This window comes from Maylandia zebra, unplaced genomic scaffold (genome assembly GCF_041146795.1).
Source record: "Maylandia zebra isolate NMK-2024a unplaced genomic scaffold, Mzebra_GT3a scaffold02, whole genome shotgun sequence".
In the NCBI taxonomy this organism is placed as follows: domain Eukaryota; kingdom Metazoa; phylum Chordata; class Actinopteri; order Cichliformes; family Cichlidae; genus Maylandia; species Maylandia zebra.
Genome location: NW_027490032.1, coordinates 1,813,690 through 1,885,778, shown reverse-complemented (window position 1 = coordinate 1,885,778; position 72,089 = coordinate 1,813,690). Strand labels below are relative to the sequence as shown.

The window sequence follows — 72,089 nt, the reverse complement described above, 5'->3', positions numbered from 1 at the left end:
AAATTGATTAAAACAAGCAAACTGGGAGCCAGCCGTGTGGTGTGGTGGTGTGGAGGGAAGGGAGGACCCAAGATGCAGCGAACTGATGATACGAGTGATGTTTATTTACAAGGTGGTGGTGGTGGCAAAAACAGGCAACTCAGCATGAGCAATTACAAACCTAAACTGGGAGAAACTAAAGACACAGACCTTCAGAACAGAACAGGAAATCCAGAACACGAGCCTTCAAAATAAAACAGGAAACAGACTGATGTACAACACAACACGGGGACATGAACAGAGCACCAAGGACAGACACAGGTAGGGCTGACAATACACCAAACTTCAGGTTAACCCCTAAACTAATACAAATCAGAATAAACACAAAACGCTGGGTCAACGACCCAGGACCATGACAGTACCCCCCCTCCAAGGGCTGGCTCCAGACAGCCCAAAACAAAAGCAAACGACCAACCCAGGGCGGGTGGCGGGGGCCCAGGACGGAGGGACCAACACCGAACAGAACAAGCTCCAGCGAACCGAGGGAACTGACCAAAACAAAAACACACATGCTGGAGCACAAGAACAACAACACAGTTCAGGAGGCCGGCCCAGAGGCTGACAGCTCAGAAGTCCGCGACACGTCGGCGACACAGCTCCAAAAGCCGACCGAGCGGAAGGCAGCGGTGGCGGAGCGGAGGCAGTTCAGGGGGCCGACCGTGCACACGGCAGCGGCGGCGACGGGGAAACCGTTCAGGCGGCCGACCGTGGGGACAGCAACGGCGGCGACGAGGAAACCGTTCAGGCGGCCGACTGTGCGGACAGCAACGGCGGCGATGACACAAGTCTGGAGGCCGACCACGCGGAAGGCAGCGGCGGCGTCTAGGAGGTCGTCCATATTGACGATGACGCTCCACCAGCGGCCTGGCAGATGACCGCCGATGTCGAGGCGGCAGTTCGGGACCCGAAGGTGGCGTGGCCGTCGCAGCACCAGACGAGACCGAAGCAGAGGCTGGACCAGACGAGGCTGAAGCAGAGGCTGGACCAGGCAAAGCTGAAGCCGATGATGCTGAAGCCGGACCAGGCGAAGCTGAAGCCGAAGATGCTGAAGCCGGGCCAGGCGAAGCTGAAGCCGATGATGCTGAAGCCGGGCCAGGCGAGGCAGGAGGCTGGACGGGCTCCTCGGGCCCCCCAGCAGGCGAAGCAGGAGGCTGGACGGGCTCCTCGGGCCCCCCAGCAGGCGAAGCAGGAGGCTGGACGGGCTCCTCGGGCCCCCCAGCGAAAACAGTCTCTGGACCAGTGGGCACCTCGGGCCCCTGGAACACACAGGTCAGAACCAGCAGGCGCACGGGCCTCTGGCAGGCATAGTTCAGAACCAGCAGGCGCACGGGCCTCTGGCAGGCACGGGTCAGAACCAGCAGGCGCACGGGCCTCTGGCAGGAATGGGTCAGAACCAGCAGGTGCACGGGCCTCTGGCAGGAACGGGTCAGAACCAGCAGGCGCACGGGCCTCTGGTAAACACAAGGCAGACTGCAGCTGCACGGAGCATTGACTCAGCTCAGGCAGCGACAGCCGGATACAGTCCTCAGCTGGCTTCTTAACCTCCAGGGGTCCAGAGTCGGCCGGGGGCTGGAACCCAGCCTCTGGGGAGGCCCTGGAGTGCGTCACAGTCTCTGGGCTGGCCAGCTGTTGCGGACTGACTACTACAGTATGTGGTGTGTCTCTCTGCTTGACATGAACAGGTGAAAAATAGTTCTTTCCAGGTTGGATGGACTTAACTTGTTGTGCAGGAGGAGTTGGTGAAGATGATGGCTGAATAGGTGATGATAAGGCTGATGAGTCTCTTGCCAACTGAGCTATTGACTGAGCTATGGATTGTAACCAAGTGTCTTATAGGTCTGGCTGTGACTGTAATGGAGGTGACGGTTGAGTGGCTAACTGAGGTAGCGGCTGCAGGGCAGCTAACCGAGCTACCGGCTGGGCAGCTGGCTCAACAAACACAGCCCCGGAATAAACAGTCACACGAGCTGTCACAACAGTGTCTTTTTCACTCACCACAGCCGGCAGTTCCGAAGTCCTAATCTCCGGCTGTGGGGCGATGTGCCGACGGCGTGATCGTCGCTTCCTCCCGGGCAAAACCTCCGGCGGGCCGGGCAAAACCTCCGGCGGGCCGGGCAAAACCTCCGGCGGGCCGGGCAAAATCTTCACCGCCGGGCTGGGTTGGGAAGCGGTAGCGGCTGGAGGGTGAAGGTGCAGCTCATGAAGGAGGAAGTCCTGTGCCAGCGGGTGAAGCGAGTCTAGCAGCCAGGAGTGTGCAGAGAGTAGCTGCTGTAGCCTGGCTTCTACAGCGCGGTGGAACTCTTCTCCCTCCTGCTCGAGCCACAGGTTTACCAACCTTGCGACCGTGTCGGTTACTTCCTCCCGAAACTCCTGGGTAGGTGCGAATGCTGCTGGGTCCATGTTTGGTCGGCTCGTACTGTCACGGCTGGCGGAGGGAGCCGTGTGGTGTGGAGGGAAGGGAGGACCCAAGATGCAGCGAACTGATGATACGAGTGATGTTTATTTACAAGGTGGTGGTGGCAAAAACAGGCAACTCAGCATGAGCAATTACAAATCTAAACTGGGAGAAACTAAAGACAAACCTGAGACCATACAAAAGGGGTGCGGGGCAGAGAGACGCAGAGACAGGAACGAAACACCATAGAATGCAGCGATACACGGAGGAACGCAGACGAGCCGACAACGAACACAGACCGACACCCACTAAATATACACACACAAGGTAATCAGGTAATCACACACAGGAGGGAAGAACAGCTGAACCTAATACACATGGGGACCGGAGGAGACAAGCTGAACACAATAACAACAGACACAGACCTTCAGAACAGAACAGGAAATCCAGAACACGAGCCTTCAAAATAAAACAGGAAACAGACTGATGTACAACACAACACGGGGACATGAACAGAGCACCAAGGACAGACACAGGTAGGGCTGACAATACACCAAACTTCAGGTTAACCCCTAAACTAATACAAATCAGAATAAACACAAAACGCTGGGTCAATGACCCAGGACCATGACACAAACAAACAAACAAACAAACAAACAAACAAACAAACAAACAAACAAACAAACAAACAAACAAACAAACAAACAAACAAACAAACAAACAAACAAACAAACAAACAAAACAGTATATAAAATCAAAACAGATAAAATCAGAACAATAGATAAAATCAGTAGTTAAAATGTTAGTTTGGAAATTTAAGCTTAAAAGTGTGGATTTGGTGCTTTATTCAAATGCAGCTGAGAACAGGTGAGTCTTCAACCTGGATTTAAATAAACTGAGTGTTTCAGCTGATCTGAGGCTTTCTGGGAGTTTGTTCCAGATATAAGGAGCATAAAAGCTGAATGCAGCTTCTCCGTGTCTGGTTCTGACTCTGGGAACTGATAAAAGACCGGATCCAGATGACCTGAGGGATCTGGAAGGTTCATACTGGGTCAGGAGGTCACTGATGTATTTTGGTCCTAAACCATTCAGAGCTTTATGGACCAGCATCAGAACTTTAAAGTCTATCCTCTGACGGACAGGCAGCCAGTGTAAAGACCTCAGAGCTGGACTGATGTGGTCCACTTTTTTGGTCTTAGTGAGGACTCGAGCAGCAGAGTTCTGAATGAGCTGTAGTTGTCTGACTGATTTTTTTAGGTAGACCTGTAAAGATGCTGTTACAGTAATCAAGCCTACTAAAAATGAATGCATGGACTAGTTTTTCCAGGTCCTGTTGAGACATCAGATCTTTTATCCTTGATATATTCTTGAGGTGATAGTAAGCTGACTTTGTTATTGTCTTAATGTGTTTTTCTAAGTTTAGGTCTGCATCCCTCACTACACCCAAATTTCTCACCTGGTTTGTGGTTTTTAGGTGTATAGATTGAAGTTCTCTGGTGACCTGTAATTGTTTTTCTTTGGCGCCAAAGACTATTACCTCAGTTTTGTCTTTGTTTAGCTGGAGAAAATTGTGGCACAACCAGTCATTAATTTCCTCAATGCATTTACCAAGAGCCTGTACAGGGCCTTGGTCTCCTGGTGACATTGTGATATATATTTGTGTGTCATCTGCATAGCTATGATAGTTTATTTTGTTGTTCTTTATAGTCTGTGCCAGTGGGAACATGTAAATGTTAAACAGAAGGGGTCCCAAGATGGAACCTTGGGGAACTCCACATGTGATACTTGTCTGCTCAGATGTGAAGTTACCTATTGATACAAAGTATTTCCTGTTTTCTAAGTATGTTTTGAACCAGTTTAGTACAGTTCCTGAAAGACCTGCCCAGTTCTCCAGTCGTTTGAGTAATATAGAATAGAATAGAATAGAATTCAACTTTATTGTCATTGCACATGCACAGGTACAGGGCAACGAAATGCAATTTGCATCCATCCAGAAGTGCTTTAGTGATATAGATATATTACAATATATATTAGCAATAATATAGATATGTGAGTATATTACAGAAATGGGTCTATTATGGTATGTTATAATGTACACGGTATGAAGTATGTTGTGAATATTCTATAACTATAAGTATGTGCAGGCTGTAGTGAGTACAAGCTATGTACAGGATATAAATATGAAAAACTATACAGAATATGAAATAAATAACTTTACAGGAATCTGAGATATACAGCTATACAGAAATGGGAACTATGCAAGAATGTTGTGGTCAACTGTATCAAATGCTGCACTGAGATCCAGTAAAACTAAGACTGACATTTTTCCACTGTCTGTGATCAGACATACAGTGGGGCAAAAAAGTATTTAGTCAGCCACCGATTGTGAAAGTTCCCCCACTTAAAATGATGACAGAGGTCAGTAATTTGCACCAGAGGTACACTTCAACTGTGAGAGACAGAATGTGAAAAAAAAATCCATGAATCCACATGGTAGGATTTGTAAAGAATTTATTCGTAAATCAGGGTGGAAAATAAGTATTTGGTCAATAACAAAATCGATGCCACCCTGGGCAATCGCCCATATCAAAAACCGCTACTGCTTTTAATAGTGTGTAATAGTGTGTAATATCTTTGTGTTTCATTGCTGAGCATCAGTAATACTAATAAGATTGCTTATTAGACACATTTGTTTTGTTGTTGCTGTTTTACAGCACCTTTCTTCTGAAACACCTGCCCTGTTCCTGCTGACCTCAGATCATCTTTACATGTAGACTGAGCTAATGTTTTCATATTTACTCTCCGACCCTGTTTCAGCGTGTCTTAGTGATGGAGAGTATGAACAGACCACACCTGAACACCTGTTCAAACAACTCAGAATGTTTACTGTCAGATTTTGATGTTTTCATAGATTTTTAGTCACTGTCTGATTACCTCTCTGAGGTTGGTGGCACTCATAGCATCATGTTCTGTGGGAGAAGAGTCACATGACCCATGAACTTCATACAAACTAACCTGTGTAGTGTCTTCAGATATCCACTAGATGGAATCAGTCCTCAGAATACAGAAACAAAACCACTGCACTGCAGCTGCACAAGGACAATAAAATCTGATCCTGAGATTCAGGATGGAAAACAGAAGCTGCTCTCTCACGCCACCGTTCCTCCACTCGCCCCAGCCAGTCTAGACACTAAACCTCTTCATCTTGGACAACATCCTCCTCTCTGACACCACCTTAAGAGAGTCCATCTCCATCCCCACAACATTATTGTCCTTGCGGATCAGTTTATTGAGTCTTTTGGCATCAGCAACCCTCAATCTTCTCCCCCAGGATGCAACAGCGTAGAGGATCGCACTGGCCACAACAGACTTGTAGAAAATCCTGAGCATATTCCGACAGATGTTTAAGGACCTCAGTCGCCTCAAAAGATAGAGGCGACTCTGGCCCTTCCTGTAAAGTGCTTTGGTGTTTTTAGCCCAGTCCAGTTTATTGTCAATGTGTACTCCAAGGTATTTATAGTCCTCCACAATGTCAACATTGAGCGCCTGGATTGAAACAGGGGTCAAGTGTTTCTGAATTATATTCAAACAGTAAATCTGCTGCAGACATAAAACCAGTTAAACTATTGTTTTAGTTTAATATTTTTGAATTATTTTGTTTAGATTTGACCTTTTACTGTATTTTTCATCACTTTCCAGACTGGATTTTCTTGTTTTAGTTTAGTTTTTAATGGTGTCAGTGTTTTACTCTTTTTAATAGTTAGGATATTAGGATGTTGAAAATCTGTACGTATATTCCAATGAAAAGGGAACTTTTTGAAAGCACTGACTTACAGTGTAGTGGACAGAAAACACGTCCATCCAACAGAAGGTTGGTGTTTTTGAAGTGTTTTAAGCTGTAACCTACAGCTGATATAGGTGAACTGAACTTTTAAGGGTCACTTCACTCAAAATAAAAATCTGGATTTCCTTAGAAATTTCCACTCCCCCAGTCAGGAGGGACTACATTAAAAGTGTGCATTAGAATGAGTGATACGACACACTGACAGGATATAAGGTGAGTATTCAAATCAGAGACACAAGTATGACAGTGAAACAGAAGCTTTATTGGAGATTTTGCTGTGCATCATCAGCTGCTGCTCAAAGAAACATGAACAGCAGAAAATCTCATGAAGTGAACATGATCTCGGACACTGACTTTGGTTGTTTGAAGGGAACAATGTTCAGAGGAGGTTCAAACCAATCAGAGCCCACTCTGGTGTTTTTCTAACCGCCTGTGTTTACATGAAATCAGCTTTAGTCTTAGTGACGGTGAGCACATCAGCCACAAACATGTGATCCAAACAGATTGAGTAACTGAGAATGGAGCAGTGGATTAAAGTGTTAGTCGCATTCAGAAATGTGGTTTTGGTTTCTTAGATACTTTGAGTCTGAGGAAAAAGATGATTTACCGAATGTTTCAATGTCATTTTAGAGAAGAAGCTCATGTCACTTCATGAAGTCTGTTCTGCTGTTTCAGTTCTTGTTTCGCCTCCTCTTGCCTGTCACTGTTGGTTTATTTTTCTGTGTCCCTGCTTCTTTCTCTAATTCTATGGCATAATCATTTATGTCATTCTCACAGTGAAGCCCATAGTATGGATAATTACACCGGCAAATTCCAAGGAACATGTCTTTCATTTTCACACATTTTCCTCTGCCTTTTCTTTGCCCACAGTCCTGCTTGGCACACGGATCTTTTCCCATCATTTCTTCGTCACTTTTGATCAGAACAACAAACTTTCCATGCTTGACCCCTGGAGATTTCTCACACTCCCCTGTGTAAATGTAAGGAGTCTGATCTGAAGGGTTTTCAGGAGCAGCATTGACTTCATCTTCATCATCAGCTGGGTCTTCAATTTTAGCTTTAGGGTTAGCTTCCTTTGCCTTGATGCTTTGGTGAGCTTTTCTAGTATAGGCGTGGACTGCTGTGTAAGTCTGAGACATTGGAATTCCTGCCACCTTTTCCCCACATCTGCGGAGTGTCTCTTCCACCTTGTAACACAAAACTTTCTTTTTAATACACTTCTCAATGGCTGTGCTGACCTCCTGTACTTTGCTTTGAGTCCCTTTCACCTGTCTGGATACGGCCACAGTAATGCGATCTGTTGACACATCCTGGAATCCTGTCAGCACGTGTTTGTTCAGGGTTTTAATTGTTTTATGTCTGGATTTTTTGGTTATAAATCCAACAACCATCCAGTCATACCTGTCATATGTCTTCTGCAGAAAATCCCAGACTTCCTGTGCCAAATCATCACGCTTTTTAGATTTATCAATAAGTGGTTTCACGTCCTGTTTAACATAAGTCATACTGCTATCAATGCATTGTTTTTGGATTTCAAACATTGCTGCCAATGCTTCATATGTAACACTTCCAGCTCTTCAAGAATCACAGACGCTCAGAAGGGTTGGCTTTTCACAGTTTACTTCTGCAGAAGACATAAAACACATTCAACAGGTGTCTTCTGGTGGTACCGGCAATTGTAGCTCCCTCACAGTGCAAGCGCGCGCTGTGTTAACAGACTTACAATTAACTTTTTAATAAAGAAAAGGTGGAAAATAATAATTTCTCCCATTTTACAGTCTGTCATACTGAGCTTGTATACAAAAGAAATCTTATGACTAATAAAATACATTCCACAATCGTATAAAACAAAATAACAGGATAAACATAAATACCACCGACTAAACATTTCCCTCTAGTGGACAAATTAACAATAGCGCATTACATCTTCACTTGCTTGTGCTTTACAGACAAAATGGCTGTTAACAAGCTCACATACCTGCAGAAGACATAAAACACATTCAACAGGTGTCTTCTGGTGGTACCGGCAATTGTAGCTCCTACAATGTAAAGCAACATCACAAAAAGCACAGAAAAACGGTAAATCCAAACACATTTCCTGCTATGCGCAGCAACCACTAGGGGGCTGACAAAGACTAACTGCCAAAGAGCATAAATACGGCAGAAACACTATTTAACAGCAACCCGCCTTTGTTTCAGTTACACAGAAACTTTCTAATATCAATATGAACCTATATACATCGACATATATAACTTATGTAACAACATTCACACCAGAAACCATAAAAATGCCAGAGCCTTTCATTACCGGACTTACCCTCACAGTGCAAGCGCGCGCTGTGAGGAGCGGAAGCCTTAGCAGCTTCTAAACGTTAGGGTGAGATCCGGTTTCTGGGTTTTCAAAATAAAATACAATAAAAAAAAAAAAAGATAAAATTCACACTTAAAATGATAATTAAGAACAGGTAAGTGCATGTTTTTCATATGTATTATTAACTCTGTTACACATATACGTTCTTCTTCATCTCATCATTTCTCGCTTCAGACTGTATGTTCTTCAGTCTGTAGTAGAATTGATTCATCATGTTGCCCTTGAAGATAAGTGTAAGAATGAGATAAGTATATTCTATGATTTCCTTCTCGTGACATTTAACATATTCAGCCAGTTCATCCCCGAGGTTATTAATGAAGCTCTTTCCTGTTTTTTTCAGCAACTCTCCCATTTCCCGAGAAGCTTTCTCATATTTTGAGTAGGCTTCTATAAAGCTTTTTTCATGTCTTTTCCTTTCATCCTGATCTTTAGCCCCAGCGAGACTGCCCAGCAGTGTTTTGTATTCAGTCCAGGCAGTCCTAATTTTCATCTCTGGCTTAGAATAAGTTGCAGCTGCCCAGATGTTCCACTTTAGTTCCCGATGATGCTTCTCAAGCTTAAGATCGATTTTTTCAAATTCTTCCTTGATATCTTTCAGTAATGATTTGTCATTAACATGTTCGTCTATCACTATCGCTATTGTCATTAGTAAAGAAAATACAGCACCTACCACTGGCACAACATTAACCACAGACGTAGCAGATTTAAGAATATCATGACTAGTGTCTTTTACCGCATTCCCAATGCCTGTGATTAAAGTTAGAAAAGGTTCACCAATATTTTTGAGGTTCTCCTTATTTTTTAGTGCACTTTTAAGTTTTTCCTTGCCTTGTTTTAGTTTCTCCCGAAGGGCTTTCTCATGTTTGCTTTGGTCAGCAGACGGAGACGTGGTCACACTGGAGATGATGAAAAAGGCTGACATCATCAGCAGGAGCAGCGGACCAACAGATGCCATGTCTGAAAATACACAAGACCAAAACACAAAGAGTTACATCATACTTTTTAAATGTAGTCCTTTATTAGAGCTTTTATTATCTTAACATAAAACAGTCAGGCTCTTAATTGAAATGACCCTCCATGCACTCAAGATTAAAGTACTAACATTGAAGTCTGATCAAAGTCTGCTATAGTCTGGAATCTACTTTGTCTACATTGCTGTTAAACTTGTTATGTACTGCTTTTTAACCCTTTAAGACCTACCATAGATCCAAGTCCGCCAGAGCTTATATTATATTTTTACATGCTGTAGTGCCATTTTTGGGAGCATTTCAAGATGCTATACATCAGTACAACTGTTATAGCCCATATTTTAATAATATCTATGCATTAAGTCCATAATAACTATATTAATTCCAAAAAAGTGCAATAAACTACAAAAAAATTGAAAATCGTTTTTTTTTTACATATATTTCTACTTGGAGAAATTTAAGAGGCTTATCCCTCAAAACTTTAAATACACAAAAGTTGCAAAAAATAGTTTACAACAACAGGAAATTTATTTTGAGTGTCTTCATATATATATTTTTTGAGATACACCATTTTTTATATACTGCAGGAAAAACGAAAAACAATCCTATGATGCAAATTTGCCAAGAAAACAGCATGTGCATCAAAATAAACTATTTCCAGCAGTGCAATTCAAGTTCTAAGCATCCCAGCAAGTATTCAGAAAAGCATAAAGTCAAACATGACTTATAAAAACACCAGTATAGGCTCTTCAAGGTTCAAGGTTCAAGGACCAAGGTTCTTTATTTGTCACATGCATAGTTATACAAGAATAACACACAGTGAAATGTAGCCTGACACGCTCCTCGACATGTGCAAAAAATGTAGAGGAAGAATATATATATATATATATATATATATATATATATATATATATATATATATATATATATATATATATATATATATATATATATATATATATATATATATAAAACACCCAGCACGCCCCTGCGGGCGGTTTATCCTTCAAGCTCGGGTCCTCTACCAGAGGCCTGGGAGCTTGAGGGTCCTGCGCAGTATCTTAGCTGTTCCCAGGACTGCGCTCTTCTGGACAGAGATCTCCGATGTTGTTCCTGGGATCTGCTGGAGCCACTCGCCTAGCTTGGGAGTCACCGCACCTAGTGCTCCGATTACCACGGGGACCACCGTTACCTTCACCCTCCACATCCTCTCGAGCTCTTCTCTGAGCCCTTGGTATTTCTCCAGCTTCTCGTGTTCCTTCTTCCTGATATTGCTGTCATTCGGAACCGCTACATCGATCACTACGGCCATCTTCTTCTGTTTGTCTACCACCACTATGTCCGGTTGGTTAGCCACCACCATTTTGTCCGTCTGTATCTGGAAGTCCCACAGGATCTTAGCTCGGTCATTCTCCACCACCCTTGGGGGCATCTCCCATTTTGACCTCGGGACTTCCAGGTTATACTCGGCACAGATGTTCCTGTACACTATGCCGGCCACTTGGTTATGGCGTTCCATGTATGCCTTGCCTGCTAGCATCTTGCACCCTGCTGTTATGTGCTGGATTGTCTCTGGGGCATCTTTACACAGCCTGCACCTGGGGTCTTGCCTGGTGTGATAGACCCCAGCCTCTATGGATCTTGTGCTCAGAGCTTGTTCTTGTGCTGCCATGATTAGTGCCTCTGTGCTGTCTTTCAGTCCAGCTTTGTCCAGCCACTGGTAGGATTTCTGGATATCAGCCACCTCCTCTATCTGCCGGTGGTACATACCGTGCAGGGCCTGTCCTTCCAGGATGGTTCCTCGTCTCCCTCCTCTTTCTTGGGTTTCTGCTGCCTGAGGTATTCACTGAGCACTCGGTCAGTTGGGGCCATCTTCCCAATGTATTCTTGGATGTTCCTTGTCTCATCCTGGACTGTGGTGCTGACACTCACCAGTCCCCGGCCCCCTTCCTTCCGCTTAGCGTACAGCCTCAGGGTGCTGGACTTGGGGTGAAACCCTCCATGCATGGTAAGGAGCTTTCTTGTCTTTATGTCAGTGGCTTCTATCTCCTCCTTTGGCCAGCCTATTATCCCAGCAGGGTACCTGATCACGGGCAGGGCGTACGTGTTGATGGCCCGGATCTTGTTCTTACCATTCAGCTGACTCCTCAGGACTTGCCTGACCCTCTGCAGGTACTTGGTGGTTGCAGCTTTTCTAGCGGCCTCTTCATGGTTCCCATTCGCCTGCGGGATCCCCAGGTACTTGTAACTGTTCTCTATGTCTGCAATGTTGCCTTCTGGTAGTTCAATCTCCTCAGTTCTGACTACCTTCCCTCTCTTTGTTACCATCCGACTACACTTCTCCAGTCCGAACGACATTCCAATGTCATTGCTGTATAGCCTGGTAGTGTGGATCAGTGAATCGATGTCTCGTTCACTCTTGGCATACAGCTTGATGTCATCCATGTACAGGAGGTGGTTGACAACTGCTCCGTTCCGTAGTCAGTATCCGTAGCCAGTCTTGTTAATGATCTCACTGAGGGGGTTCAGGCCTATGCAGAACAGCAGTGGGGACAGAGCATCTCCTTGGTAGATCCCGCACTTGATGGTGACTTGTGCTATGGGCTTGGAGTTGGCCTCTAGTGTTGTATGCCACATCCCCATTGAGTTCCTGATGAAGGCTCTTAGGGTCCCATTGATCTTGTACAATTCTAGGCATTCCAGTATCCAGCTGTGGGGCATTGAGTCATAGGTCTTCTTGTAATCAATCCAGGCAGTGCACAGGTTGGTCAGTTTGGTCTTGCAGTCTCGGCTGAATGTTCTGTCTACCAGTACCTGGTGTTTTGCGCCTCTGGTATTCTTGCCAATTCCTTTCTGTGTCCCACTCATGTATTGACCCATGTGCCTGTTCGTCTTAGCCGATATGATGCCTGACAGGAGCTTCCATGTAGTACTGAGGCAGGTTATTGGTCGGTAGTTGGAGGGGACTGGTCCCTTCTTGGGGTCCTTGGGGATCAGGACCGTCCGGCCTTCAGTTAGCCATTCCGGGTGTCTCTCGTTAACTAGCAGCTGGTTCATTTGTGCTGCCAGACGCTCGTGGAGTGCAGTCAGCTTCTTTAGCCAGTAGGCGTGAACCATGTCGGGCCCTGGTGCTGTCCAACTCTTCATACTGGAGACCCTTTCTTGGATATCTGCCACTGTGATGGTTACTGGACCCTGTTCAGGGAGGTCGCTGTGGTCTGCCCTCAGATCCACTAGTCACTGAGCATTGCCGTTATGGGTTGCGTCCTTCTCCCATATGCTCTTCCAGTATTGCTCCGTCTCCAGCCTTGGTGGTGCAACCACCAAGTGTATATAATATATATATATATATATATATATATATATATATATATATATATATATATATATATATATATATATATTATATACATTGGGTGAATGTGCAGTAGTAGCAGCAAGCAGGTGAATTCTGTACATTAATATGAATAGACATCTGACTATTTTACAGGATAGACAATATAAACATACACTCAACAAAAATATAAACGCAACACCTTTGTTACTGCTCCCATTGCCCATGGGATGGACGTAGAGACCTAAAATTCATTCCAGATACACAATATAACCATCCCTCCCAAACAGTGGTCACAAATCAGTCCAAATGTGTGGTAGTGGGCACATCTGCTATATTGAGATAATCCATCCCACCTCACATCAGGATGCTGATCTGACATCATGAGTAGTGCACAGGTGTACCTCAGACTGCCCACAACAAAAGGCCACCCTGGAATGTGCAGTTTTTTGCGCTATTGGGGGTCTGGGGACCCAGAACCGGTCAGTATCTGGTGTGACCACCATTTGCCTCATGCAGTGCAACACATCGTCGCATGGAGTCTATCAGATTGTCAATTGTGGCCTGTGGAATGTTGGTCCACTCCACTTCAATGGCTGTGTGAGGTTGTTGGATATTCGTGGGAACTGGTACACGCTGTCGTATACGCCGGTCAAGCACATCCCGAACATGCTCAATTGGTGACATGTCCGGTGAGTATGCTGGCCATGCAAGAACTGGGACATTCTCAGCTGCCATCTGCCCTGAACAATGTGAACCATGATTCTTCCGTGAAGCGCACACCTTTCCAACATGCCAGACGCCATCGAATGTGAGTGTAGCCAGATGGGCTACTCGCCTTCCGTTGTTTTTCTTCTCTCATTCTCTCTCTCTCTCGCTCGCTCTACCACCCTCGCTCTCTTTCCACTGCACTCGCTCCTTGTATCAGGTGATCGGGTTAATTGGGAACCCACCTGCACATTGATTGCAGGGTGGCGCTAGCCTGTATAAAGCTAAGCCGATGTCTTGTTGGATTAATTCCTCCCGAGCTTCTGGTACGATACAGCAGTAAATGCTGGCGTACTGCGACGGATTGATCAGCAAGAGCCGATTATACGACAGCTACAGGTATGCTCTCGCTTAACCTTGGATTCCCTCCGAATACTGGAATTGGTGTTAATATCCTTTTCCGGCCTGTTGTAGCGCAGCAGTCTGTTTAATTCTGCCATTGCGGAGAGAGGTGTTCGTGGTATCTCCACCAATGAGAGTATAGTGCCTCCGGTCCTGGGGTAAGCTGTTAGAACTACTTTTATTAGCATTCATAGCTATAAGAGTTTAAGGTTACACTTATCTGTTTCAGGGTTCACTGCTGTACTCACCTCTCCATGGTAAATTGTCCAACCTAAATTGGAAGAGTGGACTGCCTTCTCAGTTGCTGTTGTGAACTCCTCCTTGGTGGAGTCTGCTGTCTTGTCTCGTTTTGTCTTATCTTGTTTTTATTAAGTAGGCTTACCTTTTTTTGGGTTCGCCTGGTGTTCTATTTTACCCTGGACTGTTGCTCGTACCCACACTTCTGTGATCGGGCTGAAGTGATTCTCTGCCCGAGTGTCGTGCTGGGACTCTAAATCGCCTGGGTGGCCGGTCTCAGCCGGTGGGGAGCCAGACCGGCCTACGCCTGAGAATAATTATTACCAGCACGAGTGGTAGTTTGACCCGTGGGGAATAAGCCTTGTGTGTGTGTGTGTGTGTGTGTGTGTGATTTCTTTTATTAAAGTTATTAACGTGTGTTTTAGTCTTTTTATGATTTGTAGCGAGCCTGACGCTCAGTGTCCTTTTATTCTTTTAACATACTTTTCTGTGTTTTATTTCAGTGAAGGAGGACGAGCCAGTGGCCCTGGGACCTCAGGTGGTGGGTCGTTTTCACACTTTCTTTTGTACAGCACTGGGTGGTCTGCAGTGATTCTTTTGGTGTGATTTTCTTTTGGTTCCACGGCTGCTGGTAAGTCCAAGTTCCACGATTGTTTATTTTTACTGTAGGACACTGTCAATAATGACGCTACATCTTGACTTTTAATATTTTATTTATAAAATATTATTTATAATATTTTATTTATTTCTATAAATAAAACTGTTTTAATATTGGAAGCCAACCTGCCTCAGTGTGCATCCTTGAATCTGTGCGGTCTTCTTTTATTCCTTTTATTTATTTTTCTTAAATATATTTCCTGGGGGTGTAATTCCCCTAGGTGGCGTTGTTAAGTTTATTTATTTTGTGCATAACCCCGCCGACCACTTGGTCACATGAGCATTTGCCCACACAAGTCTGTTACGGCGACGAGCTGGAGTCAGGTCAAGACCCTGATGAGGACGACGGGCATGCAGTTGAGCGTCCCTGAGACGGTTTCTGACAGTTTGTGCAGAAATTGTTTGGTTGTGCAAACCAATTGTTCCAGCAGCTGTCTGGGTGGCTGGTCTCAGACGATCTTGGAGGTGAACCTGCTGGATGTGGAGGTCCTGGGCTGGTGTGGTTACACGAGGTCTGCGGTTGTGAGGCCGGTTGGATGTGCTGCCATATTCTCTGAAACGCCTGTGGAGACGGCTTATGGTTGAGAAATGAAGATTCAATGCACGGGCGACAGATCTGGTTGACATTCCTGCTGTCAGCATGCCAATTGCACACTCCCTCATTGCTTGTGGCATCTGTGGCATTTTGCTGTGAGACAAAACTGTACATTCCAGGGTGGCCTTTTGTTGTGGGCAGTCTGAGGTACACCTGTGCACTACTCATGATGTCAGATCAGCATCCTGATGTGGCACACCTGTGAGGTGGGATGGATTACCTCAATATAGCAGATGTGCCCACTACCACACATTTGGACTGATTTGTGACCACTGTTTGGGAAGGATGGTTATAATGTGTATCTGGAATGAATTTTAGGTCTCTACGTCCATCCCATGGGGAATGGGAGCAGTAACAAAGGTGTTGCGTTTATATTTTTGTTGAGTGTATTTAAAATTAAAGGAATTGAAATGTACATTGTGCCTTGGTTTAGTGTCTGGAAGAGAGTCCTGTCTCAGTCAATTATAGATGATGTGAGAGGGCGGGTGTGTGTGTTTAGGGCACGGATGGCTTGGGGATAGAAGCTCCTCTTGAGTCTCTCTGTCCTTGCCCGGAAGATGCGGAACCTTCTACCAGATTGCAGAAGTTGGAACAGTTTGTTGCCAGGATGGGACGGGTCCTTCAGTATCTGCGCTGCTCTAGTCCGGCATCTCCTGGTGTAGGTGTCCTGAAGCGGGGGGAGAGCAATCCTGCAGCAGCGTTCTGCTGTACGGATCACTCTCTGGAGAGCTTTTTGGTCCTTCACACAGCTGTTCCCAAACCACGATGTCATGTTCTGTGTGAGGATGCTCTCCACAGCCCCTGTATAGAAAATCCTGAGGATCTTTGGAGAGACCCTGAACTTCCTCAGTTGTCGTAGGTGGTAAAGGCGCTGCCTAGCCTTTTTGGTCTGGACCTGAATGTGGCAGCCCATGTCAGGTCTGAGGAGATGTGGACACCAAGATACTTGAAGGACTGCACCCTCTCCACTGGAGCTCCATTGATGATAATGGGCTTGTAGTCTCTGTGCTGACCCCTTCTGAAGCCCACCACCAGCTCCTTGGTCTTGCTGACGTTCAGCTGGAGGTGGTTGTCCTGGCACCATGATGCCAGATTCTTCACTTCATCCATGTAGGCCGTCTCATCGTTGTTGGAGATGACACCCAACACCACTGTGTCGTCAGCAAACTTCACAATGGTGTTGGAGCCATGGGTGGCCACACAGTCTGAAGTGTAGAGGGAGTAGAGCAGTGGCGAGAGGACACATCCCTGAGGTGCTCCTGTGTTGATGGTGATGCTGTTGGAGAAGCACCTGCCCACCCTCAACTCCTGAGTTCTGCCAGTGAGGAAGTCCAACACCCATGCACACAGACGGCTGTTAAGTCCCAGATCCCTCAGCTTTGTGGACAGTCTGCAGGGCACTATTGTGCTAAACGCTGAACTGTAATCAACAAACAGCATTCGCACATAGTTACCCTGTTTCCTGTCCACATGGCTGAGAGTGGTGTGTAGGACGTGGGCGATGGCATCCTCTGTGGATCTGTTGGATCTGTAGGCGAACTGCAGTGGATCTGTGGTGTCTGGGATGGAGGAGGAGATGATGTTCTTCAGCAGCCTCTCAAACACCTTCATTACTACCGAGGTCAGTGCAACTGGCCGGTAATCGTTCAGGGATGAGGGTTTGCTGTTCTTGGGCACAGGGATGATGGTGGATCTTTTGAAGCATGTGGGGACCACAGACTTCACCAGGGACTCATTGAAGATGTAAGTGAACACACCTGCTAGCCCCGCCGCTTTCCTTGTGTTCACTCTCCTCAGTGCCGCTCGGACATCATGCTCCGCGATGCTGGTCACCGGTCTCTCGCTGATGATGTCACTGTCCTCGGTAGTCAGGCGGTAGATAGCATTAGCCGCTTGGCTAACCTCGAAACGGGCGTAGAACTGATTCAGCTCGTTGGTGAATGCAGAGTCAGCGTTGATCAGCGCAGTGTCCCTGGCTTTGTAGTCCGTAATGGTGCGTAGTCCGTGCCACATACTTCGTGTGTCGCCCTGGTGGAAGTGGGACTCCACACGTTCCCGGTACCAGTGTTTGGCATCTCACACCGCACGCCGTATGAGGCCGCTTTGTAGGCGCTCATATCGCCAGTGGCGAGACCCGCGTTGTAGGAGGCGGTCCTGGCGTTTACTGCAGTGCGAATCGATCTGTCCATCCACGGTTTCTGGTTTGGGAATGTGGTGACTCTCGCAGTGGGGATAATCTCCTCCGCTAGCATATTGACGAAGCATACTGCTACTTCCGTAAACTCGTTGATGTCGACTGTGCATGCTCTGAACATGTCCCAGTCGACGTCATTGAGTGCGTCCTGTAGCGTAGCTTCTGATTGGGCAGTCCACCGTTTTACCTCCCTCGTGGTCACGTCTTCCCTCCGTATGCTTTGTTTATACTGGGGAACGAGGAAGATGGCGTTGTGGTCAGACTTCCCAAAAGCCGGGTGTGAGACAGCTTTGTAGCCCTGCTTGTATGGCGTGTAGCAGTGATCCAAAATTCGATCCCCTCTCGTTGGACACGAGACATGCTGGTAAAAGTTTGGCATGACTTGTCTGAGGTTCGCTTTGTTAAAGTCTCCTGCTACAATGAGGGCTGCGCCCGGGTCCTTGTTTTGAAGCGAGCTCAGCACATCATGTAATTCGGACAAAGCCATACCTGTGTCCGCTTGGGGTGGGATGTAGACCGCCGTGGCGATGACCGAGGTGAACTCACGGGGCAGATAGAAAGGGCGGCACTTAATGCTCAGGAACTCCAGATGTGGCGAGCAGCCGCTGGAGAGAGTAGAAATGCTCCTGGCATCACACCACTTTCTGTTTACCATGAAACACACTCCCCCACCTTTGGTTTTGTTTGACTCTGCCGTTCTGTACACGCGGAGCACAAAGAATGAATCCGACGGAGTTACGGCCTGGTCCGGCACGGTGGGGTCAGCCATGTCTCCGTGAAGCATGGCTTACAAGTAAAAAACTACATTTTCCGCGAAAATGACGTCACTTCCGGTTTCGGGAAGGAAATGGTGGACATGCGATCATTCGCGCTGACGTCTGTTTCAATGTGGGAAGTGTTACGAACAGCTGATCAGATCGGCAAAGCGTGTTTCTGGACTATTACATTTTTGTTCCTGCAAGGGCTTTTTATGCAATTTTTGCAAAGGTTTATGTGGAAGGAAACCAGGACCTAGGACAAGCTGATGGCATAAGATGTAAGTACAACTCCTCCGGTTTCATATGCCAAAAAAATTATTGCGCTAGCTTATGCGGTTGCAGTGCTACTGGGATTTAAAAATAGTTACGCAAAAAAAGAGCGTGCCTGCTCCGACCGGCTTCAAAGGGTTAAGGGAGCTTTCTATTTTCAGAATTAGCTAAATTTGTATTTACATTTTCACCATTAGATGGCAGTGTTTGACAGGAATGTGTTACTGTAGAAAGAAACAAGAAATGCAGTATTTGGACTGAGATCAGACGTCTTTGTCAGCTGGAGCCTTTCTGAGTTTGTGTTCTTCGGTTGTAATCTGCAATAAATGACAGGTAGTAATAAAATAAACTATTAACTCTACGCTACGTCCACACCTACACGGGTATTTTTGAAAACGCAGCTGTTTCGTCCACACGATTTTTTAAAACCCTTTTTTTTTTGCATTTACGTGTGAACGAGGAATACAGAGTTCGTCACGCAACGTCAAAGGTGTGTGCCTTTTTTCACGTCACACTGTGCGCCACATTATTGCTTACATGAGATGGATTGCAGAATGGCAGATAGAGACGATTCCATACCTTCTTGACTGTTTGACTGAAATTGCTTGAAGTCAGTGACACAGGGTCGGATATTTTGGAAAAAGACACCCATTAGGAAAACCGTTTAAGCCGGTGAAATGATTGTGAAGCAGACTTTCTTTTTTTTTAATCTATAAAGTTTACTTTTTTAAAGTTTAGGGTTAACAAGCACCAGCTCCACCTTATCAGTCGACATCTCATGTGATATTTTATTTGAGTTTTCCTCTTTAAGAGCGGTCAATTATCTGCTGTAAAACAAAGTACGTTATGATAAATAACATGACAACAACAACATTTTAGACAGAAGGAAACCTGCTCTTCAGCTCCTGAATAATTCGGGCTTTGAATTTGAAATGTGGAAGTAAAGTTTCTGCTCTCATGTTGGCTCTGTTTTGTGTTTTGCAGAAACGGATCAGAAATTTCTGGCACCACATCGCAGCTCCTTCCACGGAGACGAGCATAAGATCTAACAATGGTGATGATGATCCTGATGAATGCCACAAGCCGAAATGTGTCGGTGGAGCAGTGAAGTTTTCTAAATCATTCAAATGTTCCTTGAGCTCCAACTTTCTATTTCCTTATTGCTTCAGGACTGTGTGTTGATTTCACTGACAGCTTATTTATTAATAAGTAATTATTTATATTATTGTTGAAAACAACTCCAAGAGCTAAGTTTAGTTTTATAGAAAAGAGCAGTCTCTGTGTCAGGTGAACATCTACAAGTATACTAACAAATTAAACCTTCATCTGAAGATGACAGTCAGCAATGCAGCCTGATTTAAAAACATTAATATGGAAATAAAATAATGAATGAGTGACTGATGCTGCCTGAACTTGTAATGTGACTCTTTACTTGTTTAAAATGTCTGAATAATTAGTCATTACTGCTTTTCTTGAAATCTCAACACAGAAGAATAATAAAAATGAAATTAAAGCTGCAAGCAGCGTTATGAGGGCCCTCGCACCCCTGGCACGTCGAGCCACGCCTTACACCTAAAACCAGCACGTCCGATCTGATGTCACATTGATGGAATTCATGCATTTAACCACCAGCAAACATTTCATCCCATTCAATCATGATTATAGTCATCGCACCAGCTGGCGGTCTAACCATTACTGACAAATGGCATAACGAACATTTCCGAGCTCGAGTCTCATCACGCCTACGACCTTTGAGAGAGATTGAACATTGTGTTTTTTAGTGACAGCAGATTACTGCTTTTTGGTGAGTGATTGAAACTCCACGTGCTACCATGACCACCCCGTTTCCCTGAACGTAAAAAGATTCGCAATTTAACATCACAAAGGTGTTTAGATTCCACGCACTGGAGATCGCGTAAATCTGACAAAATCCCTTGGAGGAGTTCGTCAAAGTACGGTGCCTGAAAAGAGGGGAAAATGTTGCCAAAATTACGCATTAATTTTAAAATGGCAGACTTCCTGTTGGATTTGGGATATTGCTCCAAGAGACTTTTTTGTACATCTTGATATCTTCCATAAGCTTACCAGGTTTCAGACTCATACATAAAACACAGAGCAGGGGCTGATGTTTTGAAATTTTGTGGGGGGCGCTGTGGAGCCATTTTGTGCTTTTCAAGAAGAATGTTCACATAACAACAAAGCCTTCTTCACATTGGAAGGGTGGGCCAAATTTCAAGACTTTTTAAACTTTCCAGGCCCCTCAAAAGCCACTTCATCTTTCATAGTGAACTGCGTTGCCACCAGGGTGCGCCGTTCAGTTTAAAGTCACAATTTTCTCACTGAAGCATCACGAGGGACTGATGTTAATATTCACCGCTTTTGAGGTGGCCACGATGAACCTGTGAAAATCAGTACAACAAAGTGAAAGACATGACATTTCCTGTTGCCACTAGGTGGCGCTCTGTGTATTTCCGACAATGGGCACATCAATCTGTTCAGGGTGGGACTGACATCATGCCTGTAAAGTCTGGTACTGATCAAACTGGATTTCATTGATTTATACTAATTTGTTTCTTCATGGTGAGACATCAAAGTTCGCCATGCTGCTGGGGTCACACCCTTTCGCGAAAAGTCACAGTTTTCACTGTAACCCAAGACCAACTCCTTAAGGCTTTCCTGGAGAAATTTGAGGCTGCAGATGTCACCCATCACAATACTGTAGCCCAAAATGTAAAACATGACATTTCCTGTTCCCACTAGGTGGCGCTGTCCCTGATGTCAAATGTGGCAGTTGAAATATGTTCAGGGGAGGAGCCTTATCATATGTGTGGTCTTTGGTCCAGGTCGGACAATGTATGAGGGAATGAGAGGCAATAAGATTTTCATGGCGAGTCATCGAAATTCGCCGTGGTGCCACGGCATCACCGTATCACAAAAACTCAAAAGCTCCGCAATTTAACATGGCCCAGGTGTGTAGTTGACACCGACCAAAGATGAAGCTTATACGACCAAATCCCAAGGAGGAGTTCGAAAAAGTTCGAGGCATGGAAATGGCAAAATTAGAGCCAAAATGTCACCTTCACTTCTAAATGGCGGACTTCCTGTTGGGTTTGCGCCCACTGACTTTTTTGTTCGACTTGGCATGATACACATGTGTGGCAGATTTCATACACGTAGCTCAAACGATGTGGTCGTAGGACTGTATTTAACAAGGCATAGGTGGCGCTCTAGAGCCATTTCCCAATGCTCATATGTAATAATAATAATAATAATAATAATAATAATAATAATAATAATAATAAGAAGAAGAAGAAGAAGAAGAAGAAGAAGAAGAAGAAACGGAGTAGGGCCTTCGCAGTCTCAGTGCTCGGGCCCTAATAAACAGAGCAGATACAATAGGGCCTTCACACTTTTAGTGCTCGGGCCCTAATAATAATGATAATAATAATAATTGTTGGAGCTATTTGTTCTTTATTTATTTATTTATTTTTTTATGTGAAATTAGTTAAAGTTTGTTGTTAGTTTACTTATATTTTGGGGTTTATTTGTCGGTTAATATTTTGTTTTAAATGATTTGTTTGTTTGTTGTTATTTTGTTAAATTAGTTAGTAAGAGCTGTAGGGCCATTTTGTTTCTATAAATAAAGAGACTGGTATAGGACCAGCATGCATTGGGGTGGGCCTATGGTTTTTTACCAGAGCAGGAGAAGCAGCAGGAAGGATCTTGTTATTGCTTGCCAAGATGGATAAATAAACCAAAACTTTCAACTAAAAGGTTTGGACAGTGGACTTCTTTTGCCTGCGTACGAAATATTACCTCAGTGCAGCAGTGGCTTGTGGACTTTAAGTTGTGGGACGTTTGATCTTTCAAAAGTAAAGGAATTGCCACTACAATAATAATAATAATAATAACAATAATAATAATAATAATAATAATAATAATAATAATAATAAGAAGAAGAAGAAGAAGAAGAAGAAGAAGAAGAAGAAGAAGAAGAAACGGAGTAGGGCCTTCGCACTCTCAGTGCTCGGGCCCTAATGATGTGAAATTAGTCACTCTATTGCTCTGCGTCTCTTTTTTGTTTGTCTTTCTTTAGTACAGGGTTCACGGTTGCTTTATTTTCTGTAATGTAAGAACAGGGTGTGTGTTACTGGGAAAGGTGATGAAAAGTATTTAACCACAGAAAAACTGACACGCAAACACACTTATTTGGAAAATAGTTTCTGGATACGTCAGTTTCCATGTCGTGCTGAACAGGAACTGACCTTCACTTGTTTGAAAGTGGAATAAGGTCAAAGAAGAGGGAACCTTCTAATGTATAATAAGAAGTGTTCAATGTTTGTACACAGTGTAGGGTTTTCTAATATTGTCACTAATAAAAGATGAATATAATTTAAGATGTTTTAAATAAAGTGGAACTGCTGCCAACCTTTGAATCTAGTGGGTCTTTCAGTGTGTTCTCCCTGTGTCTCTGTGGCACCAAAGTCCAAAGACAGACATGTTAGGTTAATCTGTGATTATTAACTGGTTGTAGGTGTGAATGTGTGTTAGTCCTGCATCAGACTTGTGACCTTTAGGATATGTTGAAATGTAAAACACCTGAAGCACCTCCTGGTACTAACTGCATTCCACTAAATTGTCATCACCTGTCACACCCACGCAGAGGTAATGAATGCCTCTGTGTGTCTGTAAAAATTTCCATTCTCACGACTGTTGCTGTCAGTCAGCTCTCTGGGTTTATTAAATAGTTAAAGAGCAGAATACGTTTTAGAATCAAAAGCATTCAGATTTTCACCTGTAGCTACATCTTGATTTCTTAATGTCAGAATTACTCAAAGAAATTGTGTAATGAGTACTCATGAGTACTTCTGTTTCAGGTTCTTTGAATATATTTTCATGTTACTGTTTAAGTAAATGATTCAAATACTACACTTTATTATACTTACACATAAGTGGCCTGGACTTTTTTGGGGGCTGCAACCAAGGCAATGAAGTCCTTCACACATCATTTGTTTCAAAGAACTGGAAGTCATCTGATATCCACAGTGTTACACTGAGTGTTGCCACTTGTAACACAAAGTGCCTGAGCTCCCTGACTGGTCACAAAACGGGAGAAAAATGTGGATAAACAAATGGCAGAGAGCACTTACCAACCTTCCACCTGTCAATATTTTACCAGTTTAATTTCTATTGGTAATATATAATTATTTTTTCATTTTCAAAGATAAGGATGTACACATCCTGGAAAGAGACGAACGCTGGTTTGAGTGCGGAGTCAAGGAGGCCATTTATGTGAAAAGGAAAAGACCATCTCTGAATCGAGGAGGGGGCCTAAGGGTATATCTGCCACCATCTTACAATGCTGTGATTGTAGCCATTCCCCAACTCTCTGTGAATGGTACTCATGGCCATTGATCAGTGGGCTTTGAAATGTTTTCATATTTTTGGACACATTTAGCTTCATTAGCGTTTTGTGTGTGTGTGTGTTAAGGTGAAGAAACTTAAACACAATTGAACTAATATAACAGCCATAACTAAAGCCTCAAATAAACATGATGGATGCCAAGTGGAGAGAGAACAGCGCAACCAAGGTTCAGTCAAGGTGTCTTTATATACTGGGACTGGCCTTCTCAGGTGTGCTGCATCTATAATTGGGTGAGCTCTACCCATATGTACACACACGCAACCTTGTGTATAATTCAATAATTCAGCTGATGGGAGTTGAACTTCTTGGAAAAGAAGCTAACTTGATGTTCAATACCTTGCTTGTCAGCTTGGACTAGAACAGCACCTGCACCAATGTGGCTTGTGTCCACATATAGTTAGAAGGGCTGAACCAGACGGGGTGCTAAAAGCACAGGTTCAGAACACAGTAAAGCTTTTACATCCCAAAAAGCTTGCTGGCATGCTGCAAACCAAATGAACTTCACTTTGGCCTTCAACGACAAAAACAATGATAATAACCGACCAGACCCAAAAATCTCATGAGTTTTTTTTAGTGACTGGAACAGAGAACTCTTTGATGGCCAACACCTTCGCATCAACAGGCCTCACATAACTTTGGCCAACAACCTTACCAAGATAGGTCACAGTTGCTTTTGCAAATTTACATTTCGCCAGGTTGATAGTAAGATTTCCCCAAACTAGTCGTTCAAATACGATCCAGATGGTCCTCCCAGGTACTGCTATATACCACCACGTCATCTAGGTAAACAGCACAGCCTTTCAGCCCATTAACAACCATATTCATGAGTCACTGAAATTAAGCTGGTGCATTGCATAAACCAAAACCCATGACTGTATATGAATAAAGACCAGATGGTGTGATGAAAACAGATATTTCCTAAGCTCTGGGAGTCAGTGGCACCTCCCTTCAACAGGTCAAACTTGCTCACATATTCTGCTGCACCCACTTGGTCAATACAGTCGCCAATATGAGGCAAAGGATAAGAATCGGGTTTGGTCACTGCATTTACTTTACGAAAGTCTGTGCAACAACATGGTGATTTATCAGCTTTTTCAACCAACAAACATGAGGAAGCCCAGCTTGATGACGACGACACTGCAATGTTGTTTTCCAACATGTACTGAACTTCCTGCTCAATTATTTTTCTCTTGCACTTTGACAAACAGCTCAGTCAGTAAAGCATCAGCACGCTGTGCTGGAATTAACTCTTGCTGGGAAACTGACAAATGTTAAGAACAAGCAAATCTGGTTCAACCTGACACTCTTCTGCTTGAGTTACAGGCCCTGCATCCCTTTTAGCTGAAGCCCTTGTAACAGCACAAGCTGCAAATTCAGAAAAAAAACCTGTTGACCTGTTGATATAACCCATGAGACTCATTCAGAACTCCAAATTTAACAGGCAGAGAACTATCAGCCCAGACTCCATTTCCAGCCAAATCATTCCCCAAAATCACATGTACGCCCTCAAGTGGCAAAGCAGGATGAACACCAATGCAGATATGATCATCCACATAAGAGTCCTGGCCATCTTACAATGCTGTGATTGCAGCCATTCCCCAACTCTCTGTGAATGGTACTCATGGCTATTGATCAGTGGTTTGATCTATTTTCCCATTTTTAGACATGGATTTTTAGTTCCTTTGTCATTATATGTGTGTGTTTCTCAAGACAAACTATACATGTTTTTGTAGGGATTCTGTTAGGTTCATACTCGCTTTATGCCTGGGGCTCAGGTGAAAGAAAAAACGCTTGTGAATTGTCATGGTTCGGATTTTGAGGAAGAGACTACGACTGGGATATAGTTTGGGTCAGCAGAGATCATTTATTAAAACACACATTACAGTGTGGGAAGAGCCGGACTTCTTCTTCGTTTGCACAAAGACAGAAAGCTTTATAGTCATTATGACGTCACACAGTTAGACCTTACTGGCAATGATAACAGTTCCTCGCACTCAAAAAGTTCTCCTTATATGGACATCAACTGCTACTTTAGAGAAAAACAAGTGTGTAATACATTGTGCATTTTGTGATAGTGTAGCTCTCAGAGAGACTGTCCTAAGACGACCTTTCTGTTCTTATTAAGTGTGTATGTGAACGTGCGTGTTTTACATAACTCTGTATGTGCATGTTTGTGTAAGCCTGCAAGTGACTGCAGGAGGCCCAACTGGACCCTCTAACTCGAGAGGTGCTTTCGCCACATGATAGAGTATTACATCTAGAATGGGTTTTATCCTACGTGCTCTGAAATAAACAATAAATGATACATGATAAACTGAAGATAAGTAATACAGACTAATGAAGTAATGATGAAATAATGACAGTGCCTGTAAATGATAACCAAGTAACAGTAAAATAACAGGTTTTCCTCGACAACTTCTTGATATTTCTGTTGTAAGCTGACAGTTGAGAATCCTCTTCCCCCTCCACACACACACACATTTGTGTGTGTGTGTGTGTGTGTGTGTGTGTGTGTGTGTGTGTGTGTGTGTGTGTGTAAAACACTAACACCTCTGGATATTTCATATAATTCATATGAGATAAATTATTTATGTGACATTGAAAGTGAGTGCTACTTGAGGCACAGTTAGTTCCTTTTCTGTAAGTGGATCACTGAACGCTGATTTAGGTCAGTTTTCTGTCAAGGACAGCTGGTACAGTCAGTCCACCATGAATAATCAGGTTGGCTGCGATTCAGCAATTCAGAATTTCTTGTAGTTTCAGTTCTCAGCAGCTCAGAGAAAACATGTGACTGAAGCCAAAACCTGTCAAGAGCCTCTGAAAGGATCTTCATCAGGAAACAAGGAGGAAGTTTCAGTCTGTTCAGGCAGTCTGACTAAAGAATAGATTTGTTACAGTCATTGACTTAAATACACCTTTCATTTTTATGTCCCTTAACTTTTCTACTCATCTACATGTATAGGTCACTTTAACTGATTCACAAACTTTTATAGAAACTTTTAAAACACAAACACACTTTGTTATGAACAGTGAAGTGAAGTGAAGAAAAAAAAACAGATTCAGGATTCAGGAGATTTACTGAAAACTCAGACAATGTAACCATGGTGTTGAACAAACACTGCTGCAATGACGTCAAACTGATACAATGCTGCAGTAGTAGCTCTCATTAGAAAAAAAAGCCTCTTCATAGTGTGTGAGATTAAAAAGATTTAAAAAGAAATGTTTGTTTTGACAGCTGAACTTTTTAATGTTTTTAAGAAACATTTAGGAAAAAGCAGCAGGTAATAAACTGGACTCACGGAGACTGACAAAATCCAAAAATATAAACAGACAAGTATTTCATATTTTAGGGCAATCAACCCTCAGACCCAGGAGATGTTTCCCTTTGCTCTTGGGTGACGACAAGCAGACCTGCAGTAGCAGGAAGGCCCAGAATCCCAGATCCTGACCAGACGGCCAACTCCTCCAACGGGTCTGCTGCTCCAGATGGTGAACAGAGAAAAGGGCTTTGAATTAATTAATTCTTCGATCTTAAATATGATCAACCTATCTCTAATAATTGGCTATGTACCACAGGCCTTCAAGCTAGCTGTAGTTAAACCTTTACTCAAAAAGCCATCTCTAGACCCAGCAGTCTTAGCTAATTATAGGCCAATCTCCAACCTTCCTTTCATATCAAAAATCCTTGAAAGAGTAGTTGTCAAACAGCTAACAGATCATCTGCAGAGGAATGGCTTATTTGAAGAGTTTCAGTCAGGTCTCAGAGCTCATCACAGCACAGAAACAGCTTTAGTGAAGGTTACAAATGATCTTCTTATGGCCTCTGACAGTGGACTCATCTCTGTGCTTGTCCTGCTAGACCTTAGTGCAGCGTTCGATACTGTCGACCATAATATCCTATTAGAGCGATTAGAACATGCTGTAGGTATTACAGGTACTGCACTGCAGTGGTTTGTATCATATCTATCTAATAGACTCCAGTTTGTGCATGTAAATGGAGAGTCCTCTTCACACACTAAGGTCAATTATGGAGTTCCACAGGGTTCAGTGCTAGGACCAATTCTATTTACATTATACATATTTCCCTTAGGCAGCATCATTAGAAGACATAGCATACATTTTCACTGCTATGCAGATGACACCCAGCTCTATCTGTCCATGAAGCCAGATAACACACACCAATTAGTTAAACTGCAGGAATGTCTTAAAGACATAAAGACCTGGATGGCCGCTAACTTTCTGCTCCTTAATTCAGATAAAACTGAGGTTATTGTACTCGGCCCTGAAAATCTTAGAAATATGGTATCTAACCAGATTCTTACTCTGGATGGCATTACCTTGGCCTTCAGTAACGCTGTGAGGAACCTTGGAGTCATTTTTGACCAGGATATATCCTTCAATGCACATATTAAATAAATATGTAAGACTGCTTTCTTCCATTTGCGCAACATCTCTAAAGTTAGAAATATCCTGTCTCAGAGTGACGCTATAAAACTAGTTCATGCATTTATTACTTCCAGGCTGGACTACTGTAATTCATTGTTATCAGGATGTCCTAAAAACTCGCTGAAAATCCTTCAATTAATCCAAAATGCTGCAGCAAGAGTCCTGACAGGGACTAGAAAGAGAGAGCAGATTTCTCCTGTTTTGGATTCCTTTCATTGGCTTCCTGTTAAATCCAGAATTGAATTCAAAATCCTGCTCCTCACATACAAGGTCTTAAATAATCAGGCCCCATCTTATCTTAATGACCTTGTAGTACCATATCACCCTATTAGAGCACTTCGCTCTCGCACTGCAGACCTACTTGTTGTTCCTAGAGTATTTAAAAGTAGAATGGGAGGGACAGCCTTCAGTTTTCAGGCCCCTCTTCTGTGGAACCAGCTTCCAGTTGGGATTCGGGAGACAGACACTATCTCTACTTTTAAGATTAGGCTTAAAAGTTTCCTTTTTGCTAAAGTATATAGTTAGGGCTGGACCAGGTGACCCTGAATCCTCCCTTAGTTATGCTGCAATAGACGTAGGCTGCCGGGGATTCCCATGATGCATTGAGTTTTTCCTTTCCAGTCACCTTTCTCACTCACTATGTGTTAATAGACCTCTCTGCACTGAATCATATCTGTTATTAATCTCTGTCTCTCTTCCACAGCATGTCTTTTATCCTGTCTTCCTTCTCTCATCCCAACCGGTCGCAGCAGATGGCCGCCCCTCCCTAAGCCTGGTTCTGCCGGAGGTTTCTTCCTGGTAAAAGGGAGTTTTTCCTTCCCACTGTCGCCAAAGTGCTGCTCATAGGGGTTCATATGATTGTTGGGTTTTTCTCTGTACCTATGAAGCGCCTTGAGGCGACTTTTGTTGTTATTTGGCGCTATATAAATAAAATTGAATTGAATTGAATGGAATCGGGAAGGCACTAAGACCCAGGCAAAGGGAGGGTATCAAAGGAATAGCAGCAGGTGCTCTTTTTCTCTCCTTTGAAATGATGAATGCCTATGAACAATGGCAATTTGGGAAGGTAAAGAGTAGGTGTCACGGCTGTTTGCAGGCAGACAGGAAAAGGACCCAAATGCAAACTCCAAAATGGCAGACATGAACTTTAAATGTCTTTATTGCTGAACAAAGAAAAACCAAAACTAAACTGAGGCACAACCTGAACAGAACACACAGAGGTATGACGGATAATGCAACAATGGACGGAGGCAAGCACAGACAATAAATAGAGAAGGTGAACAGGGCAAAGAGGGAACAGTAGTGAGACACAGCTGAGGATTAGAGTTGGATGTCTCAAGACCACTTTTACGTGGTCTCGACAGACTTTTGTCTTGGTCTCGGTCTTGGTCTCGCTGTTTCGGTCTTGCGTTCTCAAAACGACATAGTGTTCGGGAGATTTGGAGTCAACCATCAGCGGAGCGGGGCGGGGGGGGGGGGGGGGGGGTGTGGCTTACTGGGCTTAAACGGCCTTACCTGTAAACACTGTTGGGGAGTAACAGAATACATGTACCGCCGTTACGTATTTAAAATACAAAATATGAGTAACTGTATTCCGTTACAGTTACCGTTTAAAAAGGTGGTATTTAGAATACAGTTACTTTGTTGAAATAAATGGATTACACTGTGGTACATTCCATGTTTCATATTGTCGCGGGTCAGGCCTGTTTGGGTTTTGTTTGACAGCTAAGTTCGGTTGTTCCGGGTGGCAGCGTTACGGTTGCCATGGTTACAGGGTGATGCTCTCTCTCTCTGCGTGTTTCCTGGGTGAGAGAGGCCTTTTTGTTGTTGTTGTGCTAAGCTAACAGGCAGAATGTTACAAGCATAGCTCTAAAGAATGTAGCATCATAGGCAGTGTAGTCCGTGTTGCAGGGAGAATGGACTGCCATACACGTTATGGGTCTGTGAGCGCGAGGAGGGAGAAAAAGGGGAGTGGAAAGGTATGAGTTGTCATCGAGCAAAAACGGGAGCTGGAAGCATGTAAATATAATAATAACCACTGCAGCCAAGAAGAGTGTCTGACGAGCCCAGTTGTAAGTAAGCTATTAAGACTGGACTGTACACCGTGTTCGTGTTTTCCTCCAAAAACAATAAGTTCCGTGCTGAACAGGTAAATGAAATGCTGCACTAATGAATTAGACTAACTATTCACTTTAGCTAAAGTTTTTAAGTTAGCTAAAGAGTTGGGATGCTGTGTAAGGCATAAATAAAGCTAAAACACAAAGGTTTGGACACCGTTTTGCATGTTTCCCTACTGTTGGGGTCTCTGCAAGCATACAGAGGGGGTACTCTGAGAGGGTACAAGATGACAACTTTGGAATTCTACTAGAAACAGTCGATCATATTTGTTTGTCAAAGCTGAATTCAGGGCAAACTACGCTAAATTAGCGTTTTTAGCTAACAGCTACAATAAGCATAAAAGTTACCTTACGGCTATCATTTGTTAACATGACGCTTGTTCTTATACATGTAGTACATTTATTACCAACCTGAGAGTTTATCCGCTGGTCATTCGACATGACAAATGACTTCTGAAGTCTTAATTCAGCTCAAGACGCTGTAGATTCCCGTCAGTAACACTTTCGGTCCGCTAGTAAAACGTAGTTCTATTAATCTGCGCTTGAACCGGAACCGGATGTAAGGTCCAAAAAACTGAATTTTGGAACTGAAATTGAATTGTAGAACTGAAACTGAAAGTATTCGAGAGCTGAATTTTTAAAGGATAAAATGCAGTTTCAAAGCAAATCAATTCATTTTCAAAATATAAAATTCAATTTCAATTTAGTTATGATCATTTTCAAACCATAAATTCAATTTCAAATTAGACTAATTCAAATTCAGTTTTCAAAAGCATTTATTCAAGTTACAGTTCAGATTCAATCTGAGCAATTCAAATTCAAATTTAACTTATTCAAATTCAGTTTCTGATGGCACAGATTTCTGCCCATAGATGCGTCTCTAACAGCATCACCATCAACACAGGAGCACCTCGGGGATGTGTCCTCTCGCCACTGCTCTACTCCCTCTACACTTCAGACTTGGTGGCCACCCATGGCTCCAACACCATTGTGAAGTTTGCTGACGACACAGTGGTGTTGGGTAGAGCAGGGCGATATGGCCAAAAATATTTATCACGATATATATTTGAAAATTTGCGATAACGATATAACTGACGATATAATTGATGCGAGACAAAATACAACTCCACAACATTACTAGCGCAAAAAGACAACCTTCCATTTATTTTCACTTAAACAAGAAGCTGGTTTTTATGTACATTAAAGCTTTATAAAAATGTAACAGTGCAAATGCAAATTCCTTGCTGAAAGTTTAACCAAAAGGCATTTCCAGTAGAAATGGGCTGACATATCCTGAGCATAACCATGTATAATATCCACTGAAGTTAAAAAGAGGTGCTTTGCAACATTAAACTGCAGTGTGCAGTACGCATTTTTCGGACCATAAGGTGCACGGGATCATAAGGCACATTAAGCGAAACAAAGCAGTCAGATAAATCAAACTTTATTAAACTCATTCTTCTTGCTTCCTCCACTTCTGTACCATTTATTCATTAATGTTGAATTCTCTGGCAGCTGCTCTATTCCCATGTTGTTGCAGTATATTAATGACTAACCTTGTATTGTGGATGGATTATCTCAGTTGTTCTCCTGACTGAAGTTTGGTGTTTACAGCATCCTGCCATGCGATTGCATTTGTCTCTAACCATGAGGAACCTTCACGTTAACTTTTATAAGTGGAAAAGTGTTAGTGTTCGTCCTCCAGCTTCACTGTTTATGTTATGCTAACATAGCTGTGTCGCGAGCGATCACGTAGCACATCATTATATACCAGCTAGCCCAACTTCAGTAACCCTACAAACGTCACTGCTGTTTAGTTTCCTGTCTTCATTTATGTTGGAAGTGATAGCAGAGCTGTACGTTTGAATTTTTTCAGAAATCTCTCAGTCAGAACATGCTATATCATGCTTAGGTAACTAGCGAAACTAGCGAGCTAACTTCTGCTAGCTTGCTGCTAACTTCTAATTCCGTTAAATGTAATAAATTTTGTTTTCACGGATGCCTGGAAGTTAAACTTCATAGTTACACCTGGTAAAGCAGCAATGCTGATCGTTTTATTAAAGATGAAAGAATTTAGACAGTTTTTAACTCTCAGTGATGCTGCAGTGTTAGTTTGACCTGAAGATTACGGAGTTTAGGACCCAGATTACTCCCAGATTTAAGAGCATCTTAGTCCGATAAATACGACAATAACGACGGCCGCTTGCATGTTCTGCAAAAAAATGTGCTTTGTCGTGTATCTGACGGACAAACACCAAACCAGTTCCACATCACTGAAGTTGCACCATTTTTACAAACCAATTCTGGTTCATCTGTTTCACTCAACAATCGGCCATGTGCATATGAAAACAAAGGCACTGCGCATGCGCGTTTTACTCATATTCTATCGCGATATTTCATTTTCCTATCGTTGCCTAACATTATACCGGTATTACCGTGAACGGTATAATATGGCCCAGCCCTAGTGTTGGGTGCCATCTCCAACAACGATGAGGCGGCCTACATGGATGAAGTGAAGAATCTGGCATCATGGTGCCAGGAGAACCACCTCCAGCTGAACGTCGGCAAGACGAAAGAGCTGGTGGTGGACTTCAGAAGGAGTCAGCACAGAGACTACAAGCCCACTATCATCAATGGAGCTCCAGTGGAGAGGGTGCAGTCCTTCAAGTATCTTGGTGTTCACATCTCCTCAGACCTGACATGGGCTGCCCACATTTAGGTCCAGACCAAAAAGGCTAGGCAGCGCCTGTACCACCTACGATAACTGAGGAAGTTCAGGGTCTCTCCAAAGATCCTCAGGATTTTCTATACAGGCGCTGTGGAGAGCATCCTCACACAGAACATGACATCGTGGTTTGCCAAGTATGCCAATCTCTAGTGCAATGTGCCGCAGTCTCCCATTGAAGGAGCTGCTCAGTGCTGTCAGAGTCTCATGCATGGGGTGGGAAATGTTGTCCAACAAGGATGACAGCTTAGCCACCATTCTCCTGTCACTCACCACCTCACCTGGTGTGACGACTAGAGGGAGTATATAAATACAACTAGGCTTCCTGTTTGTGCTTCAGATTTTGGCTGACGTGTCTGTGTGTCTGCTGGGTCTCCATATTCCGCAATATGTAAAATTAAAGATCATTTTTTGAGTTTGACCACTTTGAGCACTTTTGTCTTTTTGGCCGTAAAGAATATAAAAGAACCGGATTTAATACCGGGCAGATAACCGTATCAACATATGAGGTAAAAGTACATAAAAAAAGCTGAGTTAAAGCGAAGTGTTAAGAAAGGTGAAGCACTAGAGCGACATGAGGAAAAACCTCTCGATTGTGATCAATTTTCTCTGTTTGGGGAGTCTGCTGACCACTCTTACCTGGTACGCGTTTGAGGACAGGTGAGTGAGTACTTTTGTATTTTACAGATAAAAGCAAGAGGTCACGAAACAAAGTATTCTGATCAAAAGTAGCTTATGGCACTGTGATAAACGCTTCCCAACAGTTGGGAAGCTGTGTAAAATGCTAATATAAGCCTGAGGTTGCAGAAATACAAACATGCTTAATTTAAGTAGAAATACACATTTCATGTTTGTTAAAAAATACTCTGGTAAAAGCTGAAGTACATGTCTTCATGTCTTTGTCATTCATTCTTTCACACGTAACCACAAACCTCAGCTCTCACTCTGTATTTCCTTCTAAGGAAATAACATAGTATTTGGTATGTTTGTTTTGTTTGCATTGTTCTTTTGATACGAGTTTTGTTGTGCAGTGAAAATAAAGTTAGAGTCACATGACCGGTTTACTCTGACTACACAACATTATTGGTACTGATTTGTAAATAACTGGACATGAATAACTTGTATATTACGTAGTATTACACAAAAGTATATTTCTAATTAACTTGGCTGCACTTAATTTCTTTTGACAATACTTTTTTTTTTTAGTTAGAATTCATTTTGAAAGAAAGGCAGACGTAAAATGTAAAGTGAAATACAAACTCATATATAGTATGGTGTTGTAAAGAGCTGAGAAACCACAAAGTGGGGAATCCACAAAGAGGTACTGAACCTTCAGATGTTGCTGTAGCTCAAGCGAGACATAGAGGACCTTCTTTCATTCAGCACATAAAAAAAAAAACAACCAACACTGCGCTTCCAATGGGGTCAGTAACCCTGCACATGCCTTCACTTATTGTGTAACAAATCTTTTTTACCACCGCAACAACTGTAAATCAAATCAACACTGCACTATTGGTAGAAACGACCTATAACAGCTACAAAACCATAACAGAGTAAACACAATGTCCCAGGGGGATGATGGGAGATTCCATTTAGCACTCCCAGCACACCACATATCTTTGTATGGTACTTTCTACATGTTGGTTCACAGTACATCTGTATATCTGTGTATCCCATCTGTATAACAGTATAGATCATCTATACATTTGTATACAACATCACATCTGTATATTTGGTCTCTGCATAGCAATATAAACATCTGAATACTTATTTGTGTATACTTAACTTACTTGTACATAATCTGTTCATAGCTATTCCCGCCTTTTATACTATCCTTATCCTTATATAATCTGCTCGTATTGCACTTACTGCTCTTGCACATCTGATTAGATGCAAACTGTGTTTTGTTACCCTGTATTTATGTGTCCTTACAGGCACAATCGCACACGTTTACACACAAATGTTACCAGAAACATATTCCGTTTACTATATGCAGATATACTATACGTGTTTCTTACTGTCACTGTTGATATTGATTATATATAGCCATATAGGAATGCTAAATGGGGATTCTAAATATCTTAATATTAGTAAATAACGTACTCTGGACCGCTTCTTCAAGTTCCAATAAGGTTAATTCTTTTATCATTAAAACTATACTTAAAACTTCAATTCCTTTTGTTTGCAGTGACAGCATTTAGGGAATTCTATTGGTATCTAGCGATGGTTAATATCACACTCTAGCTTGTAACCAAATATCATGTCACATTTGAGCTCTGACTTTTACACTGACTCACTGATTTTTAAACACCCTCATCATCTTAAATTGAAACTGATCTCTGGCACCACTGATGTGACTGAACTATGACTGTAAACACTAAAGCTCTTCTGCAACTGTTCAACAACAACAGCAATGCTGTAAACTTCAATACAATACTGCAGACTAACCAAATTTCCCCTTGTGGGGACAATTAAAGGATTATTCTATTCTATTCTATTCTATTCTATTCTATTCTATTCTATTCTGTTTAGCCTGCACCAAACTGTCTGTGCTTTATAGCACAGCAGCTGCCAATAACACAGTTGGTATATTCGAGTTGACATTTAAGACTATTAAAAAACAAAACAAAACAAACAAACAAACAAAAACCTCATTGTGTATAGATACAATATCTGATACAAACATCTCTCAAGTGAATTACGGCATTACTTGTTGTTGGGGGAAAACTCTGTAAAAAACCCAGGAGAAATAAAGACACAATGAGACAAAGTTACTTTCTTTATCAAACGTGTACACGGGTGAGCTGCTAAGAACAACTCACACCATGCACAGTGGCTTGGTAATTTTTATAGGCACAGAGCACAGAGACAGTGAGAACAGGATAACAAATAATAAACAGATAAAATAAAACAACTCCATATATGGTGCTAGTCTCGTCAGCAGAGAGCTAGGGAAGATAAAACAATCTAAAACAATATGTCCCAGAAACAAGATGTGTTTGCTGGGAAAGTCTAAAAAGATAATTCTAAACTAATCTAACCATAGGGAGAGGGCAGACAAAAGGCATCTTTGTACATTTAAAAGAAGGTAAAGAAACATAGAATCATTTTTCCTGTAACATTCCCTCCTGTTTTAACTTATTTTAAATGTATACAACAATTGTCTGTGAAGGTTATTTATTAAGCAATTTTTTAATTTTCAAAATGTCAGCATAGCAGAAATGGCAGTCATTTGGTCTAAAGAATAAAACAAAAGAAAATAATAAAAAGAAAAACATAGTAAATGAAAATCATAGTAAATGAAATAACAAGTGGAATAAACAAGAAAAAATAATAAAACTAAAACTACAAAAAATAAAAGGATGAAAACTAAAATGAAAACTTTGTATTTAAAAATGATGAAAACCTAATATGTAAAATGAAAACTTCAAAAAATACAAGGATGAAAACCTTATATTTAAAATGATGCAAACCTTAAATTGAAAACTTTATATGTAAAATGATGAAAACTTCATATTTAAAATGAAAACTTCAAAAAATAAAAGGATGAGAACTTCAAAAAATAAAAGGATGAAAACCTGCATAACCTACTAATGTTTTAGTCAGTGCGTGATCACTTGACAAGTCATTTTTAATCACCACGTCATTCATTAGCAGTTATTACAAGTTCTCCTCTAACAGAATTGCAACGGGATGCTGGTCTTCTTCAGGCACGGCAACATAAGCAGTCATTGTAGTTGTTATCATCTTTGAAATCATTACTCTTAGGCATGGCAACACACACAACACTAATATGAGCAGTGCTATCATGATGAGACCTAGAAGGAAAAATGGCTTTGCTACAGCAGCCAGCCATGAACCGCCGAACAGCCAGTCCAGCCAGCCTTGTGCTGTAGCTGCTCCAGGTGTGTGGTCAGTGACATATTTTTGCAGAGCGGTCAAATTCTGCAAAGCTTCATAAATGTCTCCTCCAGTTTCGTATCCATCAGGGATAAAAGTGCAACATGTTTCCCCGATCAGCTTGCAAACTCCTCCTTGTGATGCTGTTAGCAGGTCTAGTGTCAGTCTGTTCTGCAGCACCATCGTTCTGATGGCCTGCTGTTCTCCTGCTAAGGCCGTTCCCAGGGCCTTAGTTAAGTTGATGTGTCGTAGCAGAGCATATCGGTTGATTTCCACGTGATCCCGCACCTCGGCAACTCCAATGCCGGGGATCAAGCTCTGTAAGAATTTCACTCCTCCTCAGATGCGAAACTCTGGTTCCTTTACTGCTGGGTGCCGTCCGTGCACATCCTGTCTGGTAATGAGTCTTTGTTTGTAGTATCATTCGGTAGCTGTAGTTGGAGCGACAGTTGAGGCTCATCAGTGTTGCGTTACTGGCACAGGTTTCGTTGAGTGAACAGTCCATACACTTCCTCTCGTTCCTTGGTGGGCAGAAAGTGTATATGTATTTGACCCTTGACATTCGCTTAGTTCAATAAAATCCATATGAATTGTGTGAAAAGGATAAGGTGGAGTGGGAAAACGGCCTCTTTGTGGTCGCAGGTTACCCTGAGCATTATATTTTTGACACGTCATGCACGTTCTGACAAATTGTTTTGCTGAAGTTTCAAAATTTACAAGTTTCAAAATTTACAGTGTAAAAATGAGAGTTGACAATACAGGTCATTCCCCCCGATGACAAATGCGTACAGCCATGAGTCACTAATGCCGCCATCTTGTGGAGCGATTTCGGCAACACTGGCTTGCCATAACACATCATTAAATCGTTTGTCAGAACTGCACCGTGTTTTAGCCATTTTGCCTGCTCTGCTGTGCTTGCTGCTTTTTGTTCATTTTTCAACACATCCAGTGGAATCTGATGTGTGTTTACTGCCATCAATGTGATGTTTGTCTTTTGTGCCGCCTGTTTTGCTGCTCTGTCAGCAAAATTGTTGCCTGTAGTAATGAAAGAGTCAGTAGGCGTTGTAAGAGGTTGGCATGCTGGTTTGCCAGTTGGTGTAATCATTCCTCTGTTATGCCAAATTTTTTGCAAAATGATGCACAGCAGAGAAAACATACTGGCTGTCTGTATGTATGTTTATTAGTTTGTCTTTGTGTATTTAGCTTTCGCGTATCACAGCTATCAGCTCAGCGCTCTGTGCAGGACATGAAGAAGAAAGTGGTTTTGCTTCTATTATTTTACTATCTGTGGTTACTGCGTAACCTACACAATTTCGGCCTGTGCTGTAAGGTCAAATGCTGTTCTCCTAGCTTCCACACTTGCTGATCATAAGGTGGATCTGGGCCTGGAGTTTGTTTAAATCTCAGAATGTTGTGATACTCGGTCGGTTTCTGGCACTCAGGTGTAATACCAGAAAAGAATGGCATGACTGCTATCTTAAGTTTTGTCAGAGCGTCTCTACCTAGCAAATTTACTGGACACGACGGGTCATATATGCATTTAATAAAGCACCTGCGGCCACTTGCTGTATGTACTAGTTCTAAAGGGGCAGTTAATTTTTGTACAGTTGTGTGGCCTGAAGCTGACTTTACAACTAATTTGTCCTCTACTCCTACAATCTCGTCGGAAGTGACCTTCCTCTCCACGGTTCTAGCAGGTGTTGTCTCTATGTTATCTGCTGTTTCTGCGTGGCTGTCTGCAGCCTTGGTGTTTGTGACTTTGCTCGCCTCTCTGTTCCTGATAGCCACCTGCGGATTAGTGTTTTAGTCTGTTGTCAACAGTCAGCCTTATTTTTAAGTTACAGAATGCTTCTTCTCCTCTTTTTTTTTTTTTTTTTTTTTTTTTTTTTTTTTGTTTGGGAGAATAGATGCAACTCTACATTTTCACTTAAGGCATTTTTAGATAATTTCTAGTTCTTCAAACAATTCATGGATCTCACACATTTCAAACTTTCAAGTTAGGGTTGTTTCCCATTTATACAAATATATATATTTAACTGTGCATTGCTCACAGCTCATAGCTCACAGCTCTAAACCTAGGCATTTTTCAATCATATGCCTAATCACTATGTGTCACTGTGATTCTCAAGTATTGTCACAAGTTCGTTTAAATTCGTTTCCAAAACCAACAAAATAATCAAACAAAAACAAAAAACATAAACGTGTCAGGACACAAAAGAAAAAAGAAAAATGCTGCCACCCGAACAAGGCAGAAGTCTGCATATGTTGGCTTGTAATAGCATGCAGCTTGTAACATACTAGACTAATGTGCCTGTGTTAATTCAGCTCCATATTATTGTGTGAAGTTTCACTGGGTTGGGAGTGGTTTTGTGGTTGTCACATTTTTGGTGAGCCAATGGCTGGAATGGGGTTGGACTAATTAGAGGCAGGTGTACTTGATTGCACTGATACACTGGTCTACTTATAGCCCACACTACAAACACTGCTGTGTTGTTTTGTCTCTCTGTGCAGGTATGTAATGTGATGAAATCAGATATGTTTGGGATGGATGGGTTTTGCCCTATGAATTTTATATTAAGTGTGTCGTTTTGTCTCTCTGTGCAGGCCAGGGCCTATTATATGCCACAGCCTAAAGGCAGCAGAGTTCCAGAGGCTTGAGTGACCACTGACTATATGCTTGCAGGGTGGTGGGTCTCCAAGGACAACTTCTAACCCTGTTAAAGGCAACATGTGGAGTGCAACTTGGCTGTGTGGCATAGCTGGCTCTGGCCTTGGGACTGTGTGTTTTTATACAATTCTTAAGTGGGACACTGGACTGTTTTATCTTTTATCTCTTGATATATTTTTCGTCAATAAATTATCTTTTAGAATTTTATTGACTGACATCTTTTTGCCCATGACTGAGACGGTTGGTCAGACCTAGAGTCTTTCTTTGGGTGTGTTACAGCAGCTTCTGCTCTAAAAGAAACAAATAAATAAAAAGAAAAGAAAATGTGGAACATGCTCATCAACTTAGCAGTGTCTACATATTTAATTCAGCTTCTCAATCCTGTAGTTGTAGCTGTTGTCTACAGGGTTTTGCTTATTGGTTGTTATTATAGGTGTGCTCTATATCTCAGCAATGTGTCATTCTAGGATGATAGGTTTCAAGCTGGTCAAGTGCCTCTATGCACTTCATTAGTTTAGTTATTCTCCGTATTGTCTTCATCTCACATGTCATTACACTGAGTTTCAGCAAACCTTAAGCTTGATGCAGACTACTGCTTAACAGTTATCCACCTCACATCATAACCGATTAAGGTGCCTCTTCATATTAATATTATGTCATTGTTCATATTATACCCTTTGTCTTATATAACAGCAATAGCATATTATAATATTTTATCAGTGTGTACCACTATACTACTCCTGAGCCAATTTGTTAGTTAGGATCATCTTATTCAGCAAACAGATAATTTAGAATTCATCCAATCTGCGGTCACATTTGTTCTCTCTGTTGCATGGCGGACCAGGCAGGTCTATTATAATATATTATTTATATTTTATTTTGTATCCATCAAGGGCTTCAGATGACCTGCAGAATCATCCTTTTCCCAAGGTGGAGACAGTTACCTTTTCACACACTGTCCTTGGCTGAACAATGACACAGCCTTAATATACCTTATTTATTTTATTAAAATATTTTCGTGTGAATTATTTGCTTTATATTCATTTTATACATGCTGGGCATGGTCATCATGCCAACTGTGTTTCATTGTTAATATCACTTTACAGGTTGTTATCCTTGCTATTATTAATTTCAAATACTCTAAAGATAATTTCTACTGTAACTTTCCCTTTGTTCATCTTTATTTCGTACTTTGTATATTTATATCTACTCAGTGGGGTCTGTTTTCAACCCTTTTAAACTACTTCAAACTACTTTGATCTCTAGTTTTCACTTAATAAGGGATTATTAAGTTCTTCCTGATATGGGTGGTGCTGCAGATGCGGCTGCAGGAGTGAGTGATGGCTTTCTAAAAGGGTTGTGGGAACTGCACAGTGTCTCGTCTTCTGGTTTTACTAAACTGGCAGTTGAGTTCTGTTCTTCTGACTGTTTATATTTTGTTTTCTTAAATCTCTCAGTTTACAGACACTGTTTTTGTCCGGCGTCTGGACTTTTCTTTTCTCACCACTGCTCGTCAGCAGGAGTGAGTTTTAATTTCACTTGCTTGATTACCCATCTTATTTATGTATTTACTTATTTTTGTTTAAGTAATATATACACAATACAGCTGCTATCACCTTCGCTGGTATTAGAGACGAGAGTGGTTGCTCACACGCCCTTCTACTTTCGGACTATTTCCAAAAGCGGTGTGAACTTTACGAGACGGAACTCGACCGTTCTCTCAACTCACCAGCACGTCAGTGAATAGCAGTAAAAGAAAAACACAGTAGGAGCAGCTCAGTCTCTTATTGGACCGTGAAAATTCAGCTTGCTCCGTTAATTAAAACAATACACACACACACATTCACAGCTTCGACGCGCGCGCGACCGGAACCCTTATGATAAGGGGAGCTCCCAGAGCTACTTACTCCCTAGACCCAGTCTAGACCCAGCTGGGGGAGCTACCCAGAGCTCCAAAGCTACCAGTCGACGAGCTCCCAGAGCTACCAGTCGACGAGCTACGCTACCAGTCGACGAGCTCCCAGAGCTACCAGTCGACGAGCTACTTCCGCTATTTTAAATTCCCTGAATTCAAAATGCGCTTTTACGCAAGATTGTGTCAGTGTGTCTGTATCTACCTGGTCAGTGTCGCCGGGTCTGGTCCACCTCGATCGGGTCCCACCACCGTGGGTCGCTTTCTAAGACGTTGGCCAAGACCCGAATTTAAACGCTCCTGGACTTTTATCACACACCTGGTGTGTGAGCTGTCGACAGACGAACAACGTGGACTGGTCACGGAGATGGGACACGATGGAGGCGCTCCGGCTCCGAAGGACCAAGAAATGTTGGGGGAAAACTCTGTAAAAAACCCAGGAGAAATAAAGACACAATGAGACAAAGTTACTTTCTTTATCAAACGTGTACACGGGTGAGCTGCTAAGAACAACTCACACCATGCACAGTGGCTTGGTAATTTTTATAGGCACAGAGCACAGAGACAGTGAGAACAGGATAACAAATAATAAACAGATAAAATAAAACAACTCCATATATGGTGCTAGTCTCGTCAGCAGAGAGCTAGGGAAGATAAAACAATCTAAAACAATATGTCCCAGAAACAAGATGTGTTTGCTGGGAAAGTCTAAAAAGATAATTCTAAACTAATCTAACCATAGGGAGAGGGCAGACAAAAGGCATCTTTGTACATTTAAAAGAAGGTAAAGAAACATAGAATCATTTTTCCTGTAACACTTGTAATCTTTAAATTTCCAACAACTCATAGACCCCTCTAATAATATCTTAAATATTTAACATACATAAGAACAGGGATCAGATTTAATAAATGAGTTAAAATCACAAATTACCTCCCGTGAGATGTAAACAAAACAAGACCAAAGAAGGGGTCAAGAAAGAGTCATAATTTTATCTCTTATTTGTTTCTCACAGTTTTGTCGAGCTTCACCGACCAAATCCTCAAAGAAGTGCCCCAAAGCCCTCTGAACTTTGTAAAGGCTGCAAGTAAGAGCAAACATTGCCATGACTTGTTCATTAAGAAATTACAATTTTTATGTCAAGATTAAGTCATGTAAGCCCCCTGCAGGAAGGAGTAGGTCTAAGGAGCTTGGAAAGAAAAGTGTCAGAACTTCTTTATTTTTCTTGAAGACGTCAACATGGTCAACATGACCCCCCTTGGGGGACACTGCCACCACATCCACCATTTGCTCTTTGAACTGAAGAAGCTTCTCAGGTGAGAGGTGAAACGTCTTAAAGAAAATTTTAAAAGTCCAGACGCTTTTCTTTTCAAGCTCCTTAGACTACGATGACCTGGATGACTGAGAACCTTCACAGACACCCAGTGCAGGAAGGTTACTAAATGTACTGGAATGCTTGTGCATTACAGGGAAGTCATTGATGAAGTGAAAAAGCTCTACAATCCAACGTGGAAAAAGCATGAGGAGAATTACCACAGATTGAGGTAAGACTTAACATCCTGATATTATTGATTGATGGTTGAGTTTTATTTTTATGTGAATTTCTGGTTAATAATAAATAAATAAAAACTGCCTGAAGCTAGTATGTGAGTACGAGCATGGAAGATGGCAGACTACAGGAAACAGCTGCTATTTATCCTCAAATGCAGATGAGGCAGGATTACTCCTAAAGGTCTTTAAACAAGCTCTTCAGTCAAGGCTAAGAGCCATTTGCTAAACGAAACGGCTAAACAAATTTTCCCGTCAATATGCTTAAACTAGTTTTAGTTAAGAAGACACGTGAAAAGGGGACCTTTGACCAGCCCACAATTAAAAGTCTAAGACCAGCCAGAAAGAAATAAAGGTTTGGTTTACTTGTTTAGCAGACTCACACTCAGGATGTGTACAAGTGGGTGGAAAAATTGTCTGAGAGGCAACTAAATCAAGTAGAGAAAATTCTCTTGCAAAAATGTTGAACTTTGCTGTGATGTAGAGACAAATTCCACTAGTGGAGCTGATCGCAGCCACAGATTCAGAAACCTGAACCAACACTGTGGATGTGGACGCAACTGCGAATGATGGTTTTGGCCTCTTCAGCAATGCAAATGTTCCAGCATCCATGGAGGAGAGGAAGGCGGTCGTGTCGCTTAGTGAGGACAAAATAATCGTCATCTGACAGACAAGAGCGGGCCCAAGGTTTTACAAAATTGTTGGGTTTTTGAGGAAGAAGACAAATAAGTACATTTTATTACATTTATTAAGCAATTCAAGGTTCAAGGTTAAAACGGCTGCCTTGTCTGTGCTCACTCAGGAGACCCAAATGAACAAAGAGCACCACACCAGGCAGTGTACGCCTTTAAACAGAATCTTAACATGCTTGGTTGAAACAACTGAGGGTGGCCTTAGGTCTGATATCTGCTCAGGTTTCTTGTACCTCTCTCTATACGTCTCCTTATATAGACATGAGCCTTTTTCAAGAAAAAAAAATCCCATTACCATAGCAACCACCTCTTGCACTCTGGTCAGGCCTGCATACAGAGATAGGGAGGGGGGAAGGAAAAGGAAAGTGGGGAAGAGAGCTTCTTTATGGGCCTCATCCCCCTCAAATTCCTCACAGAAGGAGCTTCTGTCTGTGCCTGTTGTTGTCAGTGTTATAGACTACTTCCAACACTTCTTACTAGTCTACAATACATAACTGTGTGTGGTAAAGGATAAAACAAACGTGTGATGTTAATTTTGACATAATAGCCTTAAGCATAAAAATAAATTCCAGCTGGATCTAAGGGTAACTCTTTGAGACTTTTATAATGGTGTGATTTCAGCCATTCCAGAGCTCCGTGTGAATGATTCTAATGCCTTTGGTCTATTGCAGGGGTGTCAAACTCAAATACACAGTGGGCCGAAATTCAAAACTGGAACAAAGTCGCGGGCTAACATTAATATTTATTGAAAAAAAAAATTCTTCCTCCAGATATAAGAATGAATCTTTTCTTATGGACTCAAATAAGTTTTGCTGGAAAACTGAATATGGAACAAGCAAAGCTTAATACTAAACAATATATATATTAGCTGTATAATACCAGTAGGCCAGCTCTAATAGTAATTTGGTATGGCTTCGTGGGCCAAATGTAATTAGGCTGCGGGCCATCTATGGTCTATTGGATCATAACAATCATTAAAGTGTTTTGATATTTATGCAAAGGTACTGTTTAAGTTTGAGGAAACCTGCAGTCAGCTGAGAATGAAGAAGTCACTTGGATGAGTGGTAAAATGAAAAGCAAATAGGCCAGCTAGGCCGGCAACACTGCATTTGTCACTGGTGCTAATACGTTTCGAATTGAAACGCTGAAAAAGCATACAGCATTATATGCCGCGATAAATGCGCTGCCAAAATGTCCCCGCTCCCCACTGCCTTTCAGCGGCAGGCAGGAGTAAAGAGGTCATCTGAGGAAGCCGAGATGATCATTAAGTTTAACATCGCCTACAATATTGCAAAAGAAGAAGTTCCGTTTACTAAGTTCAAGTCAGAAATAACTCTTCACAAGAAAAATGGCTTGGACATAAACCCCACATACAGCAATGATGTTGCGTGCGCCCAGTTTCTAGGCGTAATCGCTGACACACTGAAAAAAAAGACGTCAGTGGAAATTGCGAACAGTACATACATGGCCTTCCTGATCGATGGAGACACAGACATCGCCACAAAAGAATGTGTCATTGTGTACACTCGTATCTTGCAAAAAGGAAGACCAGGGAATATACTGATTGGACACATTGAGGTCCAGCATGCCCATGCCCAAGGTAAGCCATGTCATGTCACGTAGCCTATGTATATGATTGTTACTGAATTAACCATATCTAGCATATTCTTATCATTGAAAATTAAACATAGCAATAATACATGAATATAGAAACTCAAACTGAAAAAGACTGCATTGTAAACTCTTGATCTGATAAGTAAATGGTATTTTTTTTTTATTTGTTTAGGAATTTATGCTGCCTCAAAGAAAGCATTTGCTGCTCTTGGGGACCAGTGCAGTAACTGGTTGGATAAAATCATTGCTATGGGGGCTGATGGAGCTGCTGTTAATTTGGGCAACAAAGGGGGTGTCAAGTTAATCATTTTGAAAGGTTGTTAGTTAATCATTTACAAATCAAAAAAACGTGAACATGTAAAACTGCGGTGTTAAGTAATGCAATTAAAAAATTTGGGTACGCACCAGTGCAACCATGGCAAAAAGTTAGTCTAGAGCCCTGCCCATGGGAGTGTCCCCTAAGAAACCTTGGCTAATCGTGGCCTACACCTGTTTTCACACCTTGACTCGTGTGATTGGGTAGAGAATCAATAGGGGGTCTATTGTCCCTTTTGGGGGTTCACTACCATAGGGCTTAAATCTGGGACTCTCCACCATTTGAACTTAAATTAAAGAAGCTTCTCGGATGACAGGTGAAACGTCTTCAAGCAACTTAAAGAAGTCCAGACGCTTTCCTTTCCAAGCTCCTCAGAGCACCTCATAAAATATATGTCTCTTAAAGTACCACGCTTATGACCGATATTAAAGTACACTTGTATAGGCCTATTTAACACCACATACAGTTTACACAAGACAATTTTATCTCTTATATGAATGTTATTTATTTTAACTGTCATAAACAGGATGTAACAAGCGATGTTAATAATAACTGTACTGAAGACAGTCATTCCTCCATGGTCTCGTCAGACTGAGTCCGTCTTGTCACATTTAAGAGAGCTCTCACTTTCCAGAGGGCATCATTTGTTTACCCTGATCAGAGACATTTGCTACTTTGAAGGACTGTCTAAATTTAAGGAATCTGTCTTGACTTCTTGAATTGGCTGGAACTATTATATACAGATCCTAGAATATCTGAGTCATGCTGTTAGCAAAGATAAGTTGAAAAATATTTTCAGCTTCATTTCCTCCTGTGTTCCTCCAGTTTTCCTCCAGTGACTACCTCCTCGTGTTTTCTTGTTTCCACGATATACCAAGGTTTCTTCCTGCCCTTCAGGGGTTTGTTTATTTATTTAAATACCTAATTTAAATGTTCCTCAGTTTAGTTTTGTTATCTTTGTTTTTCCTAGTTTTGTAAATATGCCTTAATAAAAAATACTCTGACTTAATCTCAGTTTTGTCTCCTTTTGTCTGCGTTTGGTTTCTCATAAAATCACTGTTATGGACTGTTGTGAACTTTATCTGTCTCTGATTTTTCCATGCCTTAAGTTTTTACTGTCTTGCAAATCTTTCATCTCAACACCAAAACTAATTTAACTTTTTATGCTTTCTTTTATTTGTTTTTCATTTGTTTTTAATTTGTCAAGATTACAACTGAGCATCAATTGCAATGGATCCAACAATGGCATCGTCACTCAGGAAAACACTCCAGTGGGATCTAAGATTGTTTGTGACAAGGACAGGAGTGTCATCTCTGTGACCCCGGAGCTTTTCAAAATCTTTATAAAAGTATGTTATTCCTAAACACAGGAACCGGTCTTGTAATTTGTTGTTTATGAATGAACTAGTATGAAGACAAAATTTGCTGCATGTTTCATGCCTCTGTTGTTCTTCAAATTTTCAAACATGATATGACTACGTTTTGTCATCATCCTTAAGGGATTAAATCACATCAGTTCCTAAATACAATGTGTAGTTGTCTTTCACACACTGTATGTTACAAGCACTGTAAATGTTGCTCTTTGTTATTTATAATCTGCTGATGTCACTTCCAGGAGAATCCTTTCTCAAAAAAGAGATGGGACACTTGTTCAATTGTTGGAAGCGGTGGGATTCTAACAAACAGCGGCTGTGGAAAAATGATTGATTCAGCTGATTTTGTTATTAGGTGAGAAAGATGTTCACTGTAAGGAATGGAAATCGTGATGAGGACTCTTCTCTCTGAAAGTAATATTTCATGTTATTTCAGGTGCAACCTTCCTCCTCTGGAAAATGAATTTCACAATGATGTCGGCAGGAAGACTAACCTTGTGACAGCAAACCCAAGCATCTTCATGCATAAGTGAGCAATTAATGAACCCGACATTGAACTGACTTGTTAGTTTATGTCTTGTTGCTTTAAGTCATGCATTAATTTGCAGGTATGGGTCACTGACGGGACGTCGTGGGGCGTTTGCAGACAGTCTCCAACAGTATGGCAACTCCCTGCTTCTCTTTCCTTGCTTCTCCTTTGGTTTTACTCGCCCAGTTTGTCAGCGGGCTGTGTATGCCATTGAGGACATGGATATTCCTATCCAACCAATCTTCATAAACCCTAGGTATCTCGAAAGACTGGTCAAATTCTGGGAATCTCTGGGGTTAAAGGAATATCGACCTAGCACTGGATTATATATGACTACCCTGGCACTGGAATTTTGTGAAACGGTGCATTTGTATGGATTCTGGCCATTTAGTAATCACCCAGATAAACTCTTTGCCCTGACTAACCACTACTATAATAATGTACCCTATAATAGGAAAGTCCATGCAATGCCAAAAGAGTTTTCCCACTTGGTGGAGCTGCATAATAAGGGCGTGCTCAAGCTTCACCTTGGAGACTGTAAATCAGATCAGGTCTAGTTTGAATTTTGCAATAACAAAAGAATATGTTCAAGTATCCAACTGAGAGACCAAGACATTTGCACTCAAATCCAAATGTATTAGAGAGATGTACACTACTTATTATTTCAACAGTCTTTCTTTTAATTATTGTTCCATTTCATGTGTTAGAAATTAATTTTTTTGCTAAAGTTTCTTTTTAACAACATTTGCAGTGCATGGTCATGATAAAGTTGATACACTCCTCGTTAGAAGGAGGGTACCCTGCAACAGATGCAGGATGAGCAGTTATGGAGACCCCTGGCAAAATAGAAAGCTCAACAGGGGGCTGAACTGTTACTCTGGCCGAAGAAAGATGCTGCTGACTCCCTGGAAAACTTAATGTAACATCACCCAATTCATTTCCCAACTGATCGCCCCCGGAAACATTATTCATTAGTTCACCGTCTGGTTTAGAACCCAGAATATTAATGTCCATTGTAGCCTGAGAAAAAGTCGCTCCGCAGTCAAGTACTAGGTGAGTGTTCCTTTCAGACGTCTGTCTGTCATCGCCCGAATTCGTATTTTCGTTGTTCTCCAAAAACATAAATTCAGAGTCTTTATTCTCAGTCTTTGGTTCTTTTAACTCAGAAGCAGAAAAACACAAACACAGATTGGCTGCCTCACCCTCACCAGAATTACATTGATGAATCTTTGACACACAGGCAGTATCTACCCCATAATATTGCCCAGAGTCAGTAACAGTCTCTGCATCATCTCTAGCGGAAGTTTCACCATTCCTAGCAAGCAAGTTGACTGTTATGGAAAAACCCTGTTTGAAAGTTGGGCCCCCAAGGTACTCAGTACAGTTCATTTTCTCTGTCACAGGAAGACAACGTGACATTTCTTCAGTCTCCACCTGTGACAGGGTTTCAGTCACCAAAGGGGCCAGTTTGGCCCCGTGAGCTGCGTTTATAACAGAATTGTTCATAGACACATGATTTATCTGTTCATGGCTGGTTCCTGGACATCCATTAATTCGGCACAACTGGTCAAAGAAGACTCATTCACGTTCATTTTGCAGTCATGTGGTGGACATGTAACCTGATCAGAGTCTGTGGTTACACATAAAGCAGTTACACTTACTTATGATGGGGAGGCTGGCACTAGGTTAACGGCAAGAGTCTGAATAAACTCTTCTGTGATGGGTTTGACAGAGCCATTAGCTCTAGCAGTAACCACATTAGTCACAAACAACTCAAAAACGACGCTGTCAGAGGGGATTGAAGCCTCATTATGCTCTGACTGACAGGAATCACGGAGCTCGGCCTGATATTTGGCAGGTCAGTCCTGCATTCCCCAGCTAGACCCCCACCAGAAGCTGACTTAGACAGAGGCTCTGAGTCACCTATGAAGGGAGGTGCAGCTAACATAGTGTTTAAAAGAGCTTTGGCTGCCAGTGGTGGTGCAGACTGTGAGCTTACTATGTCAGTAGTACTCCCAACCAACACCCCATCCTGAAATGTTTTAGAAGAAACAAAAGACCATGATTTCAAATTTACACAAACTGAAGGTAGAACATGATCATTAGAAACAGTATCGGAGGCCCAGATCTCAGCCTCGGCATTCACTGCGCCCTGAGGGGAGCCAGAGCTACATAGGTCAGACATGTGTCCCCCATCTTTTTCTTCTGGGGGGCACAATACACTTTTAGAGTTCAGAACATAGACCACATTGCCATTACTGTTCTCTTGACCAGGAACACAAAACTCAGGTGAATTGTGCTTGTTGAGTACAGGAGTGAGAGCACCACTCAGAGGTCGCTTTGAATTGTTTTCCTCTGGTTTACACAATAATTTGATCTTACACAATTCATGACAAGTATTAGAGTCACAAGATGAATGAGCTAAGGAACAGTCAAGTTGATCACCAGGTACAGACAGGGTGTCCTTATTTAAGTCACACCGCTCATGACCAGAGGTTATATCACCACCCTTCACACCAAACATGAGTTCTTGATCAACACTTTCATCATTTATTAAGGGAATGGGTGGTGTTGAGGAGCACTGGGTTGCTATTGCTTCTCCAGCACATGTAGAAATTGTCTTTATCTCTGGAGCATCTACAGACCTTTCATAACAGTCATATTCCTGCAACCTAGGCAGAATTTGAGGCGAAAGACTGTCACTAACCTCTATTATTAACGGAGTCTGAGAGGAAACAAGAGTCCCACCAACCTCCAGCTGCTGCGCGGTGCGTCGCCTCTTCTTTGAAGAAACCACTGAGGGTGAAGCATTGGCTGTTGGGGAAGTGAGGGGTGGCAGACCCTGGCAGCTCCGAGGGCCCCCGAGAGACAGGCGTGTTCCCCGAAAGATGTGCTGACAATCGGGGGTGAGCCACGGCTTTCCCCGGAGCTCCTTCTCTAGGTGGGTGCAAGCTGCTTGCTGCCACTCACAGAGGTCGAACTCCATGATTCCCGTCTTTCTAAACAACTAAACACTGTACTTTCAGTCTCAGAACACGAGTTTCCGGCCCCGGCGAATCAATGCACATCACGCTCTTCTCTATAGAAGGATCGTGAGACATAGACACACAGTCACTCACCCCCGGGGATAGCGCGGTGCAACGGCGGCGTAGACGCCGGTTCTTTCTGGAAGTGGGTTCGATGGATGCTGAAGCCACCGAAGCAGAGGGTGACGTGGCGGCGATCTCCTCGTCGTCCGCCCACATCCTCGCCAGAAAAGAGGCAGGCGAAGTAAAGTCCGAGCGGGGTGGAGAGGGCGAGCAGCTGGCCCGAGGCGGTGCAACAGGTGAGAGTTCCTCCTCCAAGATGAGCCAGGGCTTCCAACGGAGCTCGTCCTCCCGTAAAGCTAGCAATACCTGCTGTCACTCATCGTTGCCGAAATCTGCGGCCTCCACCATCTCAGTGCGCTGTGCTGTGCAGCTTGACAGTGGCGGAGACGAACTGTGAAACGATGGCGGTGCAGCGGTGAGCCTCAGTGTCCCTACTCTGATTGCCTCCAGCTCGCGAGGTAACCACAACGACAACCATTTAACGCGTCGGAGTCGTAGGTGCTGAGGCGACGTTCAACACCCTCTGAGCCAGCGCGCGGGCACGAAGCTCCTCCTTCAGGGGGGCCAGAGAGTCGAACGCCTCAAAAAGCTGGGGAAACTGCCGGAGCTGTGGCGCCTTCTGAAGGATGGCGTCAATGGCCGCCAACCCAGTGGACACCACTCTGGGGTCCGTGCAACCACAGATGCGCGTCATGAGCCGGCTGATCCGCTGCAGCTCCTCCCCAATTTCGTCCGGACTGTCCGCTGGGTCTGACATGGTCAGATCGTACTGTCACAGCGGGGTGCGCCGGTGTGAAGAAGAGGTAGACCCAGATGCAGACACGGTGGAGACAGAACTAGGTTTCCAAAAATAAAGAGAGCCTTTATTACAGTTGATGGCATGACAAAAACACTAGAGAACACTGAAACTGGGAAAACTAAGGAGGCTAAGAACACTGTGTAACGAGACCCGAACTAGACATGACTCGAACTAGACAAACAAATAAAACTTGGACATGAAACATGACAGATAAACACACGAAGACTTAACACAGAAAACTTCACACAGGGATGAGACAAATGGGGATCTTGATAAATCATGAATTAAAACTGTAACCTAGGTATGACAGAATGTAACTAGATAAACTGAAATGAAACTAGACTGAAAGGAATAACAAAAACATCAAGAAACTCAGAATACTGGGTCACATGACCCAGGACCATGACAGGGGAAGGAAAAGGAAAGTGGGGAAGAGAGCTTCTTTATGTGCCTCTTTCTTCTAACAGAGTCAGTCTTAAAGTTTTGAACCTTCTGGTGCCATCAGCAGTCCAGGCAGACCATCCCCCTCAAATTCCTCACAGAAGGAGCTTCTGTCTGTGCCTGTTGTTGTCAGTGTTATAGACTACTTCCAACACTTCTTACTAGTCTACAATACATAACTGTGTGTGGTAAAGGATAAAACAAACGTGTGATGTTAATTTTGACATAATAGCCTTAAGCATAAAAATAAATTCCAGCTGGATCTAAGGGTAACTCTTTGAGACTTTTATAATGGTGTGATTTCAGCCATTCCAGAGCTCCGTGTGAATGATTCTAATGCCTTTGGTCTATTGCAGGGGTGTCAAACTCAAATACACAGTGGGCCGAAATTCAAAACTGGAACAAAGTCGCGGGCTAACATTAATATTTATTGAAAAAAAAAATTCTTCCTCCAGATATAAGAATGAATCTTTTCTTATGGACTCAAATAAGTTTTGCTGGAAAACTGAATATGGAACAAGCAAAGCTTAATACTAAACAATATATATATTAGCTGTATAATACCAGTAGGCCAGCTCTAATAGTAATTTGGTATGGCTTCGTGGGCCAAATGTAATTAGGCTGCGGGCCATCTATGGTCTATTGGATCATAACAATCATTAAAGTGTTTTGATATTTATGCAAAGGTACTGTTTAAGTTTGAGGAAACCTGCAGTCAGCTGAGAATGAAGAAGTCACTTGGATGAGTGGTAAAATGAAAAGCAAATATTCAGATGAACCCAATTATCATCCTGGGACTTTTGAGTTCACACACACATCCTGTTCCCACATCACCATTGCACTAACAATCTTCCTCCTAGCGTTTTTCCCGCTCGGTTGCAGGGTCCGCTTTTCTGCAAAGTCGTCTCCAACCATTGCACTAACAATGATCATGCATTTTTTGACAGATGGCTGAGTGAGGCATAGAGAATTTAAGCCCCATGGGAGTGTCCCCTAAGAAACCTTGGCTAATCGTGGCCTACACCTGTTTTCACAACTTGACTCGTGTGATTAAGTAGAGAATCAATAGGGGGTCCATCGTCCCTTTTGGGGGTTCACTACCATAGGGCTTAAATCTGGGACTCTCCACCATTTGAACTTAAATTAAAGAAGCTTCTCGGATGACAGGTGAAACGTCTTCAAGCAACTTAAAGAAGTCCAGACGCTTTCCTTTCCAAGCTCCTCAGAGCACCTCATAAAATATATGTCTCTTAAAGTACCACCCTTATGACCGATATTAAAGTACACTTGTATAGGCCTATTTAACACCACATACAGTTTACACAAGACAATTTTATCTCTAATATGAATGTTATTTATTTTAACTGTCATAAACAGGATGTAACAAGCGATGTTAATAATAACTGTACGGCATTAAAACATTCACAGCAGGTGGGATACCCAACCTTTAATTGACGACGTATGAACTCTGCTTCCGGGTCCAAACTACTATGCGTGTTTTTAACATATTTTAATGTTTTGGTTTCTTGTTCTATTTAATCTGAACAAGCCCTCTTTAGAGGAAGCAGAGATGAGGTAGAGGAGGGCCAGAAAGTAGAGCAGGAACGTGAATGCTCAGAGGAGGAAAAACCAGCTTCTGGGAAGCTTGAGCAAGGGCAAAATGAGAACACGCAACATTCATTAAGGATAAGAAGTGATATGTAATATGTCTTGATGCATGCTCAGTCATCCAGGTAAGTAATTCTGTTCACGTAGTGTTTTCATTGGAAGAAATGTTTCGTCACTCATCCAAGCGACTCCTTGAGTCTCAGCTGACTGCAGGTTTCCCCAATCTATAAACAGCACATTTGCACAATGACTGAAACTAGCACCACTGAATGAACAATGAAAACGGGACAACCTGCAGTCAGCTGAGACAGAAGAAGCCACTTGTATGAATGACGAAGCATTTCTCCCACTGAAAGCGCTACGTCCAGATGAACAGACCACTCTGAAGTTGTGATTTGGTACAGATGTATGAAGACAGTCATTCTTCCATGGTCTCGGCAGACTGAGTCCGTCTTGTCACATTTAAGAGAGCTCTCACTTTCCAGAGGGCATCATTTGTGTACCCTGATCAGAGACATTAGGATCATTTGCTACTTTGAAGGACTGCCTAAATTTAAGGAATCTGTCTTGACTTCTTGAATTGGCTGGAACTATTATATACAGATCCTAGAATATCTGAGTCATGCTGTTAGCAAAGATAAGTTGAAAAATATTTTCAGCTTCATTTCCTCCTGTGTTCCTCCAGTTTTCCTCCAGTGACTACCTCCTCGTGTTTTCTTGTTTCAACGATATACCAAGGTTTCTTCCTACCTGTCAAGAGATTTTTGTTTTTATATAATTTGATCAGCTTCATGAAATGTGCTTTTTTTCTGTTTACTCAGCAATCTATATGTCTATGTGACTTTTCACCTAATAACGTTGTGATGAACTTATTCAGCTACTAAATCACTTCCTGTTTTCAGAGAACAGTTAGATGTAGAGAAGACAAACCGCAGCTCTTTCCGAGAACATGCAGATGAAGAAAAGTATTATCTTACTTTTTTTCATTGATTGTACTTAATTGTATTTTTGTATTTCCTTCATATATCTGTACCTGAGCTGAGGTGACGCAAAAATTTACCCGTTGTGGGATCAATAAAGTCTTATCTTATTATATCTTATCTTATCTTATCTTAAAAGGGGAAGAACCTGTTGATTCTGAGTGACGTTGTTATTTTTACACACACACACACACACACACACACACACACACACACACACACACACACACACACACACACAGACATGTATAAAATAAAAGTACGCAGGCAGCAGTTCGCAGTTCGCAAGGTGCGTTCGTTGTTGCCCACGCGTGTAAAAAACGACTGCAGTCTTTGTGTTTTCTAACTCAGGTGTCTTAACTGAAGAATTACAGGCTGATTTTTAGAAATCCCCTGTCACTACCCTTCAGGGGTTTGTTTATTTATTTAAATACCTAATTTAAATGTTCCTCAGTTTAGTTTTGTTATCTTTGTTTTTCCTAGTTTTGTAAATATGCCTTAATAAAAAATACTCTGACTTAATCTCAGTTTTGTCTCCTTTTGTCTGCGTTTGGTTTCTCATAAAATTACTGTTATGGACTGTTGTGAACTTTATCTGTCTCTGATTTTTCCACGCCTTAAGTTTTTACTGTCTTGCAAATCTAAAATTTAAAACTAATCTACATCTAAAACTAATTTTACGCTTTTTATGCTTTCTTTTATTTGTTTTTCATTTGTTTTTAATTTATCAAGATTACAGCTGAGCATCAATTGCAATGGATCCAACAATGGCATTGTCACTCAGGAAAACACTCCAGTGGGATCTAAGATTGTTTGTGACAAGGACAGGAGTGTCATCTCTGTGACCCCGGAGCTTTTCAAAATCTTTATAAAAGTATATTATTCCTAAATACAGGAACCGGTCTTGTAATTTGTTGTTTATGAATGAACTAATATGAAGACAAAATTTGCTGCATGTGTAACCCTGGTTAACACAGCTATCAATAAATAAAAGCCTGTTAGTAAAAACAGTCATAAGAAAAATATTACAGGTGATAAATAGTCAATAAATAGAGCATAATGGTTAGAAATTTCATTAAAAACATCAGCAATGATATAATTCTCGTTATAGGATTTCATTTGTGTTTAAAAACATGTTAAAAGGGTACAGAACTTGCTAATTCATGGTGTTTTATATTAATTCAGGTAAAATGTCTAAAAAATGTGTTGAGACTCTTATTGTGAGTCTCAACACAGGAGTCACGCTGCAGCGTGACTCCTGTGATAGCCACACCCAATCAGGTTGTTTCTTCTTTTTGATGCTGGAGAGGGAGAAATGCAGACAGTCATTGCAGAGCTGCTGCTTAAATGAGTGAAAAAATAGTAAAAATAAGCCAGAAATCTACTTGAAGCCATTTTTGTACTCTGGAGAATGTATTTTTGTTTTTCCGACCTGTCCTTGCCTTGGTGGCGTTGTAAACATAACCGAACGGGACTTGGTGAGTTCAGAAATTGTCTTTTATTTCATGCAAGAAATGTTTTGTTGTATTATATTGCTCATTTCATGCAAATGGAGAGCCAAGGTAGCAGATTTATGTTGTTTTTTGTTAGAAACGGTGGATTCGTGCTTAAGCGACACACAGACTGTACTTCAAAGGCCTTTGACGGTGTTTCAGCGCGCCATATTGGCATCACCTCATTTACGGCTAAATAAGCTGGAAAAAACAGACTTTTACTGTTATTTAAGGGCTACTCGTATTTTATTTTCGAATGTTTATGCACTTTATTTTGTTGTTATGGTAGGCCATTAAGGTTTGGATCGGGAAATGCTGAGCTAGAATCGGGAGTTTGATCCGCTGAGCGAGAAACAAGATGGCGAGCCACCCACGGACCCATTGAACTATACCGAGCAGGAAAAGGGAAACGCCCCCTGCTGGACGTTGAGCTCTTTCGCTAAAAAAAAAACAAAAACCGGTAGGATTAATCCATAGAACTCTGCAAAAGAACAGCGGACTTTTCAAAGCACTGGATAATCATTTGGAGTAATTCCAGGATTAATAGTTAAAGGACACAAAGAAAACTTTCTTTTGTTTGTTTGTTTGTTTAAGGGATTCATTCAGCCTTTTGCTGAATTGTTTTCAGTTTTTACATGTTTCTGTAAATTATTTTGGTCAACCTTACATTGTCTTACCCCTGACTAACCACTACTATAATAATGTACCCTATAATAGGAAAGTCCATGCAATGCCAAATTAGTTTTCCCACTTGGTGGAGCTGCATAATGAGGGCGTGCTCAAGCTTTACCTTGGAGACTGTAAATCAGATCAGGTCTAGTTTGAATTTTGCAATAACAAAAGAATATGTTCAAGTATCCAACTGAGAGGCCAAGACATTTGCACTCAAATCCAAACGTATTAGAGAGATGTACACTACTTATTATTTCAACAGTCTTTCTTTTAATTATTGTTCCATTTCATGTGTTAGAAATAAGTTTTTTTTTGCTAAAGTTTCTTTTTAACAACATTTGCAGTGCATGGTCATGATAAAGTTGATACACTCCTCGTTAGGAGGGTACAATACGCTACAAGAAAATAGAGACTTTAGATAGAAATTGAGAAATCACAATTTGCTTTTAAGCCACTACTTCTGTTACAACCTTTATATTACTCTGCTAGTGGTCACTTTTGGTTCTGCAACAAAGACAATTCTCTGCAGCACTGACTGTTGACACTTTCAAACATAAACACTTTCAAGCATTTGTAAAAGGTTAAAAATGTGTGTTTAAGCCAGAAATATGAGTTAAACTAATAGTTAAAAAGTTAAGGGATAAGAAGCAGGAGATCGCAGCAGACGGACGCCCGTCCCTGAGCCTGGTTCTGCTGGAGGTTTCTTCCTGTTAAAAGGGAGTTTTTCCTTCCCACTGTTGCCAAAGTGCTGCTCATAAGGGGTCATATGATTGTTGGGTTTTTCACCATATGTATTATTATAGGATATACTGTACAATATAAAGCGCCTTGAGGTGGCTGTTGTTGTGATTTGGCGCTATATAAATACAATTGAATAGAATAGAATAGAATAGAAGAGCATTCATAACTTATGGGGATTTAAGTTCAGTTCATGTCTTCAAACAAGGTAAAAAAAAATGGACACCCCCGTTATATTTTTTGTGCTTATTATGTCTTATTATATTTGCTGAATCACGGTTATCTTTACATGTTCTGTGGCATTACTTAAAGATACCACTAGATGGCGCCTAATGCTCAGGAGGAACGTAAACCCTCTTTGGAGGCAAATCTGCAGAATAAATCCTGCAGTTGAAACTGTAAACAAGCTCATGATCTGTGCCTCTTTATTTTAATGCACAGCTGCAGGATCTAGGATTGCACACCTCCCAGCCACCTGTCAGACCAGGGGGCACAACACAGTCAACTTATCAATTCTAAATCCACATAAGATTTACAGTTTTAAGACTTTGAAAGTACTGATAGAATTGTTTACCTGTGAGCCTGCAGTACATTGCATTTGTTACGATGCAGCTAAAGAGTCAACTGTCACAGCAAGCTAGCTTTCACTAGATTGTTCTTTAAAACATACAGATGTGGCTCTGATCCATTTGTTGTCAGTTTTTATGACAGGCACAGATTCATCATTGTCTTTATGGAAACTATGTACAAAAATGCAGTTTAAAATTTGTCTAAAGAATTAATATATATGATAAAAACCTGATTTCTATCTATTAAAGTAGTACTTTACCCTGAACAATGAATTTGTTTTGTATTTGTATCCATGAAATTAAGTCAGTGAAAAAAACACTTTATATATGAATTTATTAACTTTGCTGCTTCACATGAATTTTGTTAATAATAAGCATTACATTTGTTTTTTCATTTAATTATACACAGCAACATAATGACTCGCATTTGTGCAACTTACAGGCAAATATCACAATCAAACACGGCACTTACAACTGCATCAAAAACATGACCTGTTTGAACATTTATCCTCACAATATATGTAATATTTACTTCTTTTTCTTTGGTAAAACTGACATAATAGCAATAAACTGAAGAACAATGTAGTAGCAAAGCAATCAGCCATAGAAGTTTAAAAGAAAATCTATACCCTGTGTCCACAAACACTGAAAAACACGCTAAGATGAATGTGTGCAGCTGCATAATTCGAAAGATATAATACTATGGTGGCATGCTTAGTTTGAAAAACAACTGAAGTAAAGTCTCATAAATTCAATTTCCTTGAATCAAAATGTACAAATAGACACGTACAGTTTGTTCTAAATATATTCTGTGCACTGTCGACCTTCTGAATGATGTTCATGCTGTTTACAGTCTGGTTAAAGTAAAGAGAAGTGCGCACGGGTTTGCCACAACGCCTCAAATTTTGATCAGAAATCTTTGTAAAACCCACAGAACCACACAAATAAGAACAAAGAAATGAGACCAAAGCTAACTGATCCTGCAGAGAAACCAGATAATTGCAGTGGTGATAAAGACAATTATTATTATTGCTTTTTGTTTTAGTCTTTTTTCTTTTTTTTTTTAATAAAAATCTTTTTCACTGTTGAATTGATTTTCTTGTCTCACAAAAGTTGTGTGACTGTAACTCCATGTAAAGAACAGAAGATATCTACTAATCGGTTATACAAGTAATTGTTATCTGGGGTGTTGGGTGGACGGATTCGAGACCCTCAGCTGGACTGCAGTGGTTGGACTGGTGGACTACATCTTTTAGGGGGGAGATGGCATCTGGCTCTGATGGAAACACTGTAGCAAGACAAACTATCCACACTCAATCACAATCACTTGAGAATCACCAAATAACTTCACTCGTTTGTCTTAGGCAGTGGGACTAAGCTGGAGCGCCCAGAGAAAACCCACACAGACACAAGGAGAATGATGTAAACAGAAAGGTCAAAGGTCAATTGGCGGTCAAAAGGTAGCTGAAGGATAAGCTATTTGTTTATTTGAGTGATTTATTTATTTGATTCAATAAAAGGACTAGATGTTGTAGTCCCTGATAATGCATTGCTTTAAATGGCGAGAATCTTGAGGGATGCCTGTTATGAGGAAAGGCAGCCCAGAGACATCGTTGTGTGCCTCAACTTTCCATCTTTAAGGCTAATCTGCCATTTTTAGGGGGATTAGATTTCTGATCTAGATTATCATATTTATGATTTGGGACACAGCGTCAGTACTGGACCTTGGATTCATCGGGTGTTTCGGCCATTATCACTAGACACCCTCGTCAAGGAGGCCCTGCCAGGGTTGATCAGGCCCTGGAGTGTCTGTGGTTTATGTTAAATTGTTATTTCTTTTCTTCTTTCTTCTGTTTAGTTTCCTACAGTTCATCTATTCACTGCAACTGAGAAATAATGCTTAACTCTTTAGCATTTATGGAGCTTCACTTCTTTAAAGGGATAGAAAAGGTGATAGAGAGAAGCAAGACAAAAGGGACAAGATAGGAGAGAGCAGAGAGGAGAGCCAGAAGGGGGGCGCCTGATCTGGCTTCCCACACCTCCCCGCTGGATCGGTCTGTACGCTCTACCTCCCCACTGCCTCCCAGAAAAGGGAAGAAGAGCAGATAATCATTTTTTATTCATTTATTTGTTCATTAGTAGAAACAAAGAACATGAACACCACCTCTGCTCTGTCCGATGTCACATAAGACGTCACTGATTGGATTGTCTTCTATAGCTTCCACTTGATTAGCTGAAGCGAAACCAAAAGGAACAGCAGTATGACGCTGTGCAAGTTTTGATGACACGTTTAAAGTCATTGATATACTTTTACATAGTTCTGAAAAAACCAAACCTGAGACAAATCCAGAGGTCCGAGTGTCACCTTCAGGTTTTCTAACATCACAAAGTTTTATCAACAGAATTATTGAAATGAGTAGAGCTGCAACACAGACTGTTAAAAAGAATGACAACACAGAGACAACAGGCGGGGAGAGTGATGTATCACAAGAGGTGCAACCAGGAGGAGGTGTGGATGTAGGTGGAGGTGTGGTGGTGGGTTTGTCTAAAACAAAGCAAACACAGTCATGAAGTTGTCGTCACATTGTGAACATTGAAACCTGCAGAAACACAGACAGGTGAGTGTGTCACCTGTGATAGTGATCCAGCTGGATGGAGACTCTCCATGACCGCTGATGTCACACTTGTAGAGGCCTTCATCAGACCTGGAAACATGCTGGATGGTCATTGGCTCTTTTCCGATGAAGACGCCATCTTTGAAGAAAGCAGCTGTGAGGTTGGGGGGAGTGGTGTTTGTTTTACAGAGCAGAGTGACGTCATCTCCCTCCATCACAGGGAGGACAGGACTCTGCAGGATCACTGATCCACCTCAACACAGAGACAAACTACAGCATTTCATCCATTTACACACAGCTTCATCAACACTAACTCCACACACTCAGCTTACCAGCGACTGTCAGGTTAACCATGTTACTGATGGTACTCTGATTGGACTCACACCAGTAAACTCCACTGTCCCATGTAAAGAGATCAGTGATTTTCCAGGAAGAACTATTCTTTTTTTCCCCAGTCGACCCCACACAGAGTCCTGTTTTCCGTGTTTGTGTTTCTCCTCAGAGTCCATCCAGCAGAGCTGTCGTCCTCCTCACAGCTCAGAGACACAAAGTCATCTTTAAAGAACTGAGAGCTGCTGGGACTCACAGTCAGACGAGCTGTGAGGGTTAAAAGAAAAATTATGTTGATCTTTTTTAAAAATAATGCCACAAAATTATTCCTACATTCAGTAGTTTTACATTAGTGACCCCCACTGAAAGAAGGAGTAACAGACTTGGTTATTTAACATAATTGGAATAAATAAATGAAAAAAGGTTACTGACCTTGATTTGCTGCACAGCTCAGCACTAAGATCAGAACTGAAGAGAAATAAAACAGTTCACTGAATCACCGAGAGGAAAACAATTTAGTTTTCTAAAGGTAACCAAGGAACATTAAACTCTGGTGTCTCTTTTTATTATGTGGCAACCACATATTAAGAGGAGACACTAGATTGAAGAAAAAGAAGATAGAGATGCACTGTAAAAAAATATTCCGTAGAAAAACAGAAAATGTCCTGGTAATTTTCTGCCAGTACATTTTCTGTTTTTTTTACGGAGGTTTGACGGACCTTTCTGTAAATGATAAAACGGAAAATTCTGTAGATTTACAGTATACTCTCTGTACTATTTACGGACATTTCCTTCAGCTATAAAACAGAAAATTCCGTTTATTCACAGTATATTTTCTGTATCATTAACTGATATTTTCCGTTAATAGAAAAATTGAAATTTCTGTTTATATTACTATTTCCAAGCACTTCTTTTCACTGTAACTCATTAAATATAGTTCTTTATATCCTTAAACATACATTTCTATGCAATTACAACCTAGTACACCATGTACTCAAAAATTCATAAATTAAAACTTAAATTAATTTGTGCTTCGTACACAACAACATTGGTACAATTAATGTTAAATATTCTTTTATTCTCCTTAACTCAAACACTATACTAAAATATAATGACAGCATCCATCTTGTCATAAAACTACTAAACAGCTGATACATGAACAAAATAACTCACAAGCTTTCAAATTTGAGCATTTTTATTTCCTTGAAATCAGGTTGCCCTCATGTAAATGTGTTTATTTACATTCATTCAAGTGGCTACCAAGTGTTTTCTTCAAACAGGACACCTGACAAACAAAAAATGTCATATTTAACGACATGTTCACATTTAATAATATCCATAGTACCTTTGAGTTATAATCACTGCCTTGTGGTAGTTTTGCCTCAGCCAAATGGTTAAGGTGTGGTTTACATCCATCTCTGTCCACTTATGATACAGTATACACATGTAGTCAGTTATAGCCAAACACCTTTGATTACTGAATTGCATTCACTTCATTAATGAAGTGAATGTAATTCACATTTGTGTGAACATTTGTCTGAGATTAACTCTTTGGGCTCTTTACCTTACAATATAACATACTTGAGTCAAAATTTGTTGACTGTTTAAGTGGTGCCACATGAATACAACTGAACAGATCTAAAGAAGATGTTCCTGAACTTTGGGTTTATTCGAACAGGACTGATGGATAACCACAGGACTTTTCCCCATATGATAACTACAACACATAATAAATTAAGACAGATTACTGTCCCAAACTTAAAGATAAAAGTGTATTTACAGGACTTATTTTGTCAGTGAGGAGCAAAGTATAATTACAGTGGGGCAAAAAAGTATTTAGTCAGCCACCGATTGTGCAAGTTCCCCCACCTAAAATGATGACAGAGGTCAGTAATTTGCACCAGAGGTACACTTCAACTGTGAGAGACAGAATGTGAAAAAAAATCCATGAATTCACATGGTAGGATTTGTAAAGAATTTATTCGTAAATCAGGGTGGAAAATAAGTATTTGGTCAATAACAAAAATACAACTCAATACTGTGTAACATAACCTTTGTTGGCAATAACAGAGGTCAAACGTTTACTATAGGTCTTTACCAGGTTTGCACACACAGTAGCTGGTATTTTGGCCCATTCCTCCATGCAGATCTTCGAGAGCAGTGATGTTTTGGGGCTGTCGCCGAGCAACACGGACTTTCAACTCCCGCCACAGATTTTCTATGGGGTTGAGGTCTGGAGACAGGCTAGGCCACTCCAGGACTTTCAAATGCTTCTTACGGAGCCACTCCTTTGTTGCCCGGGCAGTGTGTTTTGGATCATTGTCATGTTGGAAGACCCAGCCTCGTTTCATCTTCAAAGTTCTCACTGATGGAAGGAGGTTTTGGCTCAAAATCTCACGATACATGGCCCCATTCATTCTGTCCTTAACACGGATCAGTCGTCCTGTCCCCTTGGCAGAAAAAAAGACCCATAGCATGATGTTTCCACCCCCATGCTTCACAGTAGGTATGGTGTTCTTGGGATGCAACTCAGTATTCTTCTTCCTCCAAACACGACGAGTTGAGTTTATAGCAAAAAGTTCTACTTTGGTTTCATCTGACCACATGACATTCTCCCAATCCTCTGCTGTATCATCCATGTGCTCTCTGGCAAACTTCAGACGGGCCTGGACATGCACTGGCTTCAGCAGCGGAACACGTCTGGCACTGCGGGATTTGATTCCCTGCCGTTGTAGTGTGTTACTGATGGTGACCTTTGTTACTTTGGTCCCAGCTCTCTGCAGGTCATTCACCAGGTCCCCCCGTGTGGTTCTGGGATCTTTGCTCACCGTTCTCATCATCATTTTGACCCCACGGGATGAGATCTTGCGTGGAGCCCCAGATCGAGGGAGATTATCAGTGGTCTTGTATGTCTTCCATTTTCTGATGATTGCTCCCACAGTTGATTTTTTCACACCAAGCTGCTTGTCTATTGTAGATTCACTCTTCCCAGTCTGGTGCAGGTCTACAATACTTTTCCTGGTGTCCTTCGAAAGCTCTTTGGTCTTGGCCATGGCGGAGTTTGGAGTCTGACTGTTTGAGGCTGTGGACAGGTGTCTTTTATACAGATGATGAGTTCAAACAGGTGCCATTCATACAGGTAACGAGTGGGGGACAGAAAAGCGTCTTACAGAAGACGTTACAGGTCTGTGAGAGCCAGAGATTTTCCTTGTTTGAGGTGAACAAATACTTATTTTCCACCCTGATTTACGAATAAATTCTTTACAAATCCTACCATGTGAATTCATGGATTTTTTTTTCACATTCTGTCTCTCACAGTTGAAGTGTACCTCTGGTGCAAATTACTGACCTCTGTCATCATTTTAAGTGGGGGAACTTGCACAATCGGTGGCTGACTAAATACTTTTTTGCCCCACTGTAGAAGTGCTTGTTCTGATGAAAAGTTAAACTGTAAACAGCAGCATAGTGAATAAGGATCTGTGTCCACGAATCCTCAGCAGTGACAACACTTAAACATCATAGTTCAAAATCCTTAATGCACACCTTTTTCTCCACGGTGTTCAAATTCTCTAAGCTGGTTAAGTAGAGGAAAAAGTCTGACATATTTCATGACCATTAAATGTTAGACAAGGCTCTGAAAACGAGGTTACAGTTACAAACAAAAACCTCTGCTTGTGCGCACAGACCCTAAATCACAACAAATAAGACAATAGTAAGACAAATTACTACAAAGTCTTGTTACCACTCTTCATATAACAGTGTGACAAAGTCCTGAATGCAGCCTGCATGTTAGTACATCAAGGTCCATCTGAGCTTTAAGTAAAATACACACAGCTTTTCCTTGGGTTTTAAGAGTTGCTCAGTTCATACAGGAACTGCAGCAGTCGGGATTAACGTGTCGCTGTGTTGCTCCTCCGTGTCAGCCATTGAGACTAGTCGCAATTTATTCTGAGGAAAAAAAGAGAAACAACAAGACATTTTTAAAAAGTTTGTATTTTTATAATTTTTTTTTACCTAGAGCATAAACAACATAAACAAAAAAAGGATTAGGGCTGTGCGATATGACGATATATATCAGATTACGATATAAAAATGTCTATCGTGTCATATTATACACTATTCTTTGTTTTGTGGTGTTGCAAAATAAACTGTTTACGGCAATATTTTTTTCATGGTTTTGATGGTCACTGTAGTTGCTATATTATTTCTTAAAGTTCTCTCCTTCTCTTATACTTAAAATAACCACACTATGGACGGACAAGTGACTGTTTTTACGCGTACTTTCGTTACCAACAATGAGGATAAAACCATCGTGTGGCTCCGCCGTCCGCTTGTTTATTTTCCACATAAACCTTTCACAATAAAGCTCAAGTTTCTGTTGAGACTTTTCAAACTAAACTGAAATGATATACATTATTCTCAAACATAAAATTTCAGAATATGCATCAAACAAATGACCTCAAATAAAAACATCAAGTAACTATAAATGGCGCTTATAGTCACCACGCAGATGAAGGCACAGAGAATACCAGCATGGCCAGCAAGGATGAGGCAGAACCAGAAGGACCAGTCAAAACAAATCGAGGACCTTATTGTTAAATGAGGGGCTACCTCTGTAGCATGGACATGGTTTGGTTATGAAAAGTCTGACACGCCCCAGAAAACTGTACTATGCAAATTATGCCACAAACTGGTCCCCACCACCACTCGAACACGACAAACCTCTTTAACCACCTACACAAGAATCACATGAAAGAGTTTCGAGAGAGTTTACGAATGAAAAGCAAAAAAGAGTCGTCAGGTGCTCAAAATAATCCTTAGACTCAAACGTTAGAACAGGCTTTTCCTTGCAGCACGCCGTGTAATAAATACTCAGAAAGAAAATGGCGGCCATTTAAACTCATGTCTAAAAATGTATAGTTTCATGCATCGGTCAAAACACTCGACTCCAGGTACACGACGCCCAACTGAAAACATTTCACATAAGTCGAGTTGCCCGAGAATCACAGAATTTACAGAAAATGCACTATTTTGTGATATATATCGTTATCAGGAGAGATACGTCTTATATTGGGATATGAGATTTTGGTCATATCACGCAGCCCTACAAAGGATTATAATTCACGTAGAGTTGCATACACATAACACCATTCTGTTGCAACAAAAGCAGCTTATAATTAAAGTAACATACATACCTTGAAAAACTAAATCAACCACAACATTAAACTCACCTTGTGTTTGTAGAGAAGGTGATCAGGGTTTTTCTTCATTTCCTGAGACCAGCTGCTCTGGATCATCACCAGCTTGTATCTTCATCTTTTTTTTTCCACTCGGGGAAGTCTTTCCTTTTCTTGGCCATTGCTCTGCACTGGAAAACCAAAGTGTGTGATCAAAGGTGAAATAAGGGATATTTTTCCACTGCAGGACTTAAAGTGCTTCAAGTAGTGATAGCTGTTGATCCATTTCTCAAATAATCTGTAAGGATCTGGATTTTTAAGAAAGATACAAATATCTCTGCTTATATTTGGCTAAAAGCTTGATATAGACAAGGCATATAGAGCCCCTGCACACCAGCACTGCGCTTACATTATAGTTCAATCAAGAAATAGTTATTATTGATTTATTATTGAATTTTTTTAGTAATAATTTTTAGTATTTAATCACATTAGCACAGTGGGGTGACAAAAATATTCCACATACAAAAAAATGCTGCTCAGCATTTCATAAATTACATTTTCAACAAATGTTGGAGTAAAAACACAGTTACAGGGAAAATGTGTCTGTCTGTAAATATTAACTAAACATTTCTATGTGCTACAAAATAGACATACTGTAATTGTAAATGTGCTGAGGTGAAACTATACTTTCAATAATTTTACCACTACAGTCTGTTAACCACCGAAATAATCTATGCTGGTCAGCTAGCTAAAAGTCTTTACTTTAGCAGCCCAAATCAGAGGCTAACATTAGCATTTGCTAGCGTCAGCCAGGAAGGTCTGAGGCTTAAACTAGGGTTAGTGTAACTTTGCCTGAAACCCTTTAAAGTGTACAGTAGAGCCAACTGTAAAACACAGGTATTGATACAGTACTTATTAGAGTCCTAGAATAATTTCTAGAACCATGAAGTTCTCACTTTCCCAGTTATCCACATCGCTGACTTTCGCTAATTAGCTAGTCAGCAGTCACAGCTGTGTAATACCCAGAGAGACACAGACAGCTAACTTTAATATTTATGAAAACTGGTTCAGCCACTGAAGGGCAAAACTGGTGGTATCACAGTAAAAATTATTTTAACATTAACTAAAATAAAGCTTAAGTCATGTTAAACCTAAATAACAATTATTTTAAAAAATGAGTCAGCAAAATATTCCTGACTTGTCTGGAGACAGCCGAAACCAGTTAACAAATAAATTAACAATTCTTTCTAAATAAAAACACGGAGTCTTTTGAAAAACATTATTTTAATAAAACGAAACATGAGTTTTAATTCTTACCACAGAAATTTGAAGGCAGTTTCTCCAACTTCAGAATCCAAAATCCAGATGAAGCCTGAAAGAAGCCTAATGGCTGCTCTTGCGCTTACTTTTCCCTCCTTTTCAGGTTCTTTTTCCCACAATGCATTGCAGTAGTTTAGAAATACAGAAAAATACCTGTAAATGACTAATACGGAAAATTCCTTCACGTTTATACAGTAGATTGTACTGTATTTTTACGGATTTTTTTTACAGTGTGGATACGATGCACTGTAGAATCCAGGCAACAACATCACCCGAGAAGTGAGGAGAAACAGGACTACACAGTAAAGAGACCTCCAAAAGTACAGCGAGAAGTTTGGATAGACCTGCAATGAGATCAAGATGCAGAGATCCATGCCATTCGTATATAGGTGTTTTTTTTAATGTGCAGGGTAAAGAGGGCGTACCATAAACAAATACAGACAAGAGGGGTATGTTGCATCTGGGTTATAAAGTATTGAATCTGGGATAGCATTGTATAGGGCAGACACCTCCAAGAACTACAAAGTAATGTCTTGATTTTTTTTCTTTTTTATGCTGCTACTGTGCAAGAAAACTCTGCGGTCCTAAAAATAAAACCTGAGCAGTTAAAGTGTTTTCATCAGAAACAGGAAACTAGATCACCGCACAGCTGCTAGTTTCCTGTTAATCACAGACTGAAAAAATAGATGCTCCACACAGATTAATGCATCATCTTAGTGTTAAATGCAAACGCAGAACAACTGCGTTTGCGTTTAACACTCACAGTGCTACCTGCTCTACTTCCTGAAATAAGGCTTTTAGTTTTATTTGCTAAAGTTGAAAGTGATTTTTATGCTTTACTTGTATTGAGAATGATTTAATAATCTTGAATTAGAATATTGATTGTTAATTTAAGATGGTTAATTTAAACAGACAGTCTGAGCCACACCTTGCCTCATTGGTGAGACTGGTCTAACCCATTTACCGTAACATCAGAGGAAAGGACACCACACTGCTGCTGCTGCATTACCAAACAAGTTGTCTGCAGGCACTGGCGACATCATACTGCTCAATTCACTCACTGAGACCACAGCCTCACTTCAGGTTTGACAGCATTTCTAGCAGGTAGCGGCAGACAGCTTGAAAGTGAATTGAGGCTGCAGTTTGGGGGAGGTCTCAGAGGGGACTGGCAGCAGGGTGGGTATATCCACAAATACTATCATATGTAGATAAAGAAACAGAAGGGATGAAACTGGTCTCCATAAATGATCTCCAATTCTAAATGGATACTTTATATAACATTTCTTGCTAGTACTGGTTTCAACCATCTTTTGCCTTCTTCATGGCGGAAATTTATTCACCTCAGAGAATTTAGTCTATATTGGCAAGATATCATCACACAGTTGCTGAAGACTTGTCAGCTACTTGTCCACAATTCAAAGCTCTCCTTTCACCAAATCCAAAAGGTTCTCTAATGCATGTGGTGCTGTGGCACATCAGCTTTAACTTTCCACATGTTGGGTTGTCAGAAATGTTCTTCTGCACAACTTGGATGCAATAGGTGGTCAATTATACTGAGTTACAGCAATATGATTGGCCATTTGTTGTCGATTCAGTTTTGTTTATATAGCACCAATTTACAATGACATTCACCTCAAGATTTTGCCTAATATGGTTGTGCAGCAAGGTAATATACATCAACACTGGCAAGAACTCATTCTTCACTCATTTAGCCTACTTTTTATTTTATTGCTTATTTATTACTGTATATCTCAAAAATCTAAAAAAGTTGATTCTGTTCATCTGGACGAAGCGTTTTCAGTGGGAGAAACCTTTTGTCGTTCATCCAAGTGACTTCTTCAGTCTCAGCTGACTGCAGGTTTTCCCAATCTTATAAGGTATGTCTGAAACTAGCACCACTGACGAACATTGGGCTGTGAAGTCAGTTCAGTGATCATTAATATGCAAATTGTCACGACCATTGATCACTCGCAATATTGATCATGTTCGTCCTCAAGATGTTCTAAAGATGAATTCAGTCTGATATTTCGTGCCTTCTCCATAATAACTCATCAACAGCAGATGGTTAAAGTACAGAAATGTAAACGGAGAGAATCTACTCACAGAAAGTAGAAATGTTTCCTCCATTGTTGCTCTTAGTAATCTGCTGTTTCTCATCAGCAGTGACAACATATAGTGACCCAGTCCTTCCTCTTCATATATGTCTGTTTCCATATATAAAAGCATGTGTCATAGTCCCTGTTGGGTTATTTTAGGGCTCGCCGTTCTGGTCAGATTGTTGACACCTATGGTGGTAATCAGGATGTTAAATCAACTGTTTGCTCGCTCTTCACCATGCTTAGTTTTCTCTCTCTTTCTCCTTCCTTCTACCAAGTAAGAGCTCGAAATCACGTTCAGATTTCTCTGGCATTAAATTATTGTTAAATGTACACGTATATATATACATGTACATGTATACATGTATATATATTTTTAGGCATTCCAGGATCCAGGTGTGGGGCATTGAGTCATAGGCGTTCTTTTTTTTTTTTTGGCCTGTCCCGTTTGGCTCTTTTGCCATCAGAATTGTTGTCTAAAGGCAGAGAAAGATGCCCAACGGATTTACTTTACCAAATTGACCATCCCAGCCTAGCCGTAATGGTCCATTTGATTAACCTTTTATTGTTTATTTTATTTTCACTTACTGAATATGGGACAGACTTGACTGGGGGAAAGAAGGGGAGAAAGAAAGAGGGAAAGAGAAACAGCTGAGAAGAGGGACGGGGAAGAAGGGCAAAAGACAAAAACCAACAGAATGAGCAGAAAAAAAAGAAAGAAAAAAAATGCATATATCAATCACCTGGATCACCTGCTGAGAAAGAAAAAAGAAAACAAGTAGAAGAGAACAAGAGTAATAGATTAAACAACATCACAATGATATATGGGAATATGACAGTAAATACTAAATATTAAACATTATTGTGCAGCACATAAGATCAACAGAACACAGTGTGCTTTGAGGTAGGAGCCAAAAAGGGTGTAGTTTGTGGGTGTGATCACCCGTGTGTACACCTGTGAGCATGGATGCGCTTGTTTTTTGTTTTTTTTTAAAAGGTTTCTCCATGTAACGATCTGCTAGGGAGTGTGGGGAGCCACAGCCCCGTCCTCCAGGGCATGAAGCAGGTATGGAGAAGATCAAAACTCCAGACATCCAGAGGCCCCCAGAACACAAGAGACCAAGGAAGACCAACAGAGGGGCAGCCGCGCCACTGTCCCGGAAAGAGCTGAGGAGAGTCCCAGATGAGGGCTCACTCAGCAGGCGCGGAGCAGAAGCCAGGGGGAGTTGCAGTGACGTGCCCGTGAGCTCCGCCGGCAGCCAGCCGTGCCTGAGTGACCGAGCCCCAGGCCGAGAGGCCGGGGGCACCCCACCTCCGAAGTGGCCCGAGTGAACCCCAGGCTCCAGGCCCCGATAAGCGGCCGCCAAGGAGTGAGCCGGTGTGTACCTAGACGCCCATCCCCGGACACAAAGAACCACCAACGCACCGATGTCTGAGGGGGTCCGCCACTGGCAGGGGAAGTGGTGGTAGGGGGAGATAGGCCTCCAAACCTTGGAGGGCCTGAGATGTCCCCAGAGAGGTGGCGCCTGACACCCAACCTGACATATAGACACAGAAATACAGGCACACACATATACAAACATCCATTCCCACCCTCATGCTCTCATATGCACTTACTCCACACTCAACCAACGTGGAGACAGACATAAAGAGACGCTGTACACACGATCACACTCCCCAAGCATACTCTACAAACCGGGTCTAGGTACCCTTGCCCCTGGAGGGGGGAACTGCACCCAGACCCAGGTGGTGTTACCCTTTTCCCTGCGGTGGGGGGAGGCAGACCGCCCCGACTCCGCAGCAGCAGGGAGGCCCCACACTCCAGACCGCAGTCGGACGCCCAACTCCTCCTCCTAGCCCCCCCGCTCCAGCAGGTCGCAGAGAATGGGGGTGAGAGAAGGCCCATCATAGGTGTTCTTGTAATCAATCCAGGCACTGGTCCTGCAGTCGGTAGTTGGTTGGTAGTTGGAGGGGACCGGTCCCTTCTGGATCCCTTGAGGATCAGGACTGTCCGGGTGTCTCTCGTCAACTAGCAGCTGGTTCATTTGTGCTGCCAGGCACTCGTCGAATGCAGGCAGCTTCTTCAGCCAGTAGGCGTGAACCATGTCAGGGCCTGGTGCTGTCTTC

General features: G+C 41.7%; 1 protein-coding gene and 1 long non-coding RNA gene across 2 annotated transcripts; one reads left to right on the top strand and one right to left on the bottom strand.

The window, feature by feature from the left end:
* Positions 1-33,842: 33,842 nt before the first annotated feature.
* LOC112431477 (alpha-2,8-sialyltransferase 8F-like) lies at positions 33,843-55,841 on the top strand. Its single transcript, XM_076880940.1, has 8 exons — positions 33,843-34,145; positions 42,979-43,050; positions 43,433-43,507; positions 47,341-47,482; positions 47,749-47,861; positions 47,943-48,035; positions 48,115-48,291; positions 55,685-55,841. The coding sequence occupies exons 1-8, from the start codon at positions 34,060-34,062 to the stop codon at positions 55,839-55,841; spliced, it is 915 nt and encodes a 304-aa protein (XP_076737055.1). The 5' UTR covers positions 33,843-34,059.
* An 8,951-nt stretch (positions 55,842-64,792) lies between these two features.
* LOC112431483 (uncharacterized) lies at positions 64,793-67,986 on the bottom strand. Its single transcript, XR_003022537.2, has 3 exons — positions 67,864-67,986; positions 66,601-66,737; positions 64,793-65,317 (listed from the first exon to the last, which is right to left on the bottom strand). It is a non-coding gene; the product is annotated as an uncharacterized LOC112431483 (long non-coding RNA).
* Positions 67,987-72,089: the final 4,103 nt, after the last annotated feature.

Coding starts and splice junctions, on each gene's coding strand:
- LOC112431477 (XM_076880940.1), top strand. CDS start 34,060: ATGAGGAAAAACCTCTCGATTGTGATCAATTTTCTCTGTTTGGGGAGT. Junction 43,051..43,432: donor GAACTTTGTAAAGGCTGCAA/GTAAGAGCAAAC, acceptor TGTGCATTACAG/GGAAGTCATTGATGAAGTGA. Junction 43,508..47,340: donor GAGAATTACCACAGATTGAG/GTAAGACTTAAC, acceptor TAATTTGTCAAG/ATTACAACTGAGCATCAATT.